Source organism: Capra hircus, chromosome 2 (assembly GCF_001704415.2).
Source record: "Capra hircus breed San Clemente chromosome 2, ASM170441v1, whole genome shotgun sequence".
Classification (NCBI taxonomy): Eukaryota; Metazoa; Chordata; class Mammalia; order Artiodactyla; family Bovidae; genus Capra; species Capra hircus.
The window spans coordinates 52168115-52240203 of NC_030809.1; positions in this window are offsets into that span (position 1 = coordinate 52168115).

A 72089-nucleotide genomic window follows, 5' to 3' on the forward strand; every position below is an offset into this window, starting at 1 on the left:
ATGGGGACTTTCCTGGTGATCCAATGCCTAAGACTCTACAGTTTCCAATGTAGGGGGCCCAGGTTCAATCCCTGATCAGGGAACTAGATGCCACATGCCACCATGAAGATCAAAGATTCCATGTGTGGCAGTTGAGACTTGGCACAACCAAATAAATGCATAAATAAATAAAAATATTTTTTTAAAGAATCTAATATAAAGTCTATCAGGTATACACCAGTAAGATGGAGCCTCTATCTATTTATCTATCTATCCATTGGTTGATCTACAGCTATATTAAAAATGCATAGGGAGAAAAAGAGTATTCCTTTCATTTGTATGTAACTCCCATTTCCTCTCAGTCAGTAAAGAATCAGTCTGCGGTGCAGGAGACCCGGGTTCAACCCTTGTGTCTGGGAAGATTCCCCGGAGAAGGCAAAGGTAACCCACTCCAGTATTCTTGCCTGGAAAATCCCATGGACAGAGGAGTCTGGTGGGCTATAGTCCATAGGGTTGCAAGAATAGGACACAATTTAGTGACTAAACCACCACCACCCATTTTCTCTATAGACACACATGAAGAGGGAAATGTATAGGGGTGTTTGTATAGGAAATGGGAGTTACATATAGATGAAGGCAACACTTCTTTTAATCAGCAGCTAGATTTTTAACATAGCTCATCCCGACTATTCATTGTGATTTAAGAAATAATAAACTAGTGTTTGGTTTCATGCAGTTCTTTACTGTTGAACCCATTCTATCACATCTTATTCCTATTGGAGTAACACACATGGGTAAAGTAAATTACTTTGGACATTTTAACGCACTTGAAGCCAGGGTAAACCTAGATTATAGCGTAGTGCCACCATTTTCTCCCCACTCTGTCTTATGTCTTTTCTCTCCACCACTTAGTTGCCTTTTTTCTATTATAGGTTTTTTCTTCTAGCTCCTTCCTATCCTTACTTTTTTCATCCAATTTACTTTTGTTGAGATTTTGAAGCAAGATGAAAAGAAAGACTTAGGAACAAGGAAATAGAACTGAAGTCAATTTCAGAACAGAAGTAGAGACAGCCATTGCCTACTACATCCTCTAAGCAAGGATGATATAGGAAAGGGAAAGCAAAAGCAAATCCTCTTCCTAATTCAACGTAAGGACTCAGTCTTTAGGATTACTTATGATAAAGCTAAGCTAAGAAAACCATGTATGTTGTAAACAATGCTGCCAAATTCCACTACCATGGAATATTGATACTGCTTTGTGAAGAATTTAAAATATTACCAAACCTAATAGTAAGGACAAATCATATGATTTCCTTCCTTTCTGCTTTTGACATTAAGATACATCAGCCAGCTGCTTGGCATGGTATCATACTGGGCTGATCTTAGAGTCTCTTGTGAGTGCTTTAAAAAAAAATAATTAGGGCTCACCTGAGATCCATGAAGTCATAATCTCCAGGTTGCTTCACTATATTTTTAAAGCTCCACAATCATTCTATCTTGCAGCTATGTTCAAGAATTGCTAACTATAAGAATAAGAAGAGAAAGGAATAGTTTCATCCTAGACCTTCCCCAAATGTCCCAGCATAAGTAATACATTTTAATACTCTTAAAAACGAAGGAATGGCTATTTTACTGAATACACGGGACACTGCTAGCCAGAACCTCCTTTCTTCTAGAGGCTAACCAGATTGTATCAATAGTTAAAAGCACAAGAGCCCTTGAATAGCATGTTTTCCAACACATAAGGAAGTACATGACCAAGTGTGCTTACTGCAAGACAGAAGGAGTCTCAGAAGAGCCAACAAAAGATAAAGTTATTTGACAAAATTTTTCTGTAGAAGTTCTGCCTTCAGCCATGTGGTTCATTGGATGATGTTTGTTTCCCAGCAGTTTCAGTCAGGTCAGTCACTTCTCCCAAGCAGTAAAGAAAATGAATGGAGTGGAAAGAGGACAGTTTTGTTACTTAAAAACACTATTTTCAAGTGTTTCATTTAACATGAAAGCCCTTTATGGAAGCATGATGACAAGGGAATATAAAAATCCCTCTTGCCTCCTTTGGGTCTCAAGCAAAAACTATGTCATGTCAACATGTAGAACTGGATCTTAGTGTTACATTTAAGACCTTACAGTTCAAAAAAATAATTTCATTTAGATGACAAGGTTTCTTCCATTGTTCTGTAATAAATTTAAAATAGTCATATTGTTACTAGTGAAGACATTTAAAATATAATAGTAAAATATAATTATATAAAATGTATGATACAATTATATATATATATCATTAAACAATTATAAAAATTTCAATGTATCCTAGAAAACTATAAGATATTGGTTCACATTATTTAGTGCAATGTCATTCATAATTATAGAAAAAATAAAAGAATCTCAGTCTCTATTAGGGAAGAGTAAAAAATTAGTCACATCAACACAATGAAATAGTATGCTTCCACAATAACTGAACTACAGAGTATTTAATAATACAAAAATGCAAATGATACTTTAAAAATAAAGGCAAGATAAATGACATATAGGTGATTTTCCTAATTCAGCATATATGTGTATATATGCACACATTGTTGTTGTTTAGTCGCTAAGTCGTGCCTGACTCTTTGTAACCCTACGGACTGTACCTTGTCAGTTCCTCTGTCCATGGAATTTTCCAGGCAAGAATACTAGAACGGGTTGCCATTTTCTTCTCAAGGGGATCTTCCCAACTCAGGGATGAAACCCATGTCTTCTGTGTCTCCTGCATTGCAGGCAGATTCTTTATTGCTGAGTCACCACAGAAGCCCCATATGTACATGTATGTAGATAGATATAATTATATGTGCATATACACACATACACACCCTTATACATGCACACATATATACACACTGTATCAGTTTTCCATTTCTGCTGTAACAAATTACCACAATCTTCATTTCAGTTGCTCAGTCCTGTCCAACTCTTTGCAACCCCATGAATTGCAGCACGCCAGGCCTCCCTGTCCATCACCAACTCCCAGAGTTCACCCAAACTCATGTGCATTGAGTCAGTGATGCCATCCAGCCATCTCATCCTCGGTCGTCCCCTTCTCCTGCCCCCATCCCCTCCCAGCATCAGAGTCTTTTCCAATGAGTCAACTCTTCACATGAGGTGGCCAAAGTACTGGAGCTTCAGCTTTAGCATCATTCCTTCCAAAGAAAACCCAGGGTTGATCTCCTTTAGAATGGACTGGTTGGATCTCCTTGCAGTCCAAGGGACTCTCAAGAGTCTTCTCCAACACCACAGTTCAAAAGCATCAGTTCTTTGGCCCTCACCTTTCTTCACAGTCCAAATCTCACATCCATACATGACTACTGGAAAAACCATAGCCTTGACTAGATGGACCTTAGTCATCAAAGTAATGTCTCTGCTTTTCAACATGCCATCCAAGTTGGCCATAACTTTCCTTCTAAGGAGTAAGCGTCTTTTAATTTCATGACTGCAATCACCATCTGCAGTGATTTTGGAGCCCCCCAAAATAAAGTCTGACACTGTTTGCACTGTTTCTCCATCTATTTCCCATGAAGTGATGGGACCAGGTGCCATGATCTTCATTTTCTGAATGTTGAGCTTTAAGCCAACTTTTTCACTCTCCTCTTTCACTTTCATCAAGAGGTTTTGAGTTCCTCTTCACTTTCTGCCATAAGGGTGGTGTTATCTGCATATCTGAGGTTATTGATATTTCTCCTGGCAATCTTGACTTCAGCTTTGCTTATTTCAGCTGAGTGTTTCTCATGATGTACTCTGCATAGAAGGTAAATAAGCAGGGTGACAATATACAGCCTTGACGTATTCCTTTTCCTATTTGGAAGCAGTCTGTTGTCCCATGTCCAGTTCTAACTGTTGCTTCCTGATCTGCATACAGGTTTCTCAAGAGGCAGGTAAGGTGGTCTGGTATTCCCATCTCTTCCAGAATTTTCCACAGTTTATTGTGATCCATGCAGTCAAAGGCTTTGGCATAGCCAATAAAGCAGAAATAGATGTTTTTCTGGAACTCTCTTGCTTTCCCATGATCCAGCAGATGTTGGAAATTTGATCTTTGGTTCCTCTGCCTTTCCTAAAACCAGCTTGAACCTCTGGAAGTTCACGGTTCAGGTATTGACTTGAAATAACATACATTTATTATCTTACAGTTCGGTAAGTTAAAAGTCCAAAGTGTTAGTTAGCCTGTGTTGCTTTCTGGAAGTCCTACGGAAGAATGTTTCCTTGCATTTCTAACTTTAAGGGGCCACCTGTACTGGTTGGTTTTTGGCCCCTTTCATCCATCTTCAAAGCTGAAAAATGCATTGAATTCTTCTCATCTCATATCACTCTTGCCTCCTTTTCTGCCTCCACCTTCTACTTTTAAGGACTCTTACCCTTACACTGGCTCCACCTAAACAGTCCAGAAAGCATGCTTGAGTGCTCAGTGACTCAGTTGTGTCTGACTCTTTGCAAGCCCATGAACTGTAACCCACCAAACTACTGTCCATGGGGTTTCCCATGACAAGAGTACTGGACTGGGTTGCTACTACTCCAGGGGATATTCCTGACCTAGGGACTGAACTCCCATCTCCTGTGTCTTCTGCATTGGTAGATGGATTCTCTTTTTTTCCTCCAACACTTTAACATAGTTTACTCATGACCTGGTGGTGCCACCCAAGCTGATCAGGGGAGGGTATAAATCCATGGAAGCATGTGAGTGGGGCATGCTCTCTCTTCCTTCTCCTCCAGAGCCTTTCCTCAAACACTTGTCCACTATCTTCTGTCTTTTGCCAGTTCAAGCTGAATGTTCCTCAGGAAAGCCTTCTTCCTCTTTTGATCCAGCTTGCATTATCAACATCCTCTTAGCTTCATGTGCAGTTTGTACTATGGCAATTTCCACCTGTAGGCTGGCTGCTTTGTGAGGGGTTCTTGAAGGTGAATGTGGGCTTAATCTAGTCAAGATAGATGGATTCTTTACCACTGAGCCACCTGGGAAGCCCGAACAATCCAGATACTCTCCCTATTTTAAGGGCAGCTGGCTAGTAACCTTAGTTCCATCTGCTACCCAATTCTCCTTTGCCATGCTACCTATCAGATTTGCAGGTTCCAGGGCTTAGGATGTGGAAATCTTTGGGGGGGGGGGGTCATTATTCTCCCCACCACACACACACAAGGAAATTCTAAAGATATATATCATATCATTAATAGCAGGTGTCTGAGTTGTGGTATTTTGTTCTCTATATTTCTGTTATTTAGATTTTCTGTAGTAAATACAAATACAAAATGTCTAATAAATGCTTCTTTTTACTGCAAGCCTCTAAATTATATTTTACTACTTATTTACTGGAAATTTTTTAGACAAATATCATCCATTGAAGTTTATAACTTGAGCATTTAAAAAGTAATTTATTTTAAAATTTGATGGTGCATGAATGAACGTCACATACTCAGAGGCATAGGAAAGAGGCCAACCAGGAGAGAAGATCTGGCCTTCTCAGCCATTGATTTCTGCACGATCAATTGACTTGGATCATGCAGTTAATCCAATTCAGTAGTTAAGAAAATTGAAAAGACCAGCTGTGTGGTCTTTAGGTCCAGTGTTTTCTTTTTTTTTATGACACAGAAAGCAATGTCATTTTTTCCAGCTTGTCTAGAGATTTACAAAAGTGAAAAAACAAACAAACCAAAAGCATTTTTTCCCTTCTGTTCCAAAATAATATTTTCTAGAGACAATAATAAAATATATATCACAGATTCTCATGGAAATGCCATGTAAACAGAAAATAAAACTATATTAATATGTTCTGTGAGTCATACTAAAATTCTATGACTATTTAGCTTAGCATATTTAAGGAAAGTCAATTTAAGTTAAAATAGAGAAACCTCAGTTTGTTGAAGTCTTTAAAAATAACTTCATCTTTCATATCTAAAATTATTTAAGAGCAAATAATTCCATTTGCTCTTAAATAAAAAAATATAAACAAGTCATACTTGGGTGCCAGTAAGTGCTATGTTAATAAAGTCTGGTCTGTATGTCACTCCTCATTATAATTTGATGAATCATTACGTTCGAACATAATGCAAAAAAGAAAATAAACAATTATTTGCTCTTTTATTTCTTAAATACAGAAAATGATTCTATTAGGTGCTAAAGGATGCATATTAACTACTACTGGAATTATAACTAGTTTGCTCCTTGTGAAATCAATCCTTTCTTAAGATCATAAAATAAGACCTTTACTTTTCTCTACATACTTGTTAATTACATAGTACTTCACAGGCTCTTGTTGAATTGAAGCAGGAAAATTAGTCAAGAAAAGGTCACTTTCTTTCTTTACCGGTTGTATGCTAATTAGGAACAACTTGTGAGGTGATAGAATATTTGAACTGTGGTAGATAATAAATGATAAAAAAATACAGATGAAATGAGAAACATGGGAAGAACATGAGATCCTATTATCACAGCTGAGAAAGCTTAGCTACTACTTGAAACCTTAATTCTTTCCTAGGATGTGTGGCAGTTTGTGGTTCCAAATCACCTCTTGTTCAATTAAAGATCTTTCAACTTGAGCTTTCTAAACTATCTGGTCATCCACCTGGAAAAGTTCTATGTATGGTCACCTATCCTAATTCCTCCTGCTAGTGAAGAGGGCAGGTACTTTACTTTTCTAGGACTAATCCTTCCACCTGAATTATTTCCCCTATGATTACCTTAAGGTTTTCAGTCCACCAAATAAATCTTATCATTAGAGTGAACATAATTTATCACCCTAAATACAGCACTTTAAAACTGCACTATTCAATATACTAGCCACTAGCCACATGAAATGTAAGTTAAATGAAATTATTGAATTACACAAGTCACATTCAACTGCTCAATAGCCACATTAGCTGGAACTATAAAACATATTGAACAGTCTGGATATAGAACATTTCCATCAGCACTGAAAGTTCAACTGAACAGTGCCATGGTAGATAGTGAAGGACAATGAAGGACAGGGAAGCCTGTCATTCTTCAGTCCATGGGGTCACAAAAAGGCAGACATGACTTAGTGATTGAACAATAACAAAGGTGGAGAGTAAAGTTGGGAATATTAATAACAATGCATAGCAGGCATAAACTGGGCACTGTCACCAGCAAACCAGGACATATATTAACCCCACTTATCTTCAGCTTCTCTCTCTTCTGGCCCCTTTTCTGTGTGCAGGTGCAAATGTTGTTCCTATATCAAAACGTGAAGAACATTAACAATAACTAGCTGACATACTCCTACATCGAGGCTATTTGTGACACTAAATATTTAGCCAATTAAATAAAGATAAAAATTAGCCACACTACTTTTAAGCTATCAGTAGCCAAAGCAATCATTTGATTTAGTTTGTTAGTATGATACACCTGGTTGTTGCAGAAGGCTGCTAGCAAGAGCTGCAATTAACTGAGTATTTGCGCTGTGCTTTCAGTTCAGTTCAGTCGCTCAGTTGTGTCCGACTCTTTGTGACCCCATGAATTGCAGCACGCCAGGCCTCCCTGTCCATCACCAACTCCCAGAGTTCACTCAGACTCACGTCCATCGAGTCCATGATGCCATCCAGCCATCTCATCCTGGGTCATCCCCTTCTCCTCCTGCCCCCAATCCCTCCCAGCATCAGAGTCTTTTCCAATAAGTCAACTCTGCATGAAGTGGCCAAAGTACTGGAATTTCAGCTTTAGCATCATTCCTTCCAAAGAAATCCCAGGGCTGATCACCTTCAGAATGGACTGGTTGGATCTCCTTGCAGTCCAAGGAACTCTCAAGAGTCTTCTCCAACACCACACTTCAAAAGCATCAATTCTTCGGTGCTCAGCCTTCTTCACAGTCCAACTCTCACGTGCGTACATGACCACAGGAAAAACCATAGCCTTGACTAGACGGACCTTAGTCGACAAAGTAATGTCTCTGCTTTTGAATATGCTATCTAGGTTGGTCATAACTTTTCTTCCAAGGAGTAAGCATCTTTTAATTTCATGGCTGAAGTCATCATCTGCAGTGATTTTGGAGCCCCCCAAAATAAAGTCTGACACTGTTTCCACTGTTTCCCCAACTATTTCCCAGGAAGTGATGGGACCAGATGCCATGAGCTTCGTTTCCTGAATGTTGAGCTTTAGGCCAACTTTTTTACTCTCCTCTTTCACTTTCATTAAGAGGCCTTTTAGCTCCTCTTCACTTTTCTGCCATAAGGGTGGTGTCATCTGCATATCTGAGGTTATTGATATTTCTCCTGGCAATCTTGATTCCAGCTTGTGCTTCTTCCACCCCAGCGTTTCTTATGATATACTCTGCATATAAGTTAAATAAGCAGGGTGACAATATACAGTCTTGGCGTACTGCTTTTCCTATTTAGAACCAGTCTGTTGTTCCATGTCCAGTTCTAGCTGTTGCTTCCTGACCTGCATACAGATTTCTCAAGAGGCAGGTAAGGTGGTCTGGTATTCCCATCTCTTTCAGAATTTTCCACAGTTTTTTGTGATCCACACAGTCAAAGGCTTTGGCATAGTCAATAAAGCAGAAATAGATGTTTTTCTGGAACTCTCTTGCTTTTTCCATGATCCAGCAGATGTTGGCAATTTGATCTCTGGTTCCTCTGCTTTTTCTAAAACCAGCTTGAACATCAGGGAGTTCACGGTTCATGTATTGCTGAAGCTTGGCTTAGAGAATTTTGAGCATTACTTTACTAGCATGTGAGATGAGTGCAATTGTGCGGTAGTTTGAACATTCTTTGGCATTGCCTTTCTTTGGGATTGGAATGAAAACTGACCTTTTCCAGTTCTGTGGCCACTGCTGACTTTTCCAAATTTGCTGGCATATTGAGTGCAGCACTTTCACAGCATCATCTTTCAGGATTTGAAACCGCTCAACTGGAATTCTATCACCTCCACTAGCTTTGTTCGTAGTGATGCTTTCTAAGGCCCACTTGACTTGACATTCCAAGATGTCTGGCTCTAGATTAGTGATCACACCATCATGATTATCTAGGTCATGAAGATCTTTTTTGTACAGTTCTTCCGTGTATTTTTGCCACCTCTTCTTAATATCTTCTGCTTCTGTTAGGTCCATACCATTTCTGTCCTTTATCGAGCCCATCTTTGCATGAAATGTTCCCTTGGTATCTCTTAATTTTCTTGAAAAGATCTCTAGTCTTTCCCATCCTGTTGTTTTCCTCTGTTTCTTTGCATTGATCACTGAAGAAGGCTTTCTTATCTCTTCTTGCTATTCTTTGGATCTCTGCATTCAGATGATTATGCTTTAAATGGTGGTAAATGTTTCATATTTATTATTGTGTTATTTAATCTTCATAATAACCACTGGGTGAATGATTTGAGACTAGTAATTACTCTGGGAGTTCTGAGGCACCAATAAAGATAGAGAATCCTGAGGTTACCTGAAGTGAGTGAGAAGTTGGAAGACAAAAATTAGAAGCTGGAGGAATTTAATGCTGAAACATTCCCCAAAGGAGCAGTTGAATTTTAAAATAAATTATAAAGATGCAATTGACTCTCATAGAAGACTATCATGGGCTAAAGCAAGGAAAGCAGGAGGAATCTCCGATGATTTATCTAAATATAATTTCACACCTTTGACTTGTTTTAATGGGTAAGTATAGGATCTGTGGATGTGTCAAACTGGTAGACTTGTATAGTAACAAAGCATAAAGGAGAGCAAGCCCTATGATGATAATACCTGACTGTAAGTTTCACTAGTCCATTTCAACTCCTTGGATATTATTACATCTGAACCTAAGGTTTTCATGCATCCTTTGACATTGTCATTTAGACTTTGCTCTGCTTCAGGCTGGTTTAAGTTCTCTTACACTACTAGAATTATGCATTTGAATATGATGCTACAATTTCTTCCAATGGATCTAAGCAAGACTTTTGAAATTCATTCTTTGTTTCCTAAGTCATATCTGTCAAATGTAAGAAGTACTAAGGCATTCAGAGTTTTCTTGGGAAGAAGAAGGGATGTGATTTATAAGAATATAAAGATTAAGTTATGAAAATCTAAAGTCATAAAATTTCATTTTCAGAAAGGATCTTACATGGAAAACTCAAGAAGCATATATGAATACCTGACAATGAAAAAGTATTTACATGTTGAGTTCTGTATTAGGCTTAATATACAGGATAAAGGAAGCAACTCTAAATTATTTCCTTCCATTAAAGAAAATAGAAATATATTTTTGGAGTTTAAAAATACTCCCAAATAATTGGTTTGGTCTAATTATGTAAAGGTCCTTTATCACAAACCATTTGGTACTGTAAAATGTACATTTTTATAATTTAAGAAACTATTGCAATATCATTTCTTTTACAAACACATCAGATATCTGAAGTATCTTTTTTTAAGACAGGAAACTGAACTTAACATAAAGGCAAAAATGATGATTTCTCTTCTTCATTATGTGTATATGTCACTTTGATTAAATATACTATATTCCAAAAACATTAGCTTCAATCATGTATACAGCTAAAATCTTGGTGATTTATCAAGTATTAAACTTTTGTTTTCTTGAGAGACAACATGTTTTGCAGCTTACTTGAAAGAAGGAATGTGAAAGGGTATCTTGGATTACTTTGGAAAAATATGACTAATGTGGATAGATTTTTCTTATTAGATATTAAAATATGTAATAAAAGTTCAATAATTATTAAGAGAATAATTTGGTACTGGATCAAGTTCAGGCAAATAAAAGGAGCAAAATGAAAATTCCAGAAATAGTCCCAAATTAAATAAGACTATTTTATAAAAGCGGCATCTCAGTCAGTACATAATGGATGGATTATCTAATAACTAGGCAGCCACTGTGCAAAAGGGAGGGAATGTCCATTATTCATGTCTTCTTCACAAATTTCAGGCATATTACAGACATGTAATATGGGACCCTAGACATGTTAAAAACGGATCCCTAGATTTAGAAGAAAATAAGCTGAATATTTAGCTAAATTTGAAACTAGAGAATTACTTTATAAGCTTATTAGCATGACAATGATAAAGGAAGAGATTGATTTATTTTGCACCCTCAAGTTAAATAGCTCTGTTTCAAAAATAACACAAAGAAAATTACAGGTCAAACTAAAAGAGAGGGGAAAGTTTTCATTAGATATGACAAAAGACTATAATCCCAAATTTATAAAAATATTTTCTCAAATGAATGGTCAAGCTAAAAATCAAGGGTCCAACTTCATGTTTCATCCTAACACTTCATATCCAACCTGTCAACAAGAATATCACTATCTCCAAGTACTCCTGTGCTAGGACTAGTTTGTTTCATCTCTACTATTGTAGCTCGGGTCAAGCCTCATTCCCTCTTTCTTGAATTCTTACAACAGATTTCTGACCCCACTCTTCTTTTGTGACAGTTGATGCGCCCTGGAGCCCAGAGTGACTGTTTAAAAGCCTGACTCATCATTCCCTCATTTAGACATCTCCAGAGGTTTTTCCTTGTAAGACAATAACGCCCTGCCCATACCCAGTATTATTCTTGGCTGAAGTCTTTTGCATTGACTTTTCATCTTCTTAGAACTGTTCCTGCAGATCTTCCCTTGATTAATTCTCATTATTCAGATCTTAAACCACATGTTTCTTCCTCAAGAGATATTCACTTGCCACCTGAGGTAAAACAGTTTTTCTTTCCTTCCCTATCACATGGTGAATTTTTTCGTAGTACTTGCTACTTCCTTTCTTTGTGTTTTGTTGTTGTTGTTGTTTGTTTTTTAAAGTTTTCTTCCCACTAGAATGTTAACTCCTTGAGAAGAGAGTACTCTCTGCCCATTTAACAGTCTAGCAGGTAGAAATTGATGCTTGGCTAAATATACTGCAGTACATCTGTACAAAGGAATGTACAGTAATATAGTAAAATGTTTAATAATGAGATGCATTATGAAATCAAAAAAGCATGATTTGTATTTGAAGAGGAAAAAGCAAGTTTACACATGCATACAAAAAGCTGAAATATAAACACAGAAGTGTTAAAATAAAATATCATATAGAAATATGCTGGTTATTCTTTTCCTTTTATTCAACTAAATTAAATTCTTATGACTAAATTCTTTTGCTAAAGAAAAAGTGGTTGATGTAAGAAGTAGAAAACAGACTTTTGATATCAGTTTTGTTTTTGAGCACTAGCCAATTCATAGGTGAAGAACTCATAACAATATCAGAATTAATGTGTTTAATTCCTTGATGACATGATATCTTATACTGTAAATAGAATCAAAAAGTAAATGAAACTTTTAAACTTATTTTCATTAATATTTTAAAAGGCTTAATGGTATTCTCAACATTCAGAAAACTAAGTTCATGGCATCTGGTCCCATCACTTCATGGCAAATAGATGGGGAAACACTGGAACCAGTGTCAGACTTCATTTTTCTGGGCTCCAGAATCACTGCAGGTGGTGACTGCAGCCAGGAAATTAAAAGACGCTTACTCCTTGGAAGGAAAGTTATGACCAACCTAGACAGCATATTAAAAAGCAGAGACATTACTTTGCCAACGAAGGTCTATCTAGTCAAGGCTATGGTTTTTCTAGTAGTCATGTATGGATGTGAGAGCTGGACCGTAAAGAAAGCTGAGTGCCGAAGAGTTGATGCTTTTGAACTGTGGTGTTGGAGAAGACTCTTGAGAGTCCCTTAGACTGCAAGGAAATTAAACCAGTCAATCCTCAGGGAAAGCAGTGCTAAATATGCACTGGAAGGACTGATGCTGAAAGTGAAGCTCCAATACTTTGGCCACCTGATACAAAGAACTGACTTATGTGAAAAGACCCTGATGCTGGGAAAGAATGAAGGTGGGAGGAGAAGGAGACAACAGGGGATGAGATGGCTGGATAGCATCACTGATTCAATGGACATGAGTTTGGGTAAACTCCAGGAGTTGATAATGGACAGGGAGGCCTGGTGTGCTGTAGTCCATGGGTTTGCAAAGAGCTGGACACGACTGAGCGACTAAACAGAACTGAATGGTATTCTATTTATGATTCTCCAATAAAGCACCACTGAGCTCTATTTTTATGCATTTTTTTTTTCATTGGAAGCCATGTATAAGTGTTAACATAGCAGATCTGTGACTCCTGAGATGACTTATCCTTATAAGGCCTGTGTACAAGTTGGCCCTTTGCTGACATCTGGAAATTTTTATTTTCCACCATTAACTGATAAGAGGACTTACAGTGACCAAACTGTTTTTATAAACAATATGGTTTAATGCTGAACTTCTACTTCCTTTCTGAGTGTCTGGAATTTTGGTATGTACCAGGTAGAGGTGGCCTACTTGACAACCCCAGTAAAAACTGAGCACTCTCTGAGCTTCCTTGGTTAGACAAATTTTATACGTATTGTTACAACTCATTTCTCAGGAATGAAGGGCTGCTGGTGTTACTTCCTTGGGTGAAGACTCCTGGGAACTTATGCCTGGTTTCACCTAGATTTCACTCCATGTGCCTTTTTCCCTTGATGTTTTTTTTTACATTTGTTTTTTGCTGTAATAAATCATAGCCCTGAGTACAACTCTATGCTAGTCCTGTGAGTCCTGCTATTAAATTATTGAATCTGGCTGTGGTTAGTGGTGATACGGAGCCTCTGGCACAGAAGCCAATTCACAGAGTAGGATCTACAGCCTGTCTTCTATATGCTTGTGTTAGCTATACTATGATGAACTTACAGGATTTCTCCTTTACAATATGATATAAAGAATCCATAGCATATCCTTTATCCCCCTGCATGGTGCTATATTGTACCAAACTCATTCTCACAGGGTGAATCTCTAAGTATGCTAAGTTGCTTGTTGTGTCTGACTCTGTGCGACTCCATAGATGGCAGCCCACCAGGCTCCCACCATCCCTGGGATTCTCTAGGCAAGAACACTGGAGTGGGTTGTCATTTCCTTCTCCAGTGCATGAAAGTGAAAAGTGAAAGTGAAGTTGCTCAGTCATGTCCGACTCTTAGCTACCCTATGGACTGCAGCCCATCAGGCTCCTCTGTCCATGGGATTTTCCAGGCAAGAGTACTGAAGTGGGGTGCCACTGCCTTCTCCAATCTCTAGGTATAACCAGACTAAAAAAACAAAACAAACAAACAAACAAACAAAAAAAAACCAGACTCCTCTGAGTCTGACTGGGCTGAATCCTGGAATGTGTTGAGAAACCATGTTCTTCTTGTTGGAGTACAATTAAGGTATTGGTGATACCCCATGGGAAACTATGTCCTTTCACTTTCTTAACTGAAATTTATCATAGAGCCATCTGGGAAGTGGAACACAGCTTCCCAGGAGGCTCTAGTGGTAAAGAACCTGCTTGCCCATGCAGGAGATAACAGGACACGTAAAGAGATGTAGGTTTGATCCCTGGGTTGGGAAGATCCCCTGGATTTTGTTTCTCTATTTATTGATATGGGTACCAAGTTTGCAATGTTTCAGGGCATGACAACCCCCTCTATTATTCTTGCCTGGAGAATCCCATAGACAGAGGAGCCTGGCAGGCTACAGTCCACAGGGTCGCAAAGAGTTAGACATGATTGAAGCAACATAGCGCACACACACACACACAGAAAGTGGAACAGGAGCTAAGAGTCATAGAACAGAATTTGGTAAATCATGATATCTGGATCATAAGTAAGATCAGATTATTTTTTCTCCATGTTTTTAAAAATTGCTTATAATGAATGCCATTGTTTTCAAAAGGTGTTTTGCTCTTGGAGACTTCCTACTACTGGAAAACAAGCTATTCTTTTTGTTTATGAAATCAAACACATAACAACGTGATTTGCCTTTCTCAAGGCATTTGTTTACCTTGTATTATGGCCTGGAATGTGGTCAAGTGCAGAGATTCAGTCATGGTTCTGCTCTGCCACCAATAAGCTGTGTTACCATGGGTAAATTATTTAACATTTTAAGCATCCATTTTGTCACTGGGAAGAATAACACTACTGTCTGTTCTCTATGGCTTAGTAATGCTATGAGACACAATATTTACATGGTCATTAAATAATGGTTCTCTTCCTATACTGAGTATAGATCCAAATGGGATAGATGTAATCAGACATAAGGAAATAAAGATATCAGCAGTATTATTAAGAGCCTTAGTTGGAGGACACGACTTTAGATCTACAATCAGGTGTGTTTACCAATATATCACCCCTGAGTAAAATGTACTCATCTAATCACTGGCACACCTGAATAACTATAGACTTCCTCTTCAGGGTACAATTCAGTTCAGTTGCTCAGTTGTGTCTGACTCTTTGTGACCCCATGGACTGCAGCACGCCAGTGGGGTTGCTGGGTCATAAGGCAGTTCTATTTCCAGTTTTTTAAGGAATCTCCACACTGTTCTCCATAGTGGCTGTACTAGTTTGCATTCCCACCAACAGTGTAAGAGGGTTCCCTTTTCTCCACACCCTCTCCAACATTTATTGCTTATAGACTTTTGGATCGCAGCCATTCTGACTGGCATGAGATGGTACCTCATTGTGGTTTTGATTTGCATTTCTCTGATAATGAGTGACGTTGAGCATTTTTTTAATATGTTTGTAAACCATCTGTGTGTCTTCTTTGGAGAAATGTCTGTTTAGTTCTTTGGCCAATTTTTTGATTGGGTCATTTATTTTTCTGGAATTGAGCTGCAGGAGTTGCTTATATATTTTTGAGATTAGTCCTTTGTCAGTTGCTTCATTTGCTATTATTTTCTCCCATTCTGAAGGCTGTCTTTTCACCTTGCTTATAGTTTCCTTTGTTGTGCAGAAGCTTTTAACTTTAATTAGGTCCCACTTGTTTATTTTTGCTTTTATTTCCAGTATTTTGGGAGGTGGGTCATAGAGGATCCTACTGTGATTTTTGTCGGAGAGTGTTTTGCCTATGTTCTCCTTTAGGAGTTTTATAGTTTCTGGTCTTACGTTTAGATCTTTAATCCATTTTGAGTTTATTTTTGTGTATGGTGTTAGAAAGTGTTCTAGTTTCATTCTTTTATAAGTGGTTGACCAGTTTTCCCAGCACCACTTGTTAAAGAGATTGTCTTTTCTCCATCTGCTTTTTAATTTAAATTTATTTATTTTAATTGAAGGCTAATTACAATATTGTATTGGTTCTGCCACACATCAACATGAATCCACCATGGGCATACAAATGTTCCCCATCCTGAAACCCCCTCCCCCTTCCCTCCCTGGACCATCCCTCCAGGTCATCCCAGTGCACCAGCCCCAAGGATTCTGTATCAAACCTGGACTGGTGAATTGTTTCTTATATGATATTATACATGTTTCCATGACATTCCCCCAAATCATCCCACCCTCTCCCTCTCCCACAGACTCCAAAAGACTGTTCTATACATCTGTGTCTCTTTTGCTGTCTCGCATCCATCTACTTTTTAATGTTATTGTCTAGGTTGGTCATAGCTTTTCTTCCAAGGAGCAAGGACCTTTTAATTTCATGGCTGCAGTCATCATCTGCAGTGATTTTGGAGCCCCCAAAATAAAGCCTCCAACTGTTTCCATTGCTTCCCCATCTATTTGTCATGAAGTGATGGGACCAGATGCCAAGATCTTAGTTTTCTGAATGTTGAGTTTTAGGCCAACTTTTTCACTCTCCTCTTTCACTTTCATCAAGAGGCTCTTTAGTTCTTACTTCGCTTTCTGCCATAAGGGTGGTGTCATCTGCATATCTGAGGTGATTGATATTTCTCCTGACAATCTTGATTCAGCTTGTGCTTCATCCAGCCCAGAGTTTCTCATGATGTGCTCTGCATAGAAGTTAAATAAGCAGGGTGACAATATACAGACTTGACGTACTCCTTGTCCTATTTGGAGCCAGTCTGTTGTTTCATGTCCAGTTCTGTTACTTCCTGACTTGTATACAGGTTTCTCAAGAGACAGCTCAGGTGGTCTGGTATTCCCATCTCTCAGAATTTTCCACAGTTTATTGTGAACCACACAGTCAAAGGCTTTGGCACAGTCAATAAAGCAGAAATAGATGTTGTTCTGGAACTCTCTTGCTTTTTCAATGATCCAGTGAATGTTGGCAATTTGATCTCTGATTCCTCTGCCTTTTCTAAATTCAGCTTGAACATCTGGAAGTTCATGGTTCATATATTGTTGAAGCCTGGTTTGGAGAATTTTGAGCATTACTTTACTAGTGTGTGAGAGGAGTGCAATTGTGTGGTAGTTAAAATGACATATTTTCTTCTATTTTACCCATATTTGAAAATGAGCATACTCTTCTTTTAAAAAATATTGATATATAGTAAAGCTGGTTTATTTGGAAAGAACACCCTCCAATGGAACCTTGCTGCCTAGATAGTTCAAACTTCTCAACATTTGGGTCTTCTACAATCTGGGCCCAATTTTTCTTTATCAATTATCTCCTTTCATTCTTCTATATGAAACTTGCTCTCTAAAAAATTTAGTTCTATTCTATGTTTTTAAAACAGAACTAAACAATTTTAACCTCTCCATAGTATTTCTTCTTCCTTGAGCACCATTTTACTGTGTCTACCTTTTAGCATTCTGTTCTTCAGGATTTAGATTAATCCTAATATGCTCATATTCTTCTCTGATCTCTTCATCAAAACTTCTCCCTCTTTCCATATGAAACTTCTTCTTTGGTTGGTTTCATATGTTTTCTTATTCGTAAGGTTCATTCTTGCTTGCATTTGTATTCATCATAGTGCTTAGTAGTGTGTCTTGCTTTTTAGTAGTCATCTTCTAAACGTTTATTAGTTGAAAAAAAACCAAAAAACCTCAATAAAATAAATGGCCCAATGATGACTGTCCCTCAGTAGTTTTACCTGAAAACACAAAATTATTCCCTTAGGATAGCATAATTTAGAAGAACGAAAGCACCAAACATTAGCCTGATAGTTTTTAAACCTTTAAAAGCCAAGAAAATATAATAATGAATGCATTAAAATTTGTTTTTCTTTTTGTTTCATTATTTCCCTGTTTCAGGTATTACTGATTAACTTGTAATCACCATGCTAATGAGGTCCCTTGTGGGCTACTTTACATCTTTAAACTATGCCCATAAGGTAAGCTGCAAATATACCCCTTAATCAAAATTAGAATTTAATGAAATACTTTCAATGCAGCAACCTGTTATTGGCTGCATTTCTGGGAAACAGTTTAAAACACATCAAAATGGATAAACAGCATTACATTTGCAAAAGAAGGATACTGCTTCATTTAGAATATCTCTGTGTGTGACATATATGAGGAAGCTCACCTGCATAATACTATTATCTCAACTTACTAATAACGTGTGAGGTATAGATAACATGAAAAGGCATTATGTGTCTTGATATTATAAAATAATAAGAATAATAAAATAAAAAAGTTAGAAATATCCCAACAACAGCCATTAGCTATGCATTATACAAAATGAAAAAGAAGAAAATATGATGCTATGTTACATACATAGCATATATTTTGCATAAATATAATGACAGGAAAGGTTATTAGCATGAAGAATAGTGTCAACAAATATTTTGCAGGTAGATAAGCTGTTATGATAACATTTCTATCTTTTTTTCCCACAAGATATGCACAAAATAAGCACTGTATTCATCAGTTGTGGCTTTAAAAAGATAGCACTTTTGTCATCTGGTTTAAAAGATATTTTCCATAATATATTTTATAAATAAAATTTAAAAGAATAAGGTAATTAAAATTTATTTAGAATAGTTCAAAACAAAGGTATTTTCTTACTAAAATTTACATTGCACATGTAAATAAATTTCACCAAAATCATCTCAAGTGCAAGTGTGAAAACTTGTTAGTTTTTCCAAATGATCCAGTTTAAAAATACTTTGCCTTTCAGAAAATACACTCCCTGTATTCATATCCTGATAATAGGAATATTTAAGCAGTAACAGTTCTCAACATGATAAATCAATTATGCAAAATTTCTCAAAAATATCATGCAGCTCCTTTCTTGTGACATATCTTTGTAAATATTTAGTGTGCATCACCTTTTTACTTATTATTTTCATATAATCTGTAAGATAAAAATTTTTCCTCAGTCAAAATTGTTCTTTAAATTTTTTCTCATTATCAAATTAGATGGCATAGGAAATCATTCTGACAACCCCATTCAAGTTGACTTAAATAGTTATTTTTTTATTCAGTTTTATTCTTTGCAGCACAGTTTTTATAAGTTAAAGTGTAAGTATGACATTTTATCACAAGAAGAAAAAATTGTAGCTATGTATGATGATGGATAATAGCTAGACTAATTCTAGCAATCACTTTGAAATATATAGAAATATAATTTTTCTGTTGTATACCTGAAACTAATGTTACATTGCAACTATACATAAATTTTTAAAAAGTAAATATGACAATGCATGCTGAGCAGACAAATATTTCAAGTCATATACATTTGGCTTCAACTGAAAATCAAATTCAAATATTCTAATGGAAGCTTTTAAAGACGGTTAATGAAGTAAACAATAGTGGATCTGGACATTCTAGAGATATTTAAGTATTTTCTTTTATCAAGGAGCAATATTGTTCTGAAAGCTGAAGGTTGAGGGGAGACAAGTTTCATATACTCCTAAAGTTGTATATTTTATGATTTTTAGATTTTGTTTCATAGGAGAAATATAAGCACTTGAATTATCGTAAGTCCATGATGACAAAGGCCTTTGCCTTATGTCATTTGGAAATTTAGAAAGATATTTCAATTATTATGACTTTTTATTTGGCTAAAGGTAACATAAAATATCTGCTGCAAATTTTAGATAAGTTTATAAAACTTAAAACATTTGACACATTAAAAATTTATTATTAGCATAGATTGGTATATATAGCCTTCTTCAAGGCTCCCATGAGTATTTTTAGGAAATAGAATTTCTTGAAAAACTGTGTGAGAGATAAAACTACACAACTCGAATAGGATTAAATAACATTCTCTCCCAATATTGGATGAAAGGGTATCAGCATCCATCTCTATAAAATTTCTATTTTTTGAAACAATTTGGAATTAAAGAAAATCATATATAGCTTTCAAGGCTAAGGAAGGAGTAAGGAAAGTTATGAAACAAATTTTAGGATGCTAGGGCTCATAAAGTGAAGTGGACGAAGAAATTGAAAGAAGGAAAAAAAAACAACAACCCAGAAAGCACTCATTTTATTTCAGAAATCCAGCAAGCAAGGTATTTTCACATATGTTGTGCTGTCAGCCTGCATTAGTAACTCCTGGCCTTGTCCATTCCCTACTGTCTCCAAAGAATCACAGTCATCATTAACAGTCTCAGAGTCCATGTCCACTTTGTTACTGTGCCACTTCCTTGTCTTTTCTGACTGTTGCATTTTAAACTCATCCTTTGTTTCTCCATCTCAAGGTGCCTGATGTAGTTGGAAGCTCCTACTCATAATAACCCAAAGTTCAAAACTGTTAGTAATTTTGCCCAACCTTCTTCTCTCCTTGATTAATAAATTTTTAAATATAATGTTAATTTAAATATATATGACCCTGATGCTGGGAAAGGTTGAGGGCAAGAGGAGAAGGGGGTAACAGAGGATGAGATGGTTGGATGGCATCATCAACTCAATCAATGTGAGTCTGAGCAAACTCTGGGAGATTGTTAAAGACAAGGAAGCCTGGCGTGCTGCAGTCCATGGGGTTGCAAAGAGTCAGACATGACTTAGAGCTGAACAACAACAAATATATAAAGTAAAATTAATATCAATTTATGCTTATTATCCTGACATTACAAAATTAATTTTGTGAATTAACTGCTAACAAGACTTCAAAACCAATGAAGCCCAAATAATCTACCTTGATTTGATGGGACAGATGTTGATATTACTTTGGAGGAACTCAGTGCAGTCAGCAATGCGAGTAAGGTGCTAAGTTTTCACTTCCACATTTTACCTCTGAGATTTTAGTGATAGCTGAATTTGGTCTCCCCTCTTCTCTCTTGAAATGACTGTTAAAACTTTCCTCTTAGGACTTTGTCTTGATATCACCTGGCCTCAAGCTAATGTAGAATACATTTTCCACAGAATAAATCTGCTTTGTGTCATCTTTCATAATCCTTGACAATAACATTTTTGCTACCTGAGACCAAAGAAATCTTTGTCAAAAATGCAAACCTAGGCACTAAAATCCCATACTTCTAAGATGGTGCTTGAAATAGTAAAAAACATATTTATATTTTTATTACTTTCTAAGAGTAACATAAAATGATGGTACAAAATCTGAAAGTTGGCAGATTTTAATAGGCAAGCCAACAGAGGGTGTTTGTATCAAGGAGACTGAGAATAGAATATTGGGGAAATTAAGTAGTAATCCATTATTTTGAAGTATAAAGTACAAGCATACAAGTAGCGGAAGATAAAGTGTAGGTTGGGGATACTTGTGAAGGATGTTGAATTCAGGGATAAAAACACTGTCGATTAGCATTGGAGGGGTTCATACAGAGGATGTGACCGCCGTTTGACCCAGAGCTGGTTGCAGAAAATTGGCGGCTTCCCATAGGTTCTTCTGTCCTTGTAATGTACGTTTCTACCACCTCTCTGCGCTAGAAGCTGTTTTGAAGCACACAAACTTGAGAGAGTAAGGTGTTTCTGAGACCATCTGTACAAAATGCATGGCTGAACCCAGGGAAGACCTCTGTATAAACGTTTCAGATACTCTCAGCGCGCCTGCCGAGACCTACCCTTTTAGCCGCCAGCTGGAGACGGCCTCGTAGGTAAGTCTGCTTGCTTGTGCAACCCGCCAACTCCAAGTCTGGAGCGGCGTGCAGTGTTCTTCCGGTTCTTCTCACCCTCTGTGTTTGGGGGACCAGTTTGATATTTCACCCAGGGCTACCCCAGAGTTTTCGAACTAACAATGAGTGAGGCATTTTTGAGCAAATCAGTGAAATGTTGGGAAAGCAACACTGCGGTTTTGCAGGGAGGAAATGGAAATGAAACCAGCTGGGAGAGTATTCTAAGATTCAGGAATCAGGTGAAAGATCTTAACTTAGGTTGTTAACAATTGAAAGGAAAAAAAAAAAAAGGACAATACATACTTTTTACCAGAGAGAATCTATAGGATAGACTGACTGTGGGGTTGAACCGATTGAAGAGGAGGAATTAAACCTGAAGCCTATTTTAGAGAACAGCGTGTAAATCTGAGCACTGAAAGACTGGCTTCGGAAGTACCTTTTAACTCTGTTGTTTTTGAGGCTTATGTTTGTTGTGTCTGGCAGTGGACATTTTAGGTTAGGCTCAGAGTTCTTTCTGGGAAATAGTCCATTCTCAGTTTTCTGTTGCTTTTGTGGTTACTGAAATATTTGTCCTCTCAGCATTTAAGTACAGTTTTAAATGTGCTAGTAATGTGAATGATTTTTCTTGTTTATTTGTTTGATGATGCTTTTCTCATCAGTTAATTAAAACAAATCTATGTTTTATTGTTGGTTAAAATATCATAAGCAAAGATAATGCTTACCATACAATTACATATGCTGTGTACAAATTCTAAATGCATTTAATAATATTTTTGTTAAAGTCACACTGAGATATGATTAAAACTCAAGGTTGATTGATTCATTTTTTTATGATTATGGAGTAAAATTTGCCTTGAGTGAATATTTTATGACATGTTTTTGAATTTTGGGGAAATGTATTATCCAATATATATCAGTGTGATATACAACCAGAGTCTTCTCCAGCACCACAGTTCAAAAGCATCAATTATTTGGTGCTCAGCCTTCTTTATGGTCCAACTCTCACATCCATATATGACTACTGGAAATACCATAGCTTTGACTATATGGACCTTTGTTGACAAAGTGATGTCTCTGGTGTTTAATATGCTGTCTAGGTTTATCATAGCTATTCTTGAGAGTCTCTTAGACAGCAAGGAGATCAAACCAGTCAATCCTAAAGGAAATCAACTCTGAATATTTATTGGAAGGACTGATGCTGAAGATGACGCTCCAAAACTTTGGCTACCTGATGTGATGAGCTAACTCATTGGAAAAGACCCTGATGCTGGGAAAGATTGAGGGCAAGAGTAGAAGGGGGAAGACAGAAGACAAGATGGTTGATGGCATCACTGACTCAATGGATGTGTTTGAGCAAACTCAGGGAGATAGTGATGGGCAGAGAAGCCTAGCTTACTACAGTTCATGGGGTCACAAAGTGTGGGACATGACTTAGTGACTGAACAACAACAACAACAACAACAATTCATGAAGAGGTCAAATAAAGACACAAATTTCTGAGTCATAGGATAATGTTCACTTATGATCATAATTAGACTTAAACTTTTTGAGGCGAAATCTTCCATCACAACAGCGTTCTGCTGTGAAACTGAAAGTCTATGTTTGAAAAATATTTAGCAAATTATTGCTATTGGAATTTGTTTTCAGGAAAAGCAAGAACAAAAGAAGGGAAAGTCTCTGGAAATTCAGCTAGCTCCTTGTGATTTGGGTTTTCAGAGAAGTCAGTTCATATATCTTAGTTACAAATCAAGGGCAAGCTTTCCAAGGAAGTGCAAAATGCTCAAGGAGCTGATACATCAGGGTTTAACCAAGTCTTTGATGCAGCATTTCTTTGAAGCTGTTTGGAAGGTATTTCATCTCAGTATGACTTTTTTCCCCTCGAATTCTAACTTGAGATAAATTTAGTTTATATTGGTGCTCTACCCACTCTCAGTCAGGTTGTACCAGGCAGGGTACTGTGGAAGCTATGGCTTAGGGAAAACCCTCTGGAACAGAGTATCTGCATTGGGATCACAGCTTGCCAACTGCTAGCTGCTGCTGCTGGACAGGATACTTGTCTGTGCTTCAGGTTTCTCACTTATATGATGGTGATTATCTACCTCATGATCTGTCATGAAAACTAAACACAGAGATTTAGTTCAGTGCTTGAAAAGTAGTAAACAGCACACAAGAGTTTGCATAAGAAATTTAGACAACTAGAAATGTATATAAAAAAACTAAGTTTGATCTGCTAATTTCCTGGAAGTTTTAACTGAACATAGTTAATAATAATAAAGAGGGCCATGGAGGGGACTTAAATTCATTATCTAACTTAATTCTTATATCAGTCCTATGATTGTATTGTATCTTTCTTCCACAAGTAAATAACTGAGAATTGGAGAGACACAGTATACTTATCCAAACTCATTAAGGTTAAATAGACAGATTGGGCTTCAAATTTATGTATTCTTAGAGATCTAACTTAATTTCTGTGCTATGCAACTTCCACATCTGAGAAAAGTACCAGGAAAGATGAGTCCTCAGTGAGGATTGGCAGGAAGGTGGTAGGTAAAATGAGTTAGCAAATGACAGGAACATTTGCATGATGTTTCTGAGTGTGAAGCTGCAGTCTCGGTCTTCCTGATTTTCCTTTAAGAGCTTCCAGAAATAACAGTACCTTGAATAGGAAGAAATGAAATATATTTGTGAGCACAACATTATTAGCACCACACTTAGTTTTCATCTTCGGATAGAAAGAATCAAACTGTCAACTAATCCTACATCTGTTGGCTACTAACAAGTAATGAACCAGTTCATTTTTACTTCACTAAAAAAAATATTTTTTCTCCAAAGAATGGATTACATATTATTTGAAAAATAGTTTTTATTATGTTTTACCTGTCTTGATGTTATCATTTGAATCCCATCATAATCACTGTACCTTCCAGATCATGAGAAGACTTTGAAAGAGTGAAGGGACTTCTATACTAGTAAGGATTAATGAGCTGTCTTTATCACCTTCAGCAGGGAACTAAATTAGGCTCACACTAATGATCATTTCTATTCTAAGTAAATGCCTACTTGTTACCCAGAAATATAGCAGATTTAAACAACGAAATCCACAGGTTTGTGTGGCACAAAGAAACAATTATGGAGAGCTATTTCTAACTCTTTTCATCCCTTTAAATTTTATTCTATTTTCCCTATAATTCTAACCAATTAATTTTTATGTGTCAAGACTATTGGTTTCTCTGTTATTTTCTTCTTTTCATCATAGGGAACACACTATTATATGCAATCGGTTGGTAGTGGGAGGAAGTGAATATTCATCAAAATGATAAATCTGGCCAAAGAACTGGAACTGGTGATTGTGATATTTTCCTGGTCATTTCATATCATACATAGTTATTGGGCATCAATTATATGCTAAGTACAATGATAGGTACTGAGGACTCAAAAATGTGGTGCTGTCCTTTTGGATTTTTTGTTATCTATAAATGGACCCAGATATAAATAATTGAGTATAAAATAAGGTGGTAAGTGTTTTGATGAGGAGGAGGAGATTAAAAAGAAGTACAAAAATATTTGCTATGTACTCTTTAGTCACAGTATTTGGTCACTGTGCTAGGTCCTGATATATGTTATTTAATTAATGAGGTTGAGCTTATCTCCACTGTACAGATGAGAAAACTGAGAAGCTGAGTTAGTTGGGTATCACACAGCTAGTGATTCTAACTCTGATTAAAGGGAGGTGGGAGGGGGGTTCATGTTTGGGAACGCATGTAAGAATTAAAGATTTTAAAATTTAAAAAATAAAAAAATAAATAAAATTAAAAAAAAAAAGAAAACACACACACACAAAAAATAAATAAATAAAATGCAAATGTCTCATTTTCCAAAGCACTTGCTTTTTATACTATTAGCAGTGTTTATAAAACTAGCCTGATCATAATAAATCAGCTGGGATATTTCTTAAAGTACAGCTTCATAGCCCCAGTACCACAGGTACTAAATCAGACACTCTAGGGCAGAGGGTGGAGAATCTGTCTTTAGTAAGCACCTCTGGAAGCTATTTTGTATGTTTGTTTCAAATCAAGTTTTATAATCTTGGATTATCAGCCAGCTACATTTGCTACCTTCTATACTTGTTATGAAGGATAAAAAGATCACATCTGGGTGGAGGCGGGAGGAATATATATGAATACTTTGGAGGGGAAATGGTTTTTATGTTTGACCTTAATAGCTGAATAGAATTTGCTAAGCGGTGAAGGGAGAACTTTTTTTTTCTTTTTTTTTTTTTTTGCGTTTTTTTTTTCCATGGGGATGGTCTTGATCCCTGTCTCCTGTACAATGTCATGAACCTCCGTCCATAGTTCATCAGGCACTCTATCTATCAGATCTAGTCCCTTAAATCTATTTCTCACTTCCACTGTATAATCATAAGGGATTTGATTTAGGTCACACCTGAATGGTCTAGTGGTTTTCTCTACTTTCTTCAATTTCAGTCTGAAGGAGATCAGCCCTGGGATTTCTTTGGAGGGAATGATGCTGAAGCTGAAACTCCGGTACTTTGGCCACCTCATGCGAAGAGTTGACTCATTGGAAAAGACTCTGATGCTGGGAGGGATTAGGGGCAGGAGGAGAAAGGGATGACAGAGTATGAGATGGCTGGATGGCATCACTGACTCAATGGACGTGAGTCTGAGTGAACTCCGGGAGTTGGTGATGGACAGGGAAGCCTGGTGTGCTGCAGTTCATGGGGTTGCAGAGAGTCAGACACGACTGAGCGACTGAACTGAATTGAAGGGAGAACTTTTGATAATGATTTTGTTTAGAAAAATATTTTACAGCTTGATGTTGGTAAAGGTAAAATAGATTTCCTGTCTTCTGGGGTTATCTGATCTCTAATTCATTGTGATAAATAGTAGAGAGGTAGATAGATAGACATATACATACATATACATCCCACTTAATCTCTCATTTGTATATATGGGAGTTTGTATATAGATAGACTTTGTTGTATATTTTTAAAAGTCATATCTGAAACTCCAAGATGATACAGCAAAGGTAGATGGACCTCCTTTAATAAAAAATTAAATAATTCTCTTAAATAGAAAATTTCAAAAATGCATTGATTTATTTATATAAGCTTATTCATTATCTTTAGATAATTAGACATTGGGAAATTTTCTATATTCTACCTATATTCCTACATATAAATATATCTATCTAACTGTTCCCACCACCTTAACAATGAAATTTGAAGTATTTCCTCTTATCAATCCTTAAATGTATATATTTACATGTTTTTTTGTGTGTTTCCTGCTCTTAAAAAAATTATCATTTTTATCTTTGCCAACTAATGAGCACAGAGTAAAAGCAATCAGATAATACCAGTGAACTTAAAATGAGATATGGCGTTCCTCATTAAACCATTCCTCATATCATAAGACCAGCGTCTCAGAGACAACAACTTTCAGTTCTTTTAACTGTTTCTTCAGATACTTACCTTAATGTTTTCAAATAATACACTGTACTGTGTAATAGAGGCTGTGATGTGCTGTGCAGATTCCTCTTCATGAATAAAGGAATTACTACTCAGATGCTGGACAAAACACTGGCAGATAGCCTCCAATTACCAATCTCTTCCAGGAATCACCTCAGTTAAGACAGCTACCTCCCCTAAGATCTTGCCCTTTCCTTGGTTAATCTGTGTCTTCCCTGTTACAGGGCAGAACAGGGTGCATGGATGGATGGATGGGTGATGGATGGATGGATATAAAGTCATTTGTCAGCCTCACTGTTTCCACACACATACTCCAAGACTTTTCCAAAGAGTCACTTTAACTCTAGACTGCTCTAAATGGTCATCCTATCTTCAGAGCAGGGTTAGCTGAAGATTCACTGAAAGTGCAATGCTGCTTAATTTTTCACCTTTGTCTAATCCTACTGTCTTTCCTGCCTCCCAAGACACTGAGCCCAAGAGCACTCCTTAATAAGCTATAAGCTAACTTCCATCTCAAAGTTGTCTTCCCAGGGAACTCAACTTACATTATTGGTATTTATTTATTTCTGTTAGATACTAAAGCTGAAACTCCAATACTTTGGCCACCTCATGCAAAAAGTTTACTCATTGGAAAAGACCCTGATGCTGGGAGGGATTGAGGGCAGGAGGAGAAGAGGAGGACAGAGGATGAGATGGCTAGATGGCATCACCAACTCGATGGACATGAGTTTGAGTGAACTCTGGGAGTTGGTGATGGACAGGGAGGCCTGGCATGCTGCGATTCATGGGGTCGCAAAGAGTCAGACACGACTGAGCAACTGAACTGAACTGAACTGATTGGGGCTACCTTGGTGGCTCAATGGTATAGAATTTGCTTGCTGCTGTGGGAGAAGAGTGTTTGATCCCTGGATTGGGAAGATCTCCTAGAGAAGGAAATGGCAACTTCAGTAATCTTGCCTGGGAAATCCCATAGACAAAGGAGCCTGGGGGCTACATTCTATAGCGTTGCAAAAGAGTTGGACATAGCAACTAAACAATACAATAACAATGTTCTAGATATATATTGACTTTCAACTGTGATTCAGAAACATTTAACTCTTGCACCACAGAATTAGCTTGCCCCCTTTTTCTAATTTCTTTCCTCTCCACAAACTGCTATACCAGAACTCTGAATTAAATCTAATAGTACATATTTTAACTAAGAAAATGGTGCTTACAGTTTAGTCAAGTGGTGTATTCTAACTTTTTTCTTATAGAACTTTGTCTGAGTTAATAATTGCCTAATCTTTTAATTTTTCTAATTCTTCTCAAGTAAATCCAGAGATTTGTAATCACTCAGTATTATTTTTTACAAGGCCAACTGCCATATGATTTATCTTTTCCTCCCCAGAATACCTTACTGCTTATACCAGCTCTATGCTGTCTAGGCCTGTTGCATATTTATCATTCTAAGCTTTTTCTTCATCATCATTTATATTTACAGAATCCCATGTCTCCTTTTTAATTGTTTACATATTCATTTTGTTTGGAACATATCCTTCAGTGAATTTCCTAAGAATGAGCAAAGGGAGGTAATTTTTTTTGTCTAACCCTTGAATATCTTCTCTTTATCATTTTGCTCTACATTTCCATGATTATAAGTGTTGCTCTTGGTCAAAAAAATATTTATTATGCTAGATGATTGATCTAGGAGATAGTTTTCTTTTTCCTATTGTTTTCTTACATAATTTCCTGCTTTCTACCTTGTCTTATTAATGACTACTAAATTATTGATAATTTGACTTAAAAGTCTTGTTAATTAGATAGATTTTTGTATGGACCCTTTAACTTTATAATTTTTTTCTCAATATTTTTATCATTTTGTTTTATTTTTTAGAGACTTTCCTGGCTCTTCCAAAATTGCAATTGATTTTAACATCTCAATTGTCATATTTTCAGTTTCCAAATTCTTTATTGTTCCTCTTTGTTCCTTTTGTATATTAAAAATGTTCTTATTTTATAAACACAATTCTCATTTCCTCAAGAATATTAGGTGTATTTCCTCATTTGGTTTTATCCTACTCCTTGCATTTTCTCTATTTCCTTTTTTTTCTCTTTATTTGTGTTTTGTTTCTGTTTACAGTGGCTTTCCCCTTCTACCTAGTGATTTCTTTGTTGTTTGTTTAAATTTAAAAGTGAGATATAAAAGACTTCCAGGAAGTTTTGTGTGTATCTGCTAGTGGGTTTCACTATATGAGTATATGATAGAGTCAGCCTTTTTGTGTGGGAAGATTAAGTTCTTGGCATATTGTGGTTTGTGCTTTTTCCAAAGAAGAATCCTGTCCTCTCTAGCCTCGGAGTAAACGAAGATGGTTGTTTATGTCTGGCTGACAACATTCTGATACCATGATCATGGGGTCCATTATTTATTTGCTAAGTTAGGAGTTTTTTCTTTACATTTGTGAGAGATATTGTCCTGTAATTTTTCTTTATTTTAATACTCTTTTCAAGTTTAGATGTTAAAGTTATTCTAGATTCATCTAACAACTTACAATATTTGTTTGTATTTTTTATTCTTTGGAATATTTATATTAAATTGATATTTTTCCTTCAGTCATTAAAAAAAATATCACTGAAACCATTTGTGATGGTTTTGTGGAATAGTTAATTTTATATTTGATTTCCTGAATAGATACAAAACTATTCAGATTTTTTTTTCTTGTATTACTTTTGGTTTTCTAAAACTTGTCCAGTTCATCTGCATTTTCTAATTTTTGGTGCAGGTCCTTCGAATATTTTATTATGAACTTTTTACTGTTTCTTGGCTTTATAATGATTTTCTTCCTCATCCCTGATATCCCTGCTTTTTTCTCTATTTTTTTGGTTTCACTGAATAGTCTATTAGTCTTCAAAGAACCAAGTTTTGGCTTTTTATTCTTTTACTGTATTTGTTTCCCACTTTATTATTTCTGCTTTTGTCTTCATTATTTCTCTCCTTCAACTTCCTTGACACTTTCTGAAATGTATATATTCTATATGCATATGTATTCTGTATGTTTTCATACTTGATAATCTACTCAATTTTGAAGTTAAGTTACATACTCCTAAATATCAAGTTTAATCAAAGAAGAAATAAAAAGAAATTGAAAAATAGTTTAAATTGAAAGATTAAAAAAAAACTATGACTCACTTCCAATTCTGGTTGAATTTTCAAAAGTATCAAGATTCTGTTACTCTTAAGCTTAAGAGCTGAACAAGCCTGATGAACAATAAAGTTATATTAAAAATCCATGAGTTGAAAACACAAAGAAACTTAACTGAATAGAATTCCAGAAAACAGTAAGAATGGAACTACATTAGAGAGAAGAAATCCACACTGTTCTCATTCCAGGTGAAAATGATACACAGAGAAAATCTATCATCAACAGCATTAAATGGAAACTAGCCAAATTTTAAGACTTTTTAAAGGCCACATGTAGGCTTTGGGATAGATTACAGTTATGCGGAGATCCAGTCAAAGATCAAACCCGCACCCATCTTTCAGCTGTTTACCATAAACTCTCCCAAAGGCTTGGGAGTAATATGCCAAAGACTGGGAACAAATCAGGAGAGATGAGATACCAACTCTCATCTCTCAGATTCTCTGAAGTTCAAAGTAGCTTCCCTCTGAAAGTAAGGGTGTAATAGGAATGTTGAAAGAAACTTATCAAAGGAACTCTGGACTCTTGGACTGAAAGCAAGAGAGCTAAGAGAAATCCATGTGAAGTGCTCTAGAATTTCAGCTACAAAAAAGACTGAAACTGGGGAAGGAGAAGTGAGAGAAGCTCCCCTTGAGGAGGTGTGAATGTTCACTGAATGTAAGACTACACATTCCCAAAGCTAGGAGCAGGACAGCAGACCAGAGAGAGCACTCATTCAAAATGCAGAAAACCAAGGATGGGAACGTAGAGCAAAGGGAAAAATACTAACCCAAAAAGTGGAATGATAGCTGATAAAGAAGATACCCTAATTTGGAAGTTAGTGCTTAAATGTAATGCAACAAGAGATCTCTTCAATCTTAGTAATGATCAGACCTCTCAAGCCCTGCTGAAGGGAAAATCCCAGCCTGTCCTTCAAAGCATTTGAAGACAGTGTTAAACAGATTTGAGATCATAATGAGATTATTTTATAATTTTCCTTTCTTTGAATGTCCTTGTTAGGTTTTAGTGTCAGCACACAGAGTGTGTTTTCAATCCATGAAATTTGTTGAGACTGCCTTTGTGGCCTAGCATAATGTCCAGTTTTCTAAATCTTCCATGAGCATCTGAAAGGAATATATGTTCTGCAATGCTATTTTAGTGCTCTTTAGTCAATTTTATTGTGTTATTAAAATCATCTATGTTTCTTATATTTTGTTTGCTGGCTCTATCAGTTACTGAGAGAAATGAGTTGAGGTCTCCTAACATGATTGTTCTTTACATTTCTCATTGTATTGTGTCAATATGTGTGTGTGCTAAGTTGCTTTAGTCATGTCTGACTCTGTGTGACCCCATAGACCACAGCCCACCAGGCTCCTTTGTCCATGGGATTCTCCAGACAAGAATACTGGAGTTGATTGCCATACCCTCCTCCAGGGGATCTTCCTGACCCAGGGATTGAACCTGTTTCTCTTACGTTTCCTGCATTGGCAAGCAAGTTCTTCACCGCTAGCACCACCTATAGACTTCATGTATTAAGATAACATTATAAGTTATATTCAAATTAAAAATTGTTTTACTTCTTGTAAGCTGACAGCTTTATCATTATAACATGTCCTTTCTAAATCTCTAGAGATCTCTTCAAGAAAATTAGAGATACCAAGGGAACATTTCATGCAAAGATGGGCTTGATAAAGGACAGAAATGGTATGGAACTAACAGAAGATATTAAGAAGAGGTGGCAAGAATACACGGAAGAACTGTACAAAAAAGATCTTCACAACCCATATAATCATGATGATGTGATCACTAATCTAGAGCCAGACATCGTGGAATGTAAAGCCAAGTGGGCCTTAGAAAGCAGCACTACGAACAAAGCTAGTGGAGGTGATGGAATTCCAATCGAGCTGTTTCAAATCCTGAAAGATGATGCTGTGAAAGTGCTGCACTCAATATGCCAGCAAATTTGGAAAACTCAGCATTGGCCACAGGACTAGAAAAGGTCAGTTTTCATTCCAATCCCAAAGAAAGGCAATGCCAAAGAATGCTCAAACTACCGCACAATTGCACTCATGTCACATGCTAGTAAAGTAATGCTCAAAATTCTCCAAGCCAGGCTTCAGCAATACGTGAACCGTGAACTCCCTGATGTTCAAGCTGGTTTTAGAAAAGGCAGAGGAACCAGAGATCAAATTGCCAACATCCGCTGGATCGTGGAAAAAGCAAGAGAGTTCCAGAAAAACATCTATTTCTGCTTTATTGACTATGCCAAAGCCTTTGACTGTGTGGATCACAATAGACTGTGGAAAATTCTGAAAGAGATGGGAATACCAGACCACCTTACCTGCCTCTTGAGAAATCTGTATGCAGGTCAGGAAGCAACAGTTAGAACTGGACATGGAACAACAGACTGGTTCCAAATAGGAAAAGGAGTACGTCAAGGTTGTATATTGTCACACTGCTTATTTAACTTCTATGCAGAGTACATCATGAGAAACACTGGGCTGGATGAAGCACAAGCTGGAATCAAGATTGCCGGGAGAAATATCAATAACCTCAGATATGCAGATGACACCACCTTTATGGCAGAAAGTGAAGAGGAGCTAAAAAGCCTCTTGATGAAAGTGAAAGAGGAGAGCGAAAAAGTTGGCCTAAAGCTCAACATTCAGAAAACGAAGATCATGGCATCTGGTCCCATCACTTCCTGGGAAATAGTTGGGGAAACAGTGGAAACAGTGTCAGACTTTATTTTGGGGGGCTCCAGAATCACTGCAGATGGTGACTGCAGCCATGAAATTAAAAGACGCTTACTCCTTGGAAGAAAAGTTATGACCAACCTCGATACTATATTCAAAAGCAGAGACATTACTTTGCCGACTAAGGTCTATCTAGTCAAGACTATGGTTTTTCCAGTGGTCATGTATAGATGTGAGAGTTGGACTGTGAAGAAAGCTGAGTGCTGAAGAATTAATGCTTTTGAAGTGTGGTGTTGGAGAAGACTCTTGAGAGTTCCTTGGACTGCAAGGAGACCCAACCAGTCCATTCTGAAGGAGATCAGCCCTGGATTTCTTTGGAGGGAATGATGCTAAAGCTGAAGCTCCAGTACATTGGCCACCTCATGCGAAGAGTTGACTCATTGGAAAAGACTCTGATGCTGGCAGGGATTGGGGGCAGGAGGAGAAGGGGACGACCCAGGATGAGATGGCTGGATGGCATCATGGACTTGATGGATGTGAGTCTGAGTGAACTCCGGGAGATGGTGATGGACAGGGAGGCCTGGCGTGCTGCGATTCATGGGGTCCCAAAGTGTCGGACATGACTGAACTGAACTGAACTGAACCATGCTTCCTGTCTATTTTGTTTGACAATAAAAAATGTTTATTTTTTCCTGTGCTGGATCTTTGTTGCTGCATAGGTTTTTCTCTGGTTGCGACTAGTTTTCTCTAGTTGCGATTCTCTAGTTGCAGTGCATGAACTTCTCATTGCAGTGGACTCTCTTGTTGTGGAACATTGGCACTAGGGCACGCGGGCTTCAGTAGTTACAACATGTGGGCTCAGTAGTTGCAGCTCTCGGGCTATAGAGCACGGGTGTAGTAGTTGTGGGACACAGGACTTAATTTGCTCTGTGGCATGTGGGATCTTCCTGGATCAGGGATTGAACCTGTGTCTCCTGCATTGGCAGGCAGATTCTTTACCACTGAGCCACCAGGGAAGCCCCTTGACAAATTAACATGTGAATACCAGCTATCATTTACTTAATGTTTGTATGGTGTATCTTTTTCCCTTCTCTTATTTTCAGTCTTTGTATGTTGTTGCGTTTGAGATGATTCTTTTGTAAGTTGCTTATATTTGAATTTCCATTAGCCATGTTCATTTTCTCTTCATTTCATGTATTCTTTTTTATTCTTTTCTTTTAGTTGTTTTCAGATTAATATTTTCTATGATTCCATTTACCCTCCATTAGCTTGTAGGTTAGAGTTTCTTTTGCAATTTTTTTTTTTCCCTGATCTGCCACAACCTGGAAGTAGATGAATTTAAAAATCATTTAACACTTTCTAAAGAGTTGGTCAGGTACCTTGGAATGTCATTATGAATAAATCTTGGTTCCTCAGGCAAAACATTAAATTTAATATTATTTGCAATGACATTTGACAGATATGCTTTGCGTTTCAAGGCAACAAAAGCCCCAGAATTGCTATGCTAAAGTTTCATGTCAAATTACTTAGAAAATGGGGAGGGAAGTGAGATAGGAAACTCCCTGAAACTTCATTTTATTGAAAGGGTTATATTTAGATGCAAATGAATTTTATGTTGTGTGAATTATGGGTTGTTTGTGAAAAAGGATAAAAGTGGCTAAATTCTACCTTGATCAACTCACTTCACCATTTGCTTCTTGTGTTGATAATGATGATATTTCTGTTTTTTTTTTTTAAGTGTGATTTTTGTGAGTTTTTTTTTTTTTTTAAGTGTGAGTTTTGTGAGTTTCAAGGAAATAGAGTAAAAAGACATTACTTCACATTCTTTATTTGGAAGTTTGTTCTACAGAAATTTAAGGGTAGCCACTTATCAGTGACTAGCAGAGTTTCTGAGGGAAAGCTTGACATGATTGAGACTTTAATTTCTTGACTGTTTCTGTGCCCACTACAACAGAATATTTCTTTTCAGAAATATTATGGATACACTGGTCACCTAGGTTATTTATGCAGTTGAGTAACTGGTTCCATTGATTTGGATCTGTGATGATGATAATTCAAAAATTGCTTGTTGAGGACATGCCATGGGACAGGCATTGTTCTGGGCATGTGTCTCTAACAGACAAAAATCTCTGACTTAATGGAACTTAAATCTTACTGTTGCAGGAAGGGAGACCCCTTCCAGGGCCCAAAACTGGGCTCTTGTCTAACACTTGGAAATGGGTTGTTTGAGGAGACACATGTGCTGACAAAGCAAGAGATTTTATTGGGAAAGGGCACCCGAGTGGAGAGCAGTAGGGTAAGGGAACCCAGATGAATAGCTCTGCCACATGGCTTGCAGTCTCGGGTTTTATGGTGATGGGATTAGTTTCCCGATTGTCTTTAGCCAATCATTCTGACTCAAGAGTTCTTCCTGATGGTGCACACCTTGTTCAGCCAAGATGAATGCCAGAGAGAAGGATTCTGGGAGGTGGTCGGACATGGGACATGTGGTGTCTCATTTTGACCTTTCCCAAACTCTTCTGGTTGGTGGAGGCTTATTAGTTCCGTGTTCCTTACCGGGACCTCCTGTCATAAAACAACTTATGCAAATAGTTACTATGGTGCCTGGCCAGGGTGGACAGTGTGTTTCCCCTAACATTACTATGTGGGAGGTTTGGTAAAAAGGTAAACTATTAACATTTATTGAACATTTACTACATGAAAGGCACGCTTTAACATGATCTTCATATGTTAACTCATGTAAGCATCTCATCAGTCCCATGCAACCATATGTGGAAGAAATATCAAGTGTATAAGAGTTAAGTAATTTGGCCAAGGTCATTTGTTTAGTAAGTAATACACTCACAGTTCAAATCTAGGGTGATTTCCAAGCCTCACTCTTAGACTCAATAATATGACCATGGAAATACATGAATTGATTTTGATGATAATTTAGAAGGCAAGCCATGGCTGTAAGTTAAGTCCAGATGGACTGTCATTCTAAGGTCATTACATGATTTTTAGTTTTCTTCTTGATGGAATTAAGGTATTGATTGTAATACTGAAGATTTCACTTCAACTTGTAGCATAATAAGATGCTATTATTTTCAGTGTAATGGATTAAGATATTTGAATGCTTTTATTGTCTTTTTTTAGAATTTAAAAAAATCTACTGTGGAATATTTCTTAACTCTAAGCATGTTTTATGTATTTGTAGTTACTACTTTTTATGTAGACTTTACTTTTTAGAACAATTTCAGATTTTTAGAAAAATTGGGGTGTTAATATAGAAAGTCCCCATATATACTTGTATACTGTTTTCCCTGTTATTAATGTTGTATTAATACTTTAGTATGGTATGTTTGTTCTGGTTAGTGAACCAATGTTGATGTGTTGTGCTTAGTTGCTCAGTTGGGTCTGACTCTTTGTGACCCCGTGTACTATTGCCCCCCAGGCTCCTCTGTCCAAGGGGATTCTCCAGGCAAGAATACTGGATTGGATTGCCATGCCATTCCATAGAGGGATCCAGGGGATCTTCTCATCCCAGGGATCAAACCCAGGTCTCCCACATTGCAGGCAGATTCTTTACTGTCTGAGCCACCAGGGAAGCCCAGTATTGATAGGTTCTTATTAACTGGAGTTCACAGTTTATATGACTTGCCTAGTGGCTCAGTAGTAAAGAATCCACCTGCCAATACAGGAGCTGTGGGTTTGATCCCTGGGTCAGGAAGATGCCCTTGGGAAGGAAATGGAAACCATTCCAGTATTCTTGCCCAGGAAAGCCCATGGATGGAGGAGCCTGGTGGGGTACAGTTCAAAGGGTCGCGAAAGAGATGACTTAGCAACAACAACAATAGTTTATATACAGATTTTACTAGTTTTTAACCTAATGCATTTTTTTTCTATTCGAAGATCCCATCCAGTTTGCTATACTACATTTAGTCATTATATCTTTTTAGGCCTCTCTTGGCTGTGACTTGCCTTGGTTTGGATGGCCTTGACAGTTTTGAAGAATATTAGTCAGGATTGTAGGATTCCTCTTGACTGGAATTTGTATGATTTTTTCCCCCTCATGATTATGGGTTAGGGTTTGAGGGTGGAGGATCACAAAGCAAAGTACCATTTTCATCACCATATATTAAGGGTACCTGCTAGTAATATCATCATGACTTTATACTGTTGTGGTTGACCTTGATTACCTGGCTAAAGCAGTGTTTGCCAGGCTTTTCCACTGTTAAATTTCTTTTCCCCTTTCCACTCCTTATACCCTTTCCCCACAGAGGGTCACTATGCACAGTCTATACTTAATGGAGTGGGGAGTTATGCTCCCTCTTCTTGAGAATGGAGTATCAATATATATTACTTGAAATTCTTCTGCACAGGAAGTTTGCCTTTTCTTCTTACTTATTTGTTTATTCAGTATTTTATTTATATCAATATAGACTCATGCATATTTGTTTTATCATTTAGGCCCTATAACTCAATGCTAATTTATTTATTTGTGTGTGTTTCTTTAATATATTCTCATCAATGTGCTTTTTTTTTTTCATTGTTGTTTTTGTCTTTGTTTTGTGTTGAATGCTTTCTTGTTTTCTGGCACTACAGTCAGCTCCACACTTATCTTGTATATTCCTATGTCAGTCCTAGAATCAGCTGTTTCTCCAAGAAACCCTGACTCCTTTTGTTGGAGAATGGTAGAAGAAACCAAGATTCAGGTGCTAAGTGTGCTTGTTTCTACTGGGGTATTATTCAATTAGGCCCTCTCAGTTGACAGAGCTAGGAAATAAATGCATATGTACTGTCTTATATAAATATATAATATATATTTATATTATCATTTATATAATCTTGTTTATATAAATAAATATAATTTAATATAAATGAGATATACTTATATATTATGCATATGAATATATAATATATATATTTATTTACATGTATGTATGTGTATTGGAAAAGGCAATGGCAACCCACTCCAGTACCCTTGCCTGGAAAATCCCATTGATGGAGGAGCCTGGTAGGCTGCAGTCCATGGGGTCGCTAAGAGTCGGACATGACTGAGTGACTTCACTTTCATGCATTGGAGAAGGAAATGGCAACCCATTCCAGTGTTCTTGCCTGGAGAATCCCAGGGACGGGGGAGCCTGGTGGGCTGCCGTCTATGGGGTCGCAGAGAGTCGGACACGACTGAAGCGACTTAGCAGCAGCAGCAGCAGCATGTATGTGTATAATATATAGTACATATTATATGCATATATGTATATATATAATCATCTTGTCTGTATTAAGTTAAACATAAGTTCATACTAATGTTTCCAATTCTAATGCAGAACCATTTAAGGGAGCAAAATTTGCCATATTAAAATGTGTCTCTTGGGCATAAGGGTTAATTTAGGCTCATTGTTTTTTAAGAAACAGAAGTTTCAGAAAGTTATTGTGAGATATCTGCAAAGAATGTGGGCAAGGTCTAGAGACCAGGCCCAGCAAACATTTTTGTACCAAATATTTCTTTTCCGTCTCCATATGAATTGACTTCTTCCAGTTTGAAGTCCCAGGCCACTACCTGAATATTTTGTCTCTAGGTGAAGATGGTATTTAAGGTAAGGGTTTTGGCCCTTTTGGCAAGTTACTCAGTTTTTCTGGGTCTTTCCCAGGTATACGTGTCATTAAACTTTTGTTTGATCTTTTTTTCTGTTGCTGCTGCTGCTAAGTCACTTCAGTTGTGTCTGACTCTGTGTGATCCCTCGACTCTGTGCGATCCCATAGATGGCAGCCCACCAGGCTCCTCTGTCCCTGGGATTCTCCAGGCAAGAGTACTGGACTGGGTTGCCATTTCCTTCTCCATTTTTTCCTGTTAATCTGTCTCTTGTCACTATAATTCTTAGACCAGTCAGAAGAGCTTAAAAGAGTAGAGGCAAATTTCTTCCTCCTCAACAATCAGGTGGATCATTCTAGGCTCCTCCTCTTATCTGTTATTTCCTGCTTTAATAATGGGTTTTGCCATTCATATATATACTATTCAGTTCCAGTGTACATGTATAATAGTATTGAGATTATTAATATGTACTCTCATGAAAAGGAGCTTTATTAACTAAATTTCAGTGCTTATATATAGTTCCTTTTACTTTTCTCTTAGCAGACTTCACTCATTTCCTAAATTACTTTGGTCAGTGACATTTACCCACTTTCTTCAGTGAGATCATTTCATACCTTTGTAATAGATTTAGATTCTCTTGTTACAACCTCAGCTGTTTTCATAAGGCAAAATCTATTGAAAAATAGAGATTAGAGTTTAGTGATGAAGAGCTGAATTTTAAGTAGCTTTGTACTAATGACCAAACAATAAATGAGAGTTATCTCATCTATTTCCTGTTTGTATTCTAATTTTTTTATAGATGCTCATTTACTGTGGTTATTGTTATCTATTGCTAAACTTGTTTTAGTACTAGTGTACTAAAGCCAGCAAACTCTAAATAATGAAGTATGATTTAATTTGTATAATGACTATATCTTCCAATTTGTCCTTTATTTATGCAGTATGAGACGTCAGGCAGCCCTGAAGTCTAGGCTGTTGAGAGGAAGCTGGTAGAAATAAATCCTAGAAAACTGACCCAGTGAAATGAACCTTTAGTTCTCCCAGCTTACAGCAATCATGCAGAATTGACTGGGTTGTGACTTGCTGAGTCAAGACTCCAGGATGGTTGACAGGACAGTATCATCAGTATCTGAAGGCTTTTGTGGGGTCTTGAGAGCAGCGAAGCTTGCCTTTCCACCTGGGAGTGTTGGTGAATATCTAGTTTTGGTGGCTTTCTGTGTAATGTCGAGTTATCTTTTATCTGCATTATAGTAACCCATTTCTTTTCACCTAGATAGTATTTCTCATTTAATCGCATCACTGTCAGGTTATAATAACAACCACATATTTTATTATGTGGTTTCAATCGTAACACTTCTTTTTAAAAAAACATTTCCCCCCTCATTCTCAGAGTTAGTCTTTATACTTCTCTCAGTTCAGCCATAGCTTATTTTCATCTGTAATCTCACTCTTCTTTCTATGCATGTAGCCATGGAAACCATCACAGAATGCCTGCATTTTACAAATTGTGGTATAAATTACAGGCCATTACAATTGTTACATTATTGTTCTGGTAAGAGTGCTGCGTTTTCACCTATGAAAAGGGTTATGACTGCTATTAGTTCTAAGAGGATTTGCAGTGGTTTGGTGTGGGAGGAGGTCAGGAGCACTGTGGTCTTCTCCTCAATCAGTGTCACAATGAGATAAGTTATTAGTGGATAGTTTTAATAGCTGCTTTTAAGTTTACTGTGAATGACTATGTCCCTAATTAAGGTCCCTGATTGTGATTTAATTTTCTATTAAATATTAAATCTCACAAAACTCCCTTTAGAAATGCAATTCCACATATTCGTGAAACATTTACTTTGTGCTGGGCACTGTGCCAGGTATTACAGGCAATGATTTCAAAGAGTAATGGAGAGAATGAAATGAATATGTAAATCGGCATAACACAGAGCAGAATACAGGGTATTCATCAGTCAGGGATGGACGAGGAAAATAGAAAACACTCCGTGTATTTATGATGGAGAGATTTTCATGCAGGGAATTGGTTATCTAGTTGATAGAAGAGAGTAAGAAGTAAACCAGAGAACAGTGAAGCGTCCTGGAGATCTGCAAGGACAAAAGATGCTACCAGTTCTGGGCTACAGGGGCAGAAGTAACAGGCAGTGTTGCTGGAGCCCAGGGATTCAGGTCCTTGGGTCACTGAGTGCAAGATGGAATCACAGAGAGCTTGTCTGGCCAGTGCTAAAATGGCAGAAAGGACACAGCAGCTGTCAGAGACACCTGTAGCATCAGAGGAGTGGGCAAGCATTTGACTTCTGTCATCTTCCTGACCCTCAATCTCTCACCAGTGCTTTAAGCTGGTCAAAACCAGCTGAGCATCTTCTGTATGATTGCCAGGGTGTAAGGATCAACCCCCATTAGGACACTGGGAAAACAGGAGAAGGTCAAGGAATGGATCTGAAGAAACAACCCAGGCCTGGTAGTGAGTGCTACCGAAGGTACCACGTGGGCATAGCTGAGGATTCAGAGTTCTCACATGTCAAAACTGGCTGTATCTGAACTGCATCATCAAATACACTGACTGAACAATTTCTGTTTCATGGAAAGACAGATTTTGATATTAGATATCAATTATTGTAATGAATATAGCTTGCAAATTTGGCCTCTATTCCTGTGTGCAGATATCTTCCCTACCTTTAGTTCTAGTCCCTTGCTTAAAAAAAAACAAAACAGAATAAGACAAAGCAATGCTTTAAGCACCTCTTACATCCCTGCAGTTTCTTTGAACTGGCAAAGGGTTATTTGTAATATCAAGGACTGCGTCTGTTCAGAACAAAAGGAAAATTGTGAAAAAGAAAAAAAGCAACCACATACACACACACACACACACACACACACACACACACACAAACCAAAAAACCTGGAGTTGATCATGGGTAATTCATACCTCTCCATGCTTCAGCAAGTTATTTTGCATTATAAAGGGCTATTATATTTTTATAGTAAAGAACATGCTAAATTATATAATGTAAAGCTGTATTAATACTTATAAAGATAGTTGATTCTATAAACAACTTGTTAAAGTATTTTTTAGAAAAGATAGTCATATACATACCCAATACATAATTAAATATGAACACTCTACAGTTAGATGATAGAACAACAAGATTTAATAGTTTTGAGAGGCCAGAGTTGCCAAACTTCCTAAAATTTGTGATGTTATTGCATAATAAAAATGTTGTGAATCTGAAGTCCAGCAAACCATAAGATCTGTTTGATATTTAATTTTTCTATTTTTGCTCTTCCTTTCATTCTTTTCTATTTGTTCTGCATATGGATACACCCCATGGTTTGTATTTAGTTGTTACTTTCAACTTCCTGCCTATGCTGTTCTTTGGAGATTCCATCCTCTGCTGTGGATCCCATTGTTATATTTGTGCAGGTATTTTTCCAAACATACATTTTTAGTTCTCAGTTCATTCATTTGTTTCTGTAGTTAAGTGCTGACACCTCACTGCTGGCATATTCTGTCATTTCAAACAAAACATTTCAGTATCAGTAGGGGTCCACAAAGGAAGCAGAATGTTTATTCAAAGGGTTAATTGGAAAGATTTAAGTGTAAACGGTTTACAGAGAGTGTGTGTAGGAATAAGACAGTCAGCTAAGGGTGATAATACATCCAGGGACTAGCAATATTAAGAAACTGGGAATATTTAGGTAAGAGAGTAGTTACTAGAACCCAGAGAGAACTGAAGCTATGAAAGAAATCTTCCTGAGAAAAGCTGTGATCATGGGGAGAAGAATACAGTCCATGCTACAACTGTAATCCAATTTAGAAGAATCATGGAAGGAAAATACCTGACTCTTTTCCCTCCCAGCCTCCTATTTCCTGGATTTCTCATTGGCTTAACCTAACAGGAATCCAGAAGATGAGGAAACATAAATGATGCACACCATGCCGATCAGTCTTCTCATGGGAGTACAGAGTGGACCAGAGAAGAGAGAGAGTAGGTCTGGAGGCACCACAAACTGTGGAAAATCCTTAAAGAGATGGGAATACCAGACCACCTGACCTGCCTCCTCAGAAATCTGTATGCAGGTCAGGAAGCAACAGTTAGAACTGGACATGAAACAACAGACTGGCTCCAAATAGGAAAAGGAGTACATCAAGGCTGTATATGGTCACCCTGCTTATTTAACTGCAGAGTACATCATGAGAAACGCTGGGCTGGAGGAAGCACAAGCTGGAATCAAGATTGCCAGGAGAAATATCAATAACCTCAAATATGCAGATGACACCACATTTATGGCAGAGAGCAAAGAAGAACTAAAGAACCTCTTGATGAAAGTGAAAGAGGAGAGTGAAAAAGTTGGCTTGAAGCTCAACATTCAGAAAATTAAGATCATGGCATCTGGTCCCATCACTTCATGGGAAATAGATAGAGAAACAGTGTCTGACTTTATTTTTGGGGGCTCCAAAATCACTGCATATGGTGACTGCAGCCGTGAAATTAAAAGACGCTTACTCCTTGGAAGGAAAGTTATGACCAACCTTGATATATTGAAAAGCAGAGACATTACTTTGCCAACAAAGGTCTGTCTAGTCAAGGCTATGGTTTTTCCAGTAGTCATGTATGGATGTGAAAGTTGGACTGTGAAGAAAGCTGAGTGCTAAAGAATTGATGCTTTTGAACTGTGTTGTTGGAGAAGACTCCTGAGTCTCTTGGAATGCAAGGAGATCCAACCAGTCCATTCTAAAGGAGATCAGTCCTGGGTGTTCATTTGGAAGGACTGATGCTGAAGCTGAAACTCCTGTACTTTGGCCACCTCGTACAAACAGTTGACTCATTGGAAAAGACCCTGATGCTGGGAGGGATTGGGGGCAGGAGGAGAAGAGGATGACAGAGTATGAGATGGCTGGATGGCATCACTGACTCGATGAACATGAGTCTGGGTGAACTCCGGGAGTTGGTGATGAACAGGGAGGCCTGGCGTGCTGCGATTCATGGGGTCGCAGAGTCAGACACGACTGAGCAACTGAACTGAAATCAAGCCAGATAAAGTTTGAAGAGTTTTTCTTGTTCATCTGTTTCCTGTCCATAGGGTTATAGATCATCTGGTGAGCTGTTGTCACATAGGATTCAAGGAATTGGTATAAATGTTGGATTAACAAGACTGAATAGAAGAAGGACACACATGAATGAAGCCAGCAGTCATGATTATAGAAGTGCTATAACGCATTAGATAAGAGGGGGCATTGTGGATCTTCCCATAGGAAACAAGGCAGAACAGAAAATAGGTAACAGAATGTAAGCAGGTTGAAGTGATGTGAAATAAAGCAGACTCTCAACTTAGAATTTATTCAACTCTCTTTTATATAAAAGCTCATCTAAATCTTTTCTTTTATAAAAAATTGTTTTAAACTGTTTTACAATGTTGTGTTGGTTTTTGCCATATAACAACACAAATCAGTCGTAATTCTGTGTGTGTGTGTGTGTGTGTGTGTATATATATATTCCCTCCCTTGTGGACCTCCCTCCCCTTCCCTAAATCTTTTCTTATATTTTTCTCCTCTATTCTCTATTCTGTTCTTTCCTTCATATGTACCTCTGATGTCATTTATTACCTTTTTTTCTGATACTTTGATCAACAAATTGATGACTTTTCCTCTCCTTTATTATCATCATCCATATTTCCCTTCCTATTAGCTTTCTTTCTAGCCTGTGAAGTGAAGTGAAGTGAAGTTAAATGAAGTGAAAGTCACTCAGTCGTGTCCGACTGTTTGCGACCGCCTGGTCTATACAGTCCATTTAATTCTCCAGGACAGAATGCTGGAGTGGGTAGCCTTTCCCTCCTCCAGGGGATCTCCCCAACCCAGGGATCAAATCCACGTCTCCTGCCTTGCAGACAGATTCTTTTACTAGCTAAGCCACAAGGCAATAATTGCGTCTAAATATCATCCATATTAAAAACGATTTTGCTGACCCTTCTCTTTGTTTAGCTATCATTTTATCTTTCATTTCCTCTACTGCCAATCTTCTTGAAAAGATATGTTCATTGTTTCCCATTTGTCACCTCAGATTCATCCTTACGTTTGTCCTGATTTGGCAGCAGTTACTCCACCAAATATGTTCTGTTGGAAGTCATGATTGAATTATGGTCTGTGACTTTACCAGCACATCATTCTCAAGACACTCCACCCAAGGCCTTGAGTAGTAAACAAGGCTACTCAAGGAGCCTTACTTGAGTAAGGCTTACTCTCCTTTTCTTTGTAGCCTAACTTGTTTCATTAAACAACATTTTTAATATCAAGAATACATAAGAACTTGGGGGTTTCTGTAATAGCACTTTGGTATCTAAATGTTGGACTGGTGAACAAAGAGATGACAGTTTGTAGAGGAGGCATGAAAAAAGAAAGAGGCTGTGGGGAGTTGAAGCTGCTGATGGAAAGATAGTTAACCTTATCAGCTCTGGGGTTCAGGCTGGCTAGGGAAGGAGGGGAGAACAGGGGGCACTGAAAAAATGGAAGAAAACAGGTTGTGTGAGAAGGAGAGTGAGGAATCTGGTCTGGATCTGGTCAAAGAGTATGTGCAAGTGATGTGTTGACAGAGAAAACTGTGGTGATAGAGATGGGTATAATAGGTTTACGTACTTACCAGGAAGCATTTCTGGCTGATGGTAAATTCTAGACCATCAAGTGATTTGATGGAGATTGAAGTGAAGAGTTTCAGCTTGAAATATTGAAAAATTGTGAGGTTATGTGTTTGTTTATTGAATGATTAGAACATGAAGGCTTTGTCAATACCATGAAATATTAGTCTTTGGTGATAAGAGAAACAAGGATGAGAAAAATTGAGCAACTATAATCCAGATGTTTTTGTTTGAGAAAAACACAGGTGGGAGGGAATAATTTGACAAAAGTTGGGGGATGATTAACCATCTCTCTTGTCACCAATTCACAACTGTTTCTCCATTCTTAATCCCCTTTTCACTTACATTTATTGTTATACAGTTCTTTTATGTAGATGTCTTGCATAGCCTAGCTAAAAGCTGTAAACTGTATTCTCTTATTTGCAATTTATTTCATGTGTGCTTATTATTTAAACTTAAAATAGATTGTAATCATTTATTTGGGTAGAAAATTTGTATATTATGACTTTTTAAACTCTCAAGTGTATGCCTAGGACAGTATCTTGATCACTGTGTTTTTCTTTAAATAACTGTTGACTAGTTCATTAAAGAATGTGACTTGTTCATATTCTTAAACAGCTTATGCATCATAAAAGCTTAAAATGATCTTATCTTTGAGTAATATATTCTTTGCATTGATCACTGACAAAGGCTTTCTTTTCTCTCCTTGCTATTCTTTGGAACTCTGCAATCAAATGGGTATATCTTTCCTTTTCTCCTTTGCCTTTCATTTCTCTTCTTTTCACAGCTATTTGTAAGGCCTCCTCAGACAAGAATTTTGCCTTTTTGCAATTCTTTTTCTTGGAGATGGTCTTGATCCCTGCCTCTTGTAAAATGTCAGGAACCTCCGTCCATAGTTCTTCAGGCACTCTTTCTATCAGATCTAATCCCTTGAATCTATTTGTCACTTCCACTGATTTGATTTAGGTCATACCTGAATGGTCTAGTGGTTTTCCCTACTTACTTCAACTTAAGTCTGAATTTGGCAATAAGGAGCTCATGATCTGAACCACACTCAGCTCCCGGTCTTGTTTTTGCTGACTGTATAGAGCTTCTCCAACTGTGGCTGCAAAGAATATAATCAAGCTGATTTCAGTGTTGACCATCTGGTGACGTCCATGTGTAGAGTCTTCTCTTGTGTTGTTGGAAGAGGGTGTTTGCTATGACCAGTGCGTTCTGTTGGCAAAACTCTATTAGTCTTTGCCCTGCTTCATTCCACATTCCAAGGCCAAATTTGCCTGTTACTCCAGGTATTTCTGACTTCCTACTTTTGCATTCCAGTCCCCTATAATGAAAAGGACATCTTTTTTGGGTGTAGGTTCTAGAAGGTCTTGTAGGTCTTCGAAGAACCATTCAACTTCAGCTTCTTCAGCATTACTGATTGGGGCATAGACATGGAATACTGTGATATTGAATGGTTTGCCTTGGAAATGAACAGAGATCATTCTGTCTTTTTTGAGATTGCATCCAAGTACTGCATTTTGGACTCTTTTGTTGACCATGATGGCTACTTCATTTCTTCTAAGGGAGTCTTGCCCACAGTGGTAAATATAATGGTCATCTGAGTTAATTCACCCGTTCCAGTCCATCTTAGTTTGCTGATTCCTAGAATATCGACATTCACTCTTGCCATCTCCTGTTTGACCACTTCCAATTTGCCTGGATTGATGGACCTAACATTCCATGTTCCTATGTAGTATTGCTGTTTACAGCATCAGACTTTATTTCCATCACCAGTCACATCCGCAACTGGGTGTTGTCTTTGGTTTGGCTCTGTCTCTTCATTCTTTCCAGAGTTATTTCTCCACTGAGCTCCAGTAGCATATTGGGCACTACCGACCTGGGGAGTTCATCTTTCAGTGTCCTATCTTTTTGCCTTTTTGTACTGTTCATGGATTCTCAAGGCAAGAATACTGAAGTGGTTTGCCATTCCCCTCTCCAGTGGACCACGTTTTGTTAGAACTCTCTACCTCAGTGATTAATGCAAAGAAATAGAGGAAAACGATAGAATGGGAAAGACTAGAGATCTCTTCAAGAAAATTAAAGTTATGAAGGGAACATTTCATGCAAAGATGGGCACAATAAAGGGCAGAAATGGTTTGGACTAACCAGAAGCAGGAGATATTAAGAAGAGTTGGCAAGAATATGCAGAAGAACTACACAAAAAAGATCTTCCTGACCCAGATAATCACGATCGTGTGATCACTCACCTACTGCTAGACATTCTGGAATGTGAAGTCAAGTGGACCTTAGGAAGCATCACTATGAACAAAGTTAAGGGTGGTGATGGAATTCCAGTTGAGCTATTTCAAATCCTCAAAGATGATGCTGTGAAAGTGATGCTACACTCAATATGCGAGGAAATTTGGAAAACTCAGCAGTGGCCACAGGACTGGAAAAGATCAGTTTTCCTTCCAATCCCAAAGAAAAGCAATGCCAAAGAGTGCTCAGACTACCACACAGTTACACTCATCTGACATGCTAGAAAAGTAATGCTCAAAATTCTCCAAGCCAGGCTTCAATAGTACATGAACTGTGAATTTCCAGATGTACAAGCTGAACTTAGAAAAGGCAGAGGAACCAAAGATCAAATTGCCATTATCTGTTGGATTATTGAAAAAGCAAGAGAGTTCCAGAAAAACATCTATTTCTACTTTATCGACTATGCCAAAGCCTTTGACTGTGCAGTTCACAACAAACTGTGGAAAATTCTGAAAGAGATGGGAATACCAGACCACCTGACTTGCCCTCTGAGAAATCAGTATGCAGGTCAGGAAGCAACAGTTAGAACTGGACATGGAACAACAGACTGGTTCCAAATAGGAAAAGGAGTACATCAAGGCTGTATATGGTCAACCTGCTTATTTAACTTATATGCAGAGTACATCATGAGAAACGCTGGGATAGAAGAAACACAAGCTGGAATCAAGACTGCTGGGAGAAATATCAATAACCTCAGATATGTAGATGACACCACCCTTATGGCAGAAAGTGAAGAGGAGCTAAAAGGCCTCTTGATGAAAGTGAAAGAGGAGAGTGAAAAAGTTGGCTTAAAACTCAACATTCAGAAAACTATGATCATGACATCTCACTTCATGGCACATAGGGAAATAATGGAAACACTGAGACTTTATTTTTTTTTGTCCTCCAAAATCACTGTAGATGGTGACTGTAGCCATGACATTAAAAGATACTTTCTTCTTGGAAGAAAAGCTATGACCAACCTAGAGAGCATATTAAAAAGCAGTAACATTACTTTGCTGACAAAGTTCCATCTAGTCAAAGCTATGGTTTTTCCAGTAGTCGTGTATGGATGTGAGAGTTGTAGTATTAAGAAAGCCGAGTGCTGAAGAATTGAAGCTTTTGAACTGTAGTGTTGGAGGAGACTCTTGAGAGTCCCTTGGACAGCAAGGAGATCCAACCAGTCCATCCTAAAGGAAATCAGTGCTGAATATTCATTGGAAGGACTGATGCTGAAGCTGAAACTCCAATACTTTGGCCACCTGATGCGAAGAACTGACTCATATGAAGATACCCTGATGCTGGGAAAAATTAATGGTGGGAGGAAAAGGGGACAACAGAGAATGAGATGGATGGATGGCATCACTGATTCAAGGGACAGGAGTTTGAGTAAGCTCTGGGAGTGGGTAATTGACAAGAAGGCCTGGTGTGCTGCAGTTCATGGGGTCACAAAGAGTCGGATATGACTGAGCGACTGAACTGAACTGAACTGAGTATATTCTTGATTATTAGGAAATGTATTTATGACAAACTATTTACCTAGGAGCACTGACATCTTTTTTTAACAAATTTATATCACTTTTTTATTATACTAATTAAACTAAATCTTTCTCAGGTAATCAATTCATTGGTACCTGTTGTGAATTAAATATATACTAATTGGTACATATTTTGAATAAAAATAATTGACAGAAGTCTTACATTTTTACATTCATAGCTTTTGTTTGAATTTCTATTAAAATGTTGATGAGAATTTTTTTCTGTGATAGTCATGAGTCTTTGAGAAGGAAACAGCTGCAGATGTTGGGGGATGGAGGGAAACTTTAAGAGTATATTCTGTTTCCTCTCTAAGACAAAAGGGAGAGAAATCTGTTAGCTCAGCAGGGGAAGGTTGTTTTGCAACTTGAAAAAGCCTTTGATTTTCTTTTTATTTGTTTTATTTTATTTTATTTTTTTTGGAAACTGCTGAAAGGCTGTACTAGCAGAAATTTGGAACCAGAGAAAATCAAGTTTTTAAAGACAGAGTAGAAACTGAACCAGGTTGGAGCGAGGCACAAGGATGTTTCCAAAAGAGCAAGCTGGGTACACACATGGAGAATTCTGACCTCTCATTTGGCTGTCCTAGGATTCTTCATCCCAGAAAGCTCTGTGAATCAGGGATCATAGTATTACAATATATTGCATTTGATCCTGAATCCAGAAATTATTCAAGCTTATAAAGACATTTTAAAATATCTACGTGCACTGTTCTCTTCTGTCCAGCATTTAAAAATATTAAAGCATAAATGAGCCTACTTCTGCACTAACTGCATTTCCATTTTATTTTTTTAAGTGCTCTGTTTTGAGCATGTGAAAAATAAAGACTGATTTTTAAATCCTTAGGGAGAAAATTGCTTCAAAAAACCTATTCCATTCTTCAAGACTATTATTACAGACCAAAACATTAAAATGCCAGAGAGCTGGTGGAACAATAAAGTAAAGGTCAGTCGGCATGATACTAACTTAGTCAAAGAAAGTACTTTCCAGGTAAAAGCATTTTTGCTTTTTCTAAAAAATGAAAATGGTAAAGAAAACAATTCATTCACATGAGGTTCATTTGATTTTCTCTGAGAAATATATTTTATTTTCACTGCCTGGATTAGGAAAGCCTGGAAAAAAAATCACTGTGAGCTGCTATTTGCATTTCACAGGTTGACTGATTGACTGACTAATAGCCACATCTTACTCTATAGGGGGGAGAATGAAGGGGAAAAAGGAGAACGTAAGTGTGCCTCTGTGTGTGTGTGTGTGTGTGTGTGTGTTTGTGCATGCACGCCTGCACATGCTCCTGCCTGTTTGTGCATTAAAAGAGTCAAAGGATAGTTTTAAAAAATAAGGAATGGCCTCTATTAGAAAGAGATTATGAGACTGTGTCTGGAGTTTTTTGATCCTTTTGAATTGCTTAATAGGTAAAAAAATAAAACTTTTTTTTTTTTTTTTTTTTGAAGCACAGTACTGCTGTTGTTATGTGCAAGACATGGTGTTAGCAATTCAGACTGGATGTTTAAAAAAATCTCTCAAACTTATCTGACTACATTAAAATGACTAAATACTGCATTTTAAATGAAAACACTGGGCATGACTTTTCAGTTAGTCTTGCTACAAATATTCATTCAGCAACTGCTGTGTGCTCTGTAATATGCTCTGTGCTGAGGATAGAGATGTGGAAGCATATCCTTTGTCTTCAGATTGCTTGCAAGTTGTGTTTTCTGTAACTGTTTATAGAGATTTTGGTAAGGTACTTTGGGGAATAGGGTCAAAGTTCCGGAAAAGCTTAAGCCTCTAAGATGGTGGTGGTGGTTGAAACATAAGGTAGGGCCAGGAAGACAAACACGTTGGAGGAGTCTTTGACACATGGTAAGAGATTTGAAAGACAAAAGCATGGGTTCATGCAATCTTCATTTTTTCCCCCTTTCAAAACCTTTGTCTTTGCCTCTCTCAAAGCAATGCATTTACTTGTAACTGTAAACCGTATTTCATTTTCCAAGAGAAAAGTGAAATATGAAAAAATATTTTCTAATTAAGATGTTTACAGTTGAATCTGACACCATCAAAATAATACATTAAATATACAGACTTCAAGAACCCATTGTAAATTGTAAATTTCTTTTGGTGTCTGAGGATTGTCCACAGCTCAGTTATTGGCTCAGTGAAATGAATTTTCCTTGAAATCTATAAATATAAGAAGCAGGCAAAACCAATACAGTATTGTAAAGTAAAATAAAGTAAAAATAAAAATTAAAAAAAAAAAGAAGCAGGCATAGTTGAGCTATGCCTTATCATAACATGTAACTGCTACCATGTTTCCATTATTCACTTCCTGAAGCATGCATGTATCTGTTTATTTAAATAAGATGTTTTATTTGCATATTTTAATGTTTATTTCTATAGTATTTCACTCTAATAAGAACTTTATAAACTGACGTGTTACTTGTCTGAGTTTTTGCACTTCAGTCCGACAATAAAGGATCTAGCAGACATAATAGCTTCTTTCCTACATTTCATTGCCCCATAATGGCTTGATGATGGGGCTTCCCTGGTGGCTAAGTGATAACAGAATACGCCTGCAATTCAGGAGACACAGGTTTGGTCCCTGGGTCGGGAAGATCCCCTGGAGAAGGAAATGACAACCCACTCCTCTGTATTCTTGCCTGGAAAATCCCATGGACCAGAGGAGCCTGTGGGCTACAGTCCATGGAGTTGCAGAGCGATGGACATGACTTAGCGACTAAAGAACAACAACGAAATTTGATTATGAATTTTAAAGATTATTTCTTTGGTACATGTTCCTTTCAGCAATATTAATATGCTAGTGTGTGTGTGTGTATGTGTGTGCATGTATGTATATGTATGCATTTGTATTTTGCTTTTTATTTTGACTTTTATTCCAAGGGCCATTTTTATTTATTTAAAATTAAAATTTTTTTTTATATATTGGAATGTAGCCAATTAACAGTGTTATAATAGTTTTGGGCAAGGGCCATTTTTTAAACAATATTTGGTATAAAGCCATATGAAGAAGGCAATCAACCAAACAAGTGATGTTTTATAATATTCCTTTAACTGACCGAGGAGTTTCAGCATGACTCTAAGAGATGTCTAGGAAAGTGAACTTTGCTTTCCAGTCTCATTGCTAAATGCAGAAAGATCCTAGGACCAAGCTTTGTCAGCAAAGAAAATCTAGTGGAGGAATGTGCGTATTTCCTAGTGTTCTCCAGTATCCTGCAGTATATAGACAACCTCGAGATTAATGAGGATCACCTGGCCTAGATGAGGGGGGCTCAGATAGCACATGCATTGGTCTCATTATGTGTACATTCAACTCAAAGGAACAGTTAAGTTTTCAGAAAGCTCATTTTTAGAGTGATCATATAATACATTGTCCAAGAAGGATATTTTTGAGAGACAAGGGAGTCACTGGTAATGATTATGCAGGAATAATAGGATTGTCTTGAAATTCAGTTGTTCTATCCAGTTGTTCTAGACTCAGATACAACACTCATTCACTCACTCACACGTTTCCTTCAAGGCTGTATGTTCACTTGTGAACATCTTGGGGCACACATGCTTACATCTGTGCCTTTCCTGAAAATGTTTGTTGATTTCTCAAATTTTGATATCTTTGCTATGGTGACTTATTTCTGTATTCTTTAGATGAGTAGACCTTGTCTGTGTCTGCTTTTTTGTCTGTTTATAAAGCTTGCTGTTGATATTTCTGAAAATGGGAGTTATGCAGATATAATATGCATGTATTGTATATAAATGCAAATAATTCTTTGGGCAATTGCTTAACTACTCTCTGACTTAATTTATTTGTCTGTGAAATTGAATGATAGTAGTATTGATCTTAGATCTATTATAATATTTATTAGTTTTTAGGTATATTGAACTTTGAACAGTGTCTATCATGTACAAAACCATTGTGTAAGATGATTATTCTTATTCAGTTTCTCATTGCCTCACTCATAGTTCTAGAGGCTGTGTTCTTTAAAGAGACCTACTTAGGAGAAGTTATCTGTATATTATATATATTTGTTCATATCTTCAGTTTTTCTTAGTTTTGGTAACACTTGACTGAATATACCATTTTTTCCTCACACTGGTTTGTTATTGTTGTGATGTGTTGCTTATTGACTTCCCCTCGGCTTAACTTCACAAACAGTACAACCTGAGAGAAGCCAGAAAGAAAACACCCAGATTCATCAGAGTGACCTGCTGTCTGTCTCTGTAGCTGATGGTCATATCACCTTTGTTTTCATTCTTTCTAAGGGGCACAAAAGAGAAAGAAAACAGTGTCACTGTGCTTGCTGCAGGCCCAACAGCAACACGTGGTGCATTGTAGGTATTCAGCATATATCTGTTGAATTAAACAGCATTTTAAACTTTGTTAAATCTATGTTAGAAATATGCCTGACAAATTCCGCAGTATTTTCCTTTAACTAGAGATAATTACATGGTTTGTAATCACATAATGATGATTTTGATGTTGTTGACAGTTTCCCATGACCTGTGGCAGTGTATTGTTAGCAAAATTAATGCCGGATATCTTTGTATGCTGGCTTCACATTTCTTTTGTCAGCAATTGAGTGAACTTAAGATAAATATTTCAGTGAAATTATTAACAATAGCACTTATACTCCCAGAGTGTATACACAGTAGTCTTTGATGCTAAAGATAGTTGGGATGAAATTAACTTTTGGGGAGTATTTGGTTTTATGAGAAGTTAGAAATTTACAAGTTCCATCAGTGAAAAAGGTTAAATGTCTATTTACTGTATGTTAGACACCAAACTAAACATTACTGGAATAAAAAAAGACAGTATGTGGCCCCAACTGTTGGCATAATACATTTAAGTTATTCTTTAAACATGCAAATGGAGATGGAAGATTTTGAGTTAGATCAACAGGCCCACGGATCACGTGAAAGTTCCAGGCTTAGACCAAAAGTTTAGAAGTGCTGACTTACAGATGACATTCAGTCTTGATGAACTCACCAGTAAAGGGAGTCTAGATTACAAATAAGAATGATCCAGACTTGAATTCTCAGATGCTACAACGTTAGGGTACAATACTCTTTCATTGTCCAAGGTGGGGACAGTTATGCCAGTGACATTCTTTGAGGTCTCAAGGCCAGTTGAATTCAATTGGAAAGCATAATGTTATATTATCTATAGTTTATTTTGACATGTTGGCAGAACCATGGTAAAGTATGCCTCAGTTATTTAGTTTTGATCATCACTCAAGGATGGTTAGTTATTTTTGAACTGCAGTAATCAGGAATTTGAAAGACTTATGGAAACTTTGTTCTACAAAATAATTCAGCTATCTGAATTTTCCATCAATCCCATAGGGTGTGCCATGTAACTAATGGAGAATAGAATTTTACCATTACTGAAGTTTTGTTACTGGAATGAGTGGATTCAAGATACATGGATTCACTAGAAGTATACAAACAATCCCACTCTTTATGAATCAGATAAAATAATCTAATGAGTCCAATAGCCTCCACCCTTTAGGGATGCACCCTGGGTTTAAGATTTCCATCTGACCTGTGTTCAGAGATTTCTGGAGGATTCTGTTTTCTGACCAGTAGTTTTGCTGAATCTTGCTGCTAGAATTATTGTTGCACCTGCCTTGACCAAATTTTCAGAGTACTTTCTCTTAAAAGGACAGAGAATTGAGACTGCACCAAGTTATTCAGTTTAACATTTTGTGTTTGCTTGATAAGAAATATCTGTGTAGGTGGCATAATATAGTTAGATACTATCTTTTGTCAGATAGTGACTTTCATTATTATGTATAACATAGTAGCAAGGAGTGTGTGTCTGTGTGTGCTTGTATGTGTGTGTTTATACGTGTGTGTGCATGTTCATGCCTATGTGCCCTCACCACCTTAGACTATTGGAGCCTATACTGATTTCTATCAAAATAACTTACTAATTATGGTAACAGTATATAATTATTAATTTGAAATATGACATTACTTGAGCATCTAGTGTGATAGAGTGATTCAAACCTATTATAGCAATTTATAAGGGGAATGAAACACCCAAAATGTATATAGTAGACAGAGATAAAGAAATGCAATTAAAACAAAATCTTCTAACCCAGAAATCTCTTCCGCATAGATATTAGGGAAAGAAAATACTTTTATTATTGAATAAGCAGTGAAACCAGAATGTGATGTGTATCACAGGCAATTGGCAAAGACAGGAAAGAATCTCACCCTCTTCTGTAGTTAAGTAGATATAACCCGTTACACACATCTCAAGATAAGCCATAACCAGTCTTCAAGTAAGAAGCGTTCATGGCATCATTTGTCACATATAGTTTTTTCCAACTTTACCTGGTGACTAATTGGGGTGTCAGCTAATTGGCTTTATTGAGGCAAAGCAAACATATTTCTTATGACAGGAAAGAGTTTTGCAGTTTGGAGCAAGATGCCTACAGAAGTTAAACTCCTACCCTCTCACAGAAAGAGCAGATAGGAGTGCTAGCTCTCCTGATATTTACATTTCAAAAAGATGGCTCCCAGGTTCTTGAGAAAGATATTCCTGGGTCTCAAAGCTGACAAAAGACCGATTTTGTCTTCAAAAGGATAAAAAGAGGAAAAAAGTATTTAAAAGTATTAGTAAATAAATGCTCAAAGAAAAAGGAGGGGAGAAAAATCTGCTTCCCTTATTTTCAACAGAAAGAATTAAGCCTCTCATTTTTCATTTGTAGTTTACAAATAGAACAGGATAGGACTTTATTTGAAAGGCAGTTAAGTTCTACATATTTCATAAGAAGGCTGTTTGGTTACATGAGGAATAAGGCTTATTCACGACTACATGGGGGAGGTAGATGCAAGGAACTGAAGATTAGTTAGAATTTAGAAATATGTAAATTAAAGTAAATGATGATGAATACAGCTGAACATGCTTTCATTCTGGGAGAAGTTGATGTGTCTAGAGTGGATGACTCAGGTTCCTAGTGTTTTTAGCTGTGGCAGTGTTGTCGCCACACGTTCTGGGAAACAAACTCACTCAGAAGGACAATGCAGATAGTGGAGGGCAGTTTATTACACTGGCGGGCCCAAGGCAGAGTCTCCTCTTCGCCAAGGACACTGACCCATTTTTGTGAAAACGTTTTATACCCTAAGTGTATGTGCCCAAACCCACCTCCCCAAATTCCCTGAAACTAGTCTGAACAAAGGAAAAGAAAGATACAATAAAAGTTAACCCGTGATTCATAAGCCTTAAGCCTAGGTAGTTAACAGTGGACAATTATCAATAGGCCTGTGGTCATACCCCAATAAGCATAATAGAATTTATGATTCTATTCAGTTACACAGATAATTAGGGTATTCTTTTAGGATATGGAGAGTCTAGGTATGAGCCCTGGGGCTCTTCCATCCAGGGGTCTGGTTTTGCAGTTGGTATGTTGTGTCCATACATACTGGGCATATAGCTCAAAGTCCACAGTCTGGCCCAAGATGGAGCCTGTTCTGTCTGTTTCCTTATTCAGCAGAGCCAACTGTGTGGAGGAAGACTGTCACTTCCAAGGCTAAGGGGAAGTGTTGTGAGAATAAGCTAGCGAAGCCTCAGAGCAAAGCCCCTAAGAGAGAAATCAGGGTCCAGGTTCCCTGTGGAAGCACATGAAAGATATTAGCTGGGAATAGGAAGTAGAGAAGCATAAACAAGAAATTAAGAACTGGGAGATCTCCTGGGGACATGTTAACATGTCAGCTCTGTTTCAAAGTGCCGAGGCAGGACAGGCATAAACTGTATAATGAAAAACATAGCATGTGTATTTCTATCAGTTCAGTTCAGTCGCTCAGTCGTGTCCGACTCTTTGCAACCCGATGAATCACAGCATGCCGGGCATCCCTGTCCATCACCAACTCCCGGAGTTCACTCAGACTCACGTCCATCAAGTCCATGATGCCATCCAGCCATTGCATCCTCGGTCGTCCCCTTCTCCTCCTGCCCCCAATCCCTCCCAGTATCAGGGTCTTTTCCAATGAGTCAACTCTTCACATGAGGTGGCCAAAGTATTGGAGTTTCAGCTTTAGCATCAGTCCTTCCAGTGAACACCCAGGACTAATCTCCTTTAGAATGGACTGGTTGGATCTCCTTGCAGTCCAAGGGACTCTCAAGAGTCTTCTCCAACACCACACTTCAGAAGCATCAATTCTTTGGCGCTCAGCTTTCTTCACAGTCCAACTTTCACATTGATACATGACCACTGGAAAAACCATAGCCTTGACTAGACAGACCTTTGTTGGCAAAGTAATGTCTCTGCTTTTCAATATGCTATCTAGGTTGATCATAACTTTCCTTCCAAGGAGTAAGTGTCTTTTAATTTCATGGCTGCAATCACCATCTGCAGTGATTTTGGAGCCCAAAATAATAAAGTCTGACACTGTTTCCACTGTTTCCCCATCTGTTTCCCATGAAGTGATGGGACCAGATGCCATGATCTTAATTTTCTGAATGTTGAGCTTTAAAGCCAACATTTTCACTCTCCTCTTTTGGAAGAGGAAACAGACAGAGCTGGACTCCATCTAAGGCCTGTTCATGCTGATCATACTTGGCCACCTCTCCAATGGACTCTGAACTCTGTGCTTAGTGCCTATGGAAACTACAATAGAAGGATAAGACCCCCTCTGGACAGGGGAATCTTGAAGATCACATCCAGGTTACTCATTGCCTAAGAGAAAACATACTCTAATCACCCCTGCCTCCGGACAGGTCATAAATTCTTTCTGTATCTGTTGGGATGTAACCACAGGCTTATTGATTATTAACTGTTTGAACACCTAACACATGAATGATGGGGTTATTGTGATTGTATTTGCCCTTCCTTTGTTTTATGTAAGTCTCAAGGAAAGTAGGGTGGTGGGTTTGGACATATACACATGGGGTATAAAAGATTTTCACAAATACTGGTTGGGGTCCTTGGCTAAGAAGAGACTCTGCCTTGGGCCCGCCAGTGTAATAAACTGCACTCCATATCTGCATTGTCCTTCTGAGTGAGTTTGTTTCTCGGAACCCGTGGCTATAACACTTTCACTTTCATCAGGAGGCTGTTTAGCTCCTCTTCACATTCTGCCATAACGGTGGTTTCATCTGCATATCTGAGATTATTGATATTTCTCCCCTGGCAATCTTGATTCCAGCTTGTGCTTCTTCCAGCCCAGCGTTTCTCATGATGTACTCTGCATATAAGGTAAATAAGCAGAGTGACAATATACAGCCTTGACGAACTCCTTTCCCTATTTGGAACCAATCTGTTGTTCCATGTCCAGTTCTAACTGTTGCTTCCTGATGTGCATATAGGTTTCTCAAGAGGCAGGTAAGGTGGTCTGTTTCAGAATTTTCAGTTTTCCACAGTTTATTGTGATCCACACAGTCAGAGGCTTTGGCATAGTCAATAAGGCAGAAACAGATGTTTTTTCTGGAACTCTCTTGCTTTTTTGATGATCCAGCAGATGTTGGCAATTTGATCTCTGGTTCCTCTGCCTTTTCTAAAACCAGCTTGAACATCTGGAAGTTTATAATTTTGAGCATTACTTTACTAGCTTGTGAGATGAGTGCAATTGTGCAGTAGTTTGAGCATTCTTTGGCATTGCCTTTCTTTGGGATTGGAATGAAACTGACCTTTTCCAGTCTTGTGGCCACTGCTGTGTTTTCCAAATTTGCTGGCATATTGAGTGCAGCACTTTCACAGCATTATCTTTCAGGATTTGAAACAGCTCCACTGTAATTCCATCACCTCCACTAGCTTTGTTCGTAGTGATGCTTTCTAAGGCCCACTTGACTTCGCATTCCAGGATGTCTGGCTCTAGGGAGTGATCACACCATCATGATTATCTGGGTCATGAAGATCTTTTTTGTACAGTTCTCTGTGTATTCTTGCCACCTCTTCCTAATATCTTCTGCTTCTGTTAGATCCATACCATTTCTGTCCTTTATCAAGCCCATCTTTGCATGAAATGTTCCCTTGGTATCTCTAATTTTCTTGAAAAGATCTCTAGTCTTTCCCATTCTGTTGTTTTCCTCTATTTCATTGCATTGATCACTGAGGAATGCTTTCTCATCTCTCCTTGCTATTCTTTGGAAGTCTGCATTTCTATGGGGCTGAAAAAATAAAAGCTTAGCTTGGAAAAATATTATAGAGGGCTTAGGAGAGAAGAAGGTTGCTGCCCTACCTCATTCTGGATATATCTTTTTGGAGGAATTATATAGATAAACAAATAGTAAGTTACAGATAATGAAGATCCTGAAAGAAAGTAGAATGTTTTAAATGAATAGGAAAAAGGAAATTTTAGAGCCTGGGGAAAACTTGTATTGATATAATTGATCTACAAATTTGTTTTAAAAAGAATATGATCATCTGTGTAATTCTTCAATTAAAACAAAACAAACCTAGAAAAGGAGGCAATACTTCAACACAAAAGTTTAAAAAAAAATTTAAATACAGTCATTTAGAAAAGAATTAAACAATGACCTCAACAATGTTTAAACAGCTAAAGCAGTGAAAATGAGTTTGGTAAATAATTTTGGTAGGTTGGCATGAAGTGTGCATAAATTGAAAAGATTGGAAAGATAGATTATGATTTGTTCATAGAGGGCTATGATTAACTGGTTAATCAAGGTGTTTGAACTTTATCTAATTGGCGATAGGAAGCTATGAAAAGATTTTGAGTAGAGTGAGTTACATGACATCATCAGTGGGAAGATGGATGAAGCATTCTGTTCCAGATAGATTAGAAAGCTAGGGCTTTTTAAAGCACTGTGCTATCATCTAGGTGTGAAATGATAAAAAAGTACGTTCAAGAATGGAAAGAAAAGGAAAACTATAGGAGACATTGAGGAAAAAAAATCTACAAAACTTTGCTATCCATTCAATATGGAGACAGGAGTATTTGTGAAATAATGAATTGTAACTTGGAAAAAGGGTAAGTTAATAATTATTCTAATCAGAAGGATAAGGAGCAGAGGAGAAAGAACTAATAGTAGTTTTGGACTTAACTTTGGGGTGTCGCTGGAGAAGTTCAGTTAAGAAATTGGGGATACCTATGGATACTCTGTATCCATCAAGGCTGGACATAGAGATACAGGGGTATATACATACATGCATATAGAGGTAGTTATCCATATAGAGGTTATAGTAGGAGCCATTCTATTACACACAGATATTATGCTAAATTAGAATATTTTAAGACTCTCAAGTCTAAAAATGACAACTTAAATTTGATGTCTAGGACATACGTTTTTCCCCACAGGTCTCTAAACATTATAGTTGTTATTATGAATAACCACCTAGCAGGAATATGAACAGCGTTATTGAGAATAGGAGCATACATTGTTGTTTTGGGGAAAGTGCAGAATATTTTGTGTAGAAGTACAGAATATCAGTATTTTCCTGTGAAAACACTGACCCCTCAGTGTGTTTGTAAAGTCTTCTCTCTATTGGGATTGAAACAGGAATATCTGTGAGTGTTGTCACAGAAGCTGATATTTTATACTTTTACCATGAAACATTATGCCAAAAATACTTCTGTCCAATTGTAAATCTGTTTTTTTGCTCCTGTTCGAAACTGATAGAGATTCTTTCAGACAAAGAAAGCTGAATATCTCTGTTCTAATCACTCTATTGTGTCGGAGAGCATACAGATAAGGATCGAATTGGACAGAGCTCAGCAGAATACAAACAAGGTGACAAAGATAACAGCTACCATTTTTAAGAGGATATGGAAGGGAAGATTTACTATGTATTGATATAGTTGTAAATGCCAAGATTTATCAAACTAAATTATCTGAGTGCTCACTCAAAGTAGAGCTCACATAGAACTCCTTAAGATCTTTTCTTAGGTGAAATGATGTTTTAGGTAATCACCCATCTTGCGTTTTGCCATTCCCAGTCCCAGGGCTTTTGCTTGGAATGTAGTTTCTAAAATCTGAGTCCTTAACATAAAATAGCAGGAGTAATTGATAGGCTGTCTCCAAACAATTACCAGGAAGGTGGCTGGCTGCATGTGAGATAAATGGAAAATAGACCTGTTTGGATATGACGGGGGCTTATTGTTAAACTACACCTTAACTCAAGATTACTGGATGGCGTTAGAAGCTAAACATTGTCATTAGAACTCTTGGTATCTCTAATACTTTAAATAAAACAATCTTTTTTATCACTATACAATAAAAGGTAAATGTTTACTACATTATTGGGGCTTCCATGGTGGCTCAGTGGTAAAGAATCGGCCTGCTAATGTAGGAGATGCAGGTTTGATCCCTGGGTGGAAATGATCCCCTGGAGAAGGAAATGGCTACCCACTTGGGTATTCTTGGAAAGAGATGGGATTTTGGAAAATCTCATGCACAGAGGAGCCTGCTGGGCTATAGTCCTTGAATCACAAAAGGGTTGGACATGACTTAGCGACTAAACAACTACATTATTATCATTTTATTCTTAAAAAAGTAAAAACAAAAATCTTTGTTCTCTAAAAATCAGAATTAGAAATCAGTTTAAGTCTTATAGCATATGGATACTTGGATTTGGGAAATATGGTTCGATGGTTACATTAGAGTAGATAAAATCAGAGAAGTTAGGGTCCCTATAGAAATATCTTTTAAATAGGCTATTTCTGTTAGGGTGTGCTCCATGCGTTATGTGCACCTTTAAGTTCAATTAATTGGTTACTACTATTCTTTGACTCTTTATCTTCATTTTCCTTTTCTTTTACATGAATTCAGTATTAGAATGAATTATGCTTATCTCAGGAAAAAAAAATTGGGCATTTTCTACTGAAGGAGATTTAATCCTAACACTTATCTGTGAGCTAGATGTTAGGATTTACCTCATTTTGCTGATGAAGAAACAGAAGCTAAGTTAATGTAGTTTTCTCAGAGTCTCCTAGCTGGGAAGTGGTAGAGACAGGTTCAAGCCCCTTGAATGACCAATTTACATCCTGTTGTTTACTAACAATTATGATTTTTTTTTTCCAGAAGTCTTCCTGTATCTTATTTCAAATAAAGGATTAGCTATTAACCCTTCTTCCTATGGAGTTTCTCTGGTGGCTCAGGCTTGGAAAGAATCTGCCTGCAATGGAGGAGACGAGTTTGATCCATGGGTCGGGAAGATCTTCTGGAGAAGGGAATAGCTATCCACTCCAGTTTTCTTGCCTGGAGAACTCCATGCACAGAGGAGTCTGGCAGACTACACTCCATGGGGTTGCAAAGAGTCACACACAACTGAGGGACTAACAGTTTTCTTCTTACACATTAAACACGGCAGGTCTTTGCTTTGTACTTAATCTTTGTTGTCATCTGATCTTGCTTCTGTCCAGCTCCATTTCCACTAAGCTTTGAGGTTTTCAATTTATCTATTTGGTTTCAATTTCCAATTGCTCAGAACTGTTAGAGGAAATTGGCATATAAACAAACCTGACATCAAGTATACTTATAAATTTACAATAATGATATGAAAAGACTTTTCATTATTTCTTTGTTTATTTTGCATTGTTTTTCACCTGGGTAATGTGTTGGTAAAGAATTGCTTTTTACCAGTGCCAGAAACACAATGGAGCCATGATGTGTGAATACTGTGCCAATACAATTAACTAACAGTTAAAATGTCAATCATGTCTTTCTTTGTTGTTGTTGTTCCCCAACCCAGGTCCCCAAACTAGTTGGAGTGACTTTTTCAATTAATCTGTTTGTTGATTTTTCTTTATATAAGCAGTTCGATAGTCAAATATTGTTTTCCTTTTAACATCACTTATTAATTAAAATATGATTCTTTCTTTTTTGAAGCCAATGCCTAGCTTGTCAGAAACTACATTCTTTCATTTTTCTAGATACATAATTACCATGAGAAACAAAGTTATCAGATGGAAATTACATTTAATCCCTTTGAGTCCTAACAAACACATCGATATTTCACCTCTAAGGAAAAGTTCAGGCTCAGAAGACAGCTACAAAGATTTTATATCACCTTTTTAGGCAAATGCCCTACACATTACAACTATTTTATAAGTAAGATTTTGGAAGCTCATGAAATTGGCTTGTTTTTCTTTCTATTCTCATGATAAATACTATTAATACTAAACATGTAATTTTAAAAAATAATCTTATTTATTTGCTTTTGGCTGTGCTGGGTCTTCATTGCTGCACAAGCTTTTCTCTAGTTGCAGAGAGCAGGGGCTACTCTTGTTGTTGCACAAAGGCTTCTCATTGCAGTGGCTTCTCTTGTGGAGCAGGGGCTGTAGAATGCACAGGCTCCAGGAGTTGCGGCATGTGGGCTCAGTAGTTGCAGCTTCTGGGCTCTAGAGGACAGGCTCAATAGTTGTGGCACACAGGCTTAGTTACTCTGTGGTCTGTGGGGTCTTCCTAGATTAGGGATTGAACCTGTGTGTCCTGTATTGGCAGGTAGATTCCTTAACACTGAGTCACCAGGGAAGCCCTAAAGATACGTAATCTTGTTTTTGAGTTGGATCCCCCAAAGATCAAATGGTAAAGAGGTGCTAAGCATTGATGCAAACCTAATGTATGACAGCTTTAACTCAACCAACAGTTCCATAAAATATTCCATCAAATGCCTTTTAAATTAAATGTGTGTGTGAATGTGTGGAAAATTTTTTGACAAAACAGAGTGATTAACCCAGATTCTCCTGCTTTCTTTGATCTGATTTGCACATCAACAGTTAAAGGCGAAAGGCACTAGAACAGCAAGCTGACTTGATGAGATGAAATACTAACCCTCATTATAATCCTGTACCTGAGACCATAGTTTTGCAAATCACCCCAACATTTGGCTAAACCAGAGTTATATTGAGGGAGTATTAGAATTTGAAGATTTTTAACTAGTCAGTTTAAAAATCATGATTCTCAGGAATCATGAAAATTCGTGAGAAACACTGGGCTGGAAGAAGCACAAGCTGGAATCAAGATTGCCGGGAGAAATATCAATAATCTCAGATATGCAGATGACACCGCACTTATGGCAGAAAGTGAAGAGGAACTAAAAAGCCTCTTGATGAAAGTGAAAGTGGAGAGTGAAAAAGTTGGCTTAAAGCTCAACATTCAGAAAGTGAAGATCATGGCATCCGGTCCCATCACTTCATGGGAAATAGATGGGGAAACAGTGGAAACAGTGTCAAACTTTATTTTTTTGGGCTCCAAAATCACTGCAGATGGTGAATGCAGCCATGAAATTAAAAGACACTTACTCCTTGGAAGTTGGAGTTGGACTGTGAAGAAGGCTGAGTGCCGAAGAATTGATGCTTTTGAACTGTGGTGTTGGAGAAGACTCTTGAGAGTCCCTTGGACTGCAAGGAGATCCAACCAGTCCATTCTGAAGGAGATCAACCCTGGGATTTCTTTGGAAGGAATGATGCTGAAGCTGAAACTCCAGTACTTTGGCCACCTCATGCGAAGAGTTAACTCATTGGAAAAGACTCTGATGCTGGGAGGGATTGGGGGCAGGAGGAGAAGGGGATGACCGAGGATGAGATGGCTGGATGGCATCACGGACTCAATGGACGTGAGTCTGAGTGAACTCCGGGAGATGGTGATGAACAGGGAGGCCTGGTGTGCTGCAGTTCATGGGGTCGCAAAGAGTTGGACATGACTGAGCGACTGAACTGAACTGACTCCTTGGTAGAAAGTTATGACCAACCTAGATAGCATATTGAAAAGCAGAGACATTACTTTGCCAACAAAGGTCCATCTGGTCAAGGCTATGGTTTTTCCTGTGGTCACGTATGGATGTGAGAGTTGGACTGTGAAGAAAGCTGAGTGCTGAAGAATTGATGCTTTTGAAGTGTGGTGTTGGAGAAGACTCTTGAGAGTCCCTTGGACTGCAAGGAGAGACAACCAGTCCATTCTGAAGGAGATTAGCCCTGGGATTTCTTTGGAGGGAATGATGCTGAAGCTGAAACTCCAGTACTTTGGCCACCTTATGCAAAGAGTTAACTCATTGGAAAAGACTCTGATGCTGGGAGGGATTGGGGGCAGGAGGAGAAGGGGACGACAGAGGATGAGATGGCTGGATGGCATCACGGACTCAATGGACGTGAGTCTGAGTGAACTCCAGGAGTTGGTGATGGACATGAAGGCCTGGCGTGCTGCAATTCACGGGGTCGCAAAGAGTTGGACATGACTGAGCGACTGAACTGAACTGAACCAGTCAGTTTAGAAGAGTAATAAGTATATGAGACTAAATTATAACTTGTAAAATGACAGCAGCAATTGGTTTATTATAAACTAAAAATTATTATGATAAATATTCTTTTCAACTAAGGTAGTTTGATTTAAATCAGAAATAACACAGAATGGAGCTTCTTTGGTGGCTCAGTGGTCACAAGTCCACTTGCCAATGCAAGAGACATGGGTTCGATCCCTGATCCAGGAAAATTCCACATTCTGCAGAGCGACTAAGCCTGTGTGCCCCAACTACCGAGGCTGGGCTCTAGAGCCTGGGAACTGCAACTACTGAGCCCAAATGCTGCAACTACTGAAGCTCTAGAGCCCATGCTCTTCTGCAGGAGAAGCCGTCACAATGAGAAGCCCAAGCACTGCAACTATAGAGTAGCCCTCGCTCACTGCAACTAGAGAAAAACCTGCACATCAGCGAAGACCTAGTGCAGCCATAAATAAATAAAATTATATATAAAAATGAAATAACACAGCATGGACCTGATTTTATGAAGTATAGAATTATATTGTGATTATGAATAAAATATGGTATACCATGCTTCTACAATTTTTTTCAGAAACCATTTGAATAGTTACTTTCTGAATAGGAGATTTTGTTCAATAATTGCTTTTTATTCATGATGTTGTACAATATACAATCTCCCATTAATTCAAAATATAAGGATTAATTGAAATAATTAAAAATGAATGAACAAGTTAAGAGGAATAGAAAAATGCTTTCGAGACATGATAAATATACATATTCATCTGATACTACTTTCTGTGGGCAGGTAGAGGAGTAAAAGCAGTAAACATTTGGTTAAGAAAGGGAGACTGAGTATTAATTTTCTATTTCAATTGCTGTAGAACTCTATATAGCCCAGAAAGACTACACAGACTCCCTGCTATATGAAGAGGAAAATACAATTAATTCTCCAATAGTGGATGGTTGTTTACAACCAGTCACCATCACTGAACATTCTCCTTTATCTTGTTACTCTCATATGTGACTCCTACCTTCTGAAAATGCACATCCTTAGATGCCCTTGTGACTGGGATGTAGGTAGCTGACAGTTGTTTTACAATCGGATGTGGATACAGATTAGCAACATTGCAAGGTAGCCTTGTAGGGGGAGATAGTGTTCTTTTTTTTTTTTTTTTAAATTAGTTTTTATTGGAGTACAGTTGCTTTACAATGGTGTGTGTTTCTGCTGTACAGCAAATCGAATCAGCCATTATGTGTATATATATCTCCTCTTTTTTGGATTTCCTTCCCATTTAGGTCATCACAGAACACTGAGTAGAGTTCTTTGAGCTATACAGCAGGTTCTCATTAGTTATCTATTTTGTACGTAGTATGGTATATAGTGTTAATCACTCAGTTGTGTCCAACTCTTTGTGACTCCATGAACTGTAGTCTGCCAGGCTCCTCTGTCAATGAAATTCTCCAGGCAAGGATACTGGAGTGGGCTGCCATTCCCTTCTCCAGGGGCTTTTCCTGACCCCAGGATCAAACCCAGGTCGCCTGCATTGCAGGTAGATTCTTTACCATCTGAGCCACAGGAAAGCCACTGAGGCCAACCGTCAATCCCAGTCTCCCAGTTCATGCCACCTCTTCTTCCCCTTGATGTCTATACATTTGTTCTCTACATCTGAATCTCTGTTTCTGTTTTGCATATAAGATCATCTATACCATTTTCTAGATTCCACATATATGTGTTAATATATGAATTGGTTTTTCTCTTTCTGACTTATATGGAATATTATTCAACTGTAAAAAAACAAAATTGGGTCATTTATAGAGATGTGGATTGACCTAGGGTGATAGTGTTCTGACAGGCATAATGGTGAAGGTACACAGTTCCCTGGGTGGCAGTAGCAAATGTTTTGGAGTTTAGATGTGAGGATTTCTGACTGAGGCAGGGATGTTTTAGGTCAGATGTTGTACATTTGTATGGCCATGATGTGTCACACGTGTGCAGATAATTTCAGAGATATGTTCACCAGCTCCAAGATTCTATGAGCTACCTAATGTCTTTTAATAAATAGTTTTTTTTTTTTTTTTTTTTTAGTATGGAAACTAGCCATATTGGATTTTCTTTACAACTGGACTAGAATAGATATTCTTCCTTCAGCCCTTCCCACTGCCAATGAAGCTTCCTCTGTAAGTTGAGCTCGAATACTTAGGCCACCTGATGTGAAGAGCTGACTCATTGGAAAAGACCCTAGGTTGGGAAAGATTTAAGGCAGAAGGAGAAGAGGGTGACAGAGGATAAGATGGTTAAATAGCATGTCTGACTAATCGACATGAATTTGAACAAACTCTAGGAGGTAGTGGAGGACAGAGGAGCCTGGTGTGCTGCAGTCCTTGGGGTTGCAAAGAGTTGGACATGACTTAGTGAGTGAACAACAACAACTGATCTCTTTAAACATGAGTATTTAATTCTTTGCTCCCTAGATAGAAAGTGAATTGTAAAATTCCTTTGGTGGAATGCTAATTGAAATTAAGAGATTGTCCTGGCTCTCTTTTTTAGGGCTACTATCAACCAGTGATTTTTTTTTCAGGGGCCTTGTTGAGGGTACCAAGGCAGTCTTCTATGATAAGACTTTCAATGAGATAACATTTTACAGGTCTTTTTGGTTGTTGTTGTTGTTTCCCTTTTCAAACTTTATAGAAAATGTGAAATATTTATGTTACTCAGAACAAACAGATCCATGGCTTTTTCTTGTGATGTTATTATGTTTCCAACAGAAGAAAATGTTTTTCTCTGGGACTTTAGGGTACCATATTAGGAAATAGGGAAGGGTCAGTATAATATAGGGACCTGAGAGAGGTGTCTTCTTTCTCAATGGACACTATGCTTTTAATATTTTCTTTTCAGCTCTCTGAGAATTTTCATCGTCTCAAACAAAGGAAAAATGAAACACACTAGGAAAACAAAGTATTTTTTGTTGTTGTTGTTAAGATTCTGATCTAATAATCATTTAAGCACCCACAGAATTCCAACACTGTGCAAGATATTCCACTCAAGACATTCTCTTTTAGAAATGTAAACAGCTATTAAGAATGAAAACATCCAAGAAAAGTGTGAAAAGTTCCCAGTAGAAAAATATGAGCTGATATTTACTTTGCACTTGTGCTGTATTAGACTCTGAGATAAACATTTTATATGTCATCTCATTTAATCCTCACAATTTCCCTATAGGATAGATAATATCTTCATATTACAGAGAAAGAAACTGAAGCTTAGTGATATGAAAACAATTGTTTGAGCTCATGTGACCTCCATGTCTGCTTACCACTAACTGTACCATGTCAATGTTTTGGTTAGAAGCAGCTCTAGATTTTTTCAACTATTGACTGAAACACTGAAATGCTTCCAGGGATAATATTGTAGAGTCTGTCAGAATGTGGACTTAAGGACCCCTCAATGGAAACCATCTTCCTTTCCTTTTGGATTTCTAAAGAATTGTCCATATATGTCCCATATCAGAATCATGTAAAATCCTTATTTAAAATATAAATTTCTTGTTATATGTAGTTATATCTCAATGAAACTAGGAAAAAGTTAAGAAAAAAACATCAGTTTCAGAAAAAAATTTACAGATTCTTGAGTCCCATCATAGGCTTTCCAGTTATAATTCATAGAATCAGAAGTGGAAATTTACATCTATGACAAACATCTCATGTGATTCCCAGGCCCACTAACTCTAAGAAACACTGATTTTAGTCTTGCACTCTAGAAGAGGCAGAGCACTTCACATTATTTGTAAGAAAAGAAAATCAGTGTGGTCTTTGATTAATGGCTCTGAGAAAGAGAATAAGAAACGTATCTAAAAATACTACCTTAGAATTGGAAAGGTTGATGGGTGAGAACAAGTTATTAAAAACCAAGAATAATTTAAGAACTAATTTTACAGATAATTGATAATGAAATGATCTGATAATAGTGCAAGGAGAGTACATAAGAATGAGTTTTGAAGAAGCTGTAATTAAGAGGATTAAGGAGACCAGCTGAAAAAGAATTAAGAATTTAAGATAAATTATAACAGAGCAGGGGCAAGAACTTACTTCTCAGAGATAAGGCAGGCTTAGGAAAGAGACATTAGGTATGAGATTTATATGGAAATCCGTAATGGAGTTTAAAAGTATGACACTTTGGCCTTACAGAGAAAATTTCATAGATGAAATCTTTCTTGGGAAATTTGTGTGTTACCTGGATCAAAAGATTCTGCTTTGCTTGTATGATAACAGTGAGCGTGTATTTTCATGCTGGACACTATTTTCCAGTGTTTAACTAAAACCATTACTAGCACTACTAATGAATACACCAGAATTGTAATTTCCCAAGCATAAAGCATGATTTATATGTAATATGCAGCTGAAAAAATAGAATTTACATCATTTTGATAGAGCAAAACAGTATTTACATTGAGTGAAACATTTAATATATCAAATAACTTGATTAAAACATATAAGATGATAATAACTTACAAAGTGCTATATATTGCTTTCCAGAAGTTTAAAGCAATTTTCTCTGATGTAAATAATAATCTCTGGAAATCAATATTTATGAATAATAATGAATATATTTCTTGATTTTACACTTCAGTCTATTGACTAATCTATTTTCATACCAATACCTATTGGATGAAATCATACCAATACCTAATTTTAGAGTAAACTATGAATTCTGATGGGCTTCCCTGGTGACTCAGCTGGTAAAGAATCCACCTGCAATGTGAGAGACCTGGGTTTGATCCCTGGATTGGGAAGATCCCTTGGAAGAGGGCATGGCAAATCACTCTAGTATTATTCTGTCATTAATATATCTATATGAAGCTGGAGATCATTTTGAGCAAATCCCAACCCACAACACACACACAGTGGGGACTGATTGTAATTGATTTAAACATTAAAATAAACATTAATTTTAGGAGAATTGATAGGTTGTGCTCTGAATCATTCCATTCAATGTCAATGCCCACCCAGCCCAGGGCTACTAAAAACAAACAGCCTGTTGTTGAGCAGGTTGGGGTTATTGTTTTTTGAGATGAAGGAGAACACACATCATGGGGAACCATAGGGTATTTCAGAGTATTAAAAAGGACCTATTATAGGATTTGTGTCCTAAGTCGCTTCAGTCATGTCTAACTGTGACCCTGTGGACTGCAACCCTCCAGGTTCCTCTGTCCATGGGATTCTCCAGGCAGGACTACTGGAGTGGGTTGCCATGCTCTTCTCCAGGGAATCTTCCTGACCCAGGGATTGAACCCACGTCTCTTATGTCTTCTGCCTTGACAGGTGGGTTCTTTACCAGTAGAACCACTTGGGAAGCCAAGATAGGGTTTAATGAAGTGAAGTCACTCAGTCATGTCCAACTCTTTGCAATCCCATGGACTGTAGCTTACCATACTCCTCCATCCATGGAATCTTCCAGGCAAGAGTACTGGAGTGGGTTGCCATTTCCTTCTCCAGAGGATCTTCCTGACCCAGGGATTGAATGCAAGTCTTGTGCATTGTAAGCAGACCCTTTGTCATCTGAGCCGCCAGGGAAGATAGGGTTTAGGTTTTGTTAAATGATTTTGGAGAGGATTCAGGAAAGTCAGTTGGGCTTCGTTCTGGATTCGATCCTGTAAGAAAGCAGAGGTGACTCTGCAGTTAGTAGGGGAAGGTGGGGAGGTAATAATATCATCTAGAAGGCAGGAAGAATGTCATGAAGCTAGAGTTATAATTGGTAAAGAAGAAGTAGGCACTCATTTTAACCAGGATATAGGGTGTGGAATAGTTTTGTTATTTGAATAATATTTACATTTTTGTCTATGTTCAGACCTGATTAGGTAGCACTCCTATTTTTTTAATTCATTCTGGTGATAAAGTAGCCTTGTTTGATGGTGTTACTCAATGAAACCAGGCATCTTTGACAAGAGTACCTGTGAGGGCCAGGTCAGCTTCCAGGTGTCACAGGACTGCTTTTCTCTTTCTCACCAGGAAGATGGTATGAGTTTCCATTTGCTCAGCTCTTCTTTTATTTCTTTTAATAACATTTTATAGTTTTCCTTATATTGTTCTTCCTTGACATGTTTGTTATTAAATATATTTTTTTGATATTGTTATCAAAAAGAGATTTTCCCTGTGTTTTCATTTGTTGGTATTTATTGCTAAAATAGAGAAAGCTATTTGGTTTTACATGTTTATATTGTATCTTTTTACCTTAGCAAAGTATTTAATTAATTTTGTTTGAACATTTCATATCTTGGATTATCTGCTATCCAAACAGGATAATGTCTCTTCTGGTGCTTATGCTAGTTATTTAATTTTGTTGGATATTTCTTTTTGTTAAAGCTTTCAAGGCAGCATTTACTATTGTGATGGCGTTCATCCCTGTCTAACTGGAAAGATTTTAGTGTTTATTTGTTTATTATAATGGGTCCTATAGGGAAGTGGTAAGATAGTCTTTATTGTAGTTACAAATTTTGTTTCTGTTAAAATTTTATTTAGGTTTTGTTGGAAATGATTGCTGAATTTTGTCAAGTATCATTTAGTCATTTGGGGCTTCCCAAGTGGTGCTAGTGGTAAAGAACATGCCTGCCAAAGCAGGAGATGTGAAAGATGTAGATTCGATACCGTGTGGAGAAGATCCTCTGGAGAAGGACATGGCAACCCACTTCAGGTCTCCTGTCTGGAGAATCCCAAGGACAGAGGAGCCTAGTGGGCTGCAGTCCATAGGGCTGTAAAGAGTCAGACACGACTGAAGCGACTTAGCACAATTGAACCATTTAATGATGTCATATATTTTTCTTTTATTATTATGTAGTGCATCGTGTTATATATCTT